Source organism: Talpa europaea, assembly GCF_964194135.1.
Source record: "Talpa europaea genome assembly, chromosome: 1".
NCBI lineage: Eukaryota > Metazoa > Chordata > Mammalia > Eulipotyphla > Talpidae > Talpa > Talpa europaea.
In genome coordinates, this window is record NC_140073.1 from 25,043,093 (window position 1) to 25,115,181 (window position 72,089).

The 72,089-nt window shown below is 39.6% G+C and overlaps 1 pseudogene across 1 annotated transcript; it reads right to left on the bottom strand.

The window, feature by feature from the left end:
- Nucleotides 1-25,513: 25,513 nt before the first annotated feature.
- On the bottom strand, nucleotides 25,514-37,637 carry LOC311173139 (pleckstrin homology domain-containing family A member 7-like; annotated as a pseudogene). The gene is made up of 3 exons: nucleotides 37,579-37,637; nucleotides 26,037-28,591; nucleotides 25,514-25,654 (listed from the first exon to the last, which is right to left on the bottom strand). The product of its transcript is annotated as a pleckstrin homology domain-containing family A member 7-like (transcript).
- Nucleotides 37,638-72,089: the final 34,452 nt, after the last annotated feature.

Below are 72,089 nucleotides of genomic sequence, written 5' to 3' on the forward strand. Positions count from 1 at the left end.
ATTCACCACCCAAAAACAAAGATATATGTAAAAATCTCAAATTTATCATGCTATGTGAAAGCAACCAGACACAAAAGATTATCTGTTGTATGATAGCACTTATGTGTGGCTGGGTTTCATTACTAAGGTTAAAAACTAGCCCCCATTTCTTGCCCAGCAAGCAAGTTTGGGAAATTTTAATAGATACGGTTAATCAATTAAAGTTGCCTTGGAAACCTGGTGAAAGAACCATCACCTTGATCTAGACCTGCAGAGCTCCAGGAATGTGGAGAGTCAGGACACATTTTGTGTGTCGGGTGAATGATTGTCAGGCTTTTCTGCCCTCCCCTCATTAGGATTGATGATTGATCCCTGCGGTCCTGGTAAAATCCCTGTACCTGGTAAAATCCCAATAAAAACCTGAAAAAGCCATCGAGGGCTCCAGGACCCCTCCTTCACCCGTCTGCTAGGATCATAGAAAACCTGCACTGAGCCCATCCTGCCGCTTCGTGTGTCAAAAGACAATGCCCAAAGTCAGACATCCTAGCAGCTAACAGGTGTAAACTGGTGCCCCAAGAGAGTATAAAAAAAAAAACTGGAGCCCTTCTTTGAGTGGATGATATCGCTTGTGTCTGCTCTCTTGCAGAGTGCTTAACAAACCCATCCTTTCTATTCTTCCCTCTGTCCCTGGTGAATTCTTTCACCCCATGCCTCTGGCCAATATCCTGATTTTCCCTGCAACATATATCATTTTAGAAAGGGCAGAATAAAAAGGACAGACAGCAGATCAGTGGTAGCAAGGAGTTGGCTCTGGGAATCGGGATTGACTGAGGATGATCCCAAATGCTGGTCTCACTTTCCCTTAGCCAATAAACAGAAACAGTTTGAGGACAAGGAAAGTGGTTTTGTTTGTTGACAAATTGAAGAAGGCTGCAGACTCCTGTCTGAAAGACCACTGCCCTGCTCTTTGGCAGAGGACAGAAGTATTTATGCAGAGTTCCAAAGGGGTGGAAGAGGGGGAGTAGGCATAGGTCAGTGTGTTTGGGGAGATTCAGGTTGGCATCAGCTTGTTTTGCTATCACCTGGTGGTCAGCAATTCCGATGTTATCTTCTTAGTGATGCCCTTCATAGGGGCAGGATGACACAGGGCAGGTTTTTTATGATCCAAGCAGACGGGGTAAAGGAGGAGAGAGACCTGGAGCTCTCAGTGCTTTTCAGGCTTTTATTGGGATTTTACTAGGTACACAGCAAGCAGGGGTGCCGGGGCGGGGGGTTGGGGGTGCTGGCAAGTCTTCACTCTTTCTGGGCTCTCCGGCATTTTCTTTTGCTCTTGTTCTCTCTGCTTCTGCTGTTCCGTTCTTTCGTTCTGTTTGCTTCTGCTGGCATTCCCATGACACAACCCTTATAAGCCCAGTCTGAGCCCAGGTGAATCCCATCTACGTGTGGCCACACCCTACTACAGGTGCCCACCATCAGGCATGCATTCAGGGTCGCAGGGGTTCCCTCATCTATCCTAATGGCCGGAGGGCAGAAAAGCCTGATGCTTTTTACCTTACCCTAACACTCTTTTCCTTGGAATGTAAGAAAATAAAGTTTGTTAAACCTAGAGGTAAATAAAGGCAATGGGAGAGCGCTAAGTAAGTTGCACTGTAACTGGAGACTGATGTCAAAGACTGTGACAGGTGGCGCCCCCTGGAGGGGGTGCTGGTGAGGCTGAATAGCCCCAGGCAAAATACAAAGTCTGTGAAAATGGAGACTAATAAGAAATATAAGGCACTGCAGAGGCAGCCCCTGGGATTCAGAGTTTGGGATGCCAGTGTTTTTTGGATCTTCAGCAATTCTGGGGTCAACCATCCTGCCCTTAACACACAGATCTTCCAAAAGTCTGTTACGGGCCTCTGAAGGATGCAAAGAGGCTTCCAGCATAAAACCTCAGAGGAGAAAAATTCAAAGGCTTTGCAGGTAGCCAAGCAACTGAAACTCTTCCCAGCTTTGCTGCTGTTAAAGCCTGGAAGACGAAAACCTGGAGATGGGCGCCTTGCTGAGCTGTGTGAGTGTGAGCTGTTTGTTCAGTCGTTAAGCCACTGCAGCTGCTGTTTCCAGCATAGCTTGTCTGGTGCTGTGCTGGCTCATCCTGACAGCTCCGGTGAGCATCTCCTGTTGTGCCTTCTGCTATCTTCGTGAGTTGGACCCCGGCCTATTGTCTGGCTGCCACGTGCTCCAAACACTCAGTGGTAGGACGATGCCATCTTGGGAGTGGGCTTTTTATTTGTGATAGGACTTTAAAACACTGGACACTGCTTTTGATACAGGGTACAAAGGGACACTGAAACTGGCCAAGGACAATGTCCAAATAGTTTACCAGTCACTGTCTAAATTATTTACCCATGTGCACAAATGCAGGACTACTCAGCTTCAGAGAACAATAATAGGATTTATTTGGAAAACAAAGTCACTGAGGCCACAAATGGCTACTTACCTCACCTGAAGCAGTATCCAGTGTTTTATAGTACTAAACACAAAGGCTCCTGAGATGGCGTCTTCCTGCCACTGAAAACCTGGAGCACGAGGCAGCCAGATTATAGGCTGGGATCCAGTTCACGAAGATAGCAAAATTAGAAGATCTAATACTTTATTTCTCTTTATATGTCATTATTACTAAATAGGGCCCTTTAATTTTCTCTGAATTTAAGATAGCTTTTAACACCATCTCTCGTTTTTTTTTTTTTTTTTTCCAAGAAACCCAAGTAAGTCTGACAGAGTTCCGAAGAGACATAGATAAGGGGTCTTTTAATTAGTTTAATTAAATCCAAGTGATCAATAGAGAAATATCTAATCCTATCACAACCCTATAGCAATAGTAATCAAATTCCCAAGGTCCACCTACTTCTGCAAAGTAAATATATGTACATTTTTCTGTCTCATTTGCAAGCAACTGAACCTTTGCAAATGTGTTGTTTTGGGGGGATATTTTGAATATTTATGTGCAAGCCCTAAAGTTTCCATGACCTTGTGGTTTGCTATTAACATTTTGCATGGTCTTTGTTCTAGCTAAAGATAAATATGCACACATTTTACACAGAGTCTTTATTCTGAATCCTGAACACTCAACTCTGGGTGCTGCTTCTGCAGTTCCTTACATTTTTTTTTAAAGATTTATTTATTTTTATACAAGAACTAGGGTACAGGCCAGATGCACGGGAGAGTGAGAGGATTTACCAGAGACAGAGCTGGGAACAGAGCAGGCCGACTGACGAAATATACTGCTGAGGGGAGCAGAGGGCTGAGGGGAGCAGTGGGCGAGACAGGAAAGATCTGCTGTGCCATATGGGATTCTTGCCAGCCGGCCAGGATTGAACCCGCTCTGCAGAAGCTGCAGACAGCTTCACAGTGTGGTGCTGGCCCCCTAATATTTCTTATCAGAGTCTCCACCCCCACCTATACTTTGCTTCTCCTCTGGGGCTATCAATCTATACCAGCATTCACCTCCAGGGGGCACTTCTTGTAATGGTCTTTGGTTTCAGCCCTCTTCCACATCGAGTGAGGTAAACGGCTGTTTGTGGCCTCAGTGACTCTTTATTTTCCCTTGTTTGTTAAATAAAAACCATTATTGTTGTTCTCTGAAACTGAGTAGTCTTGCAATTATTGTGCAGAAAACTATCCTTAGCCAGTTTTAGTGCCCCTTAATGCCCTGTATCAACATGATTCCGTTGTTGTAGTCTCCAATGAAGTTGTACTGTTTCCCACTATCAGAAGTAACTGGAGGTTTAGTCCCATTCACTTGCCCTTTTCATGGGGAAGGGTGGAAACTTTGGAAGAAAATCCAGCCGCCTCTTACACTCTCACACCTGTAGTCTATTGAAGTGGGTTATTTCTAAGTTAAGCTGCATCTGAGTTTTATCTGCCTGGCAAAAAGTTTTGAGCTTGGTTAGAATCTGCGAATAAGGGGCCTCCCCGGTGGCGCAGCGGTTGAGCGCTGGGTTGCGAAACTGCGCGCGGCCTCTGCGGCGCCGGTTCGATCCCCGGCTGCTCCCCGGCCACCAGAGGAGGGTCCCACATGGCGTGCAGACCTCTCCTGCCGCCCGCTGCTCCCCTCAGCAGTGTACTTCGGACCCTCTGCCTGCTCTGCTCCCCGCTCTGGCTCTGGTGAATTCTCTCACCCTCCCGCGCTTCTGACTGTACCCAGTGCATGTAAAAACAAACAAACCAGCAAACAAATAAATAAAGCATGCCTCTATTAAAAAAAAAAAAAAGAATCTGCGAATAAGGTTCATAAAAATTGTCACAATTTCCAAGATAAAAGAGGAAAGTTTGCACCACACTTGGAAAATTGCTTTCACCTGTGACCCAGAGTTCATTAGTAGCATCACATCCGCGTCTTCTACTAGTCATTTCTTCAATCTTACTTTAGCCATACAGCATCTTTGTTGTCAAGTAAAAGGAGGACCCAAATCTGACCCTGATTTGTCTTTTCAAATTTCACTGTTGGTTTTCACTTCTATCTCCATTTTCTATCACTTCATGTAAATAACATTCTGAAAACAGACACTTTCTATTTGGGAAATTTTTTTTCACATATTCTTTCTAGCAATTCGGTGGTTCCTTTTTAGTCAGCATTCCTGGAAAGTAATAGATTGATATAACTATCTGAACTGTTGAATTTCTGATTCCTGCATTTGGCAAATATATACTAACAATCTATACTCCATGTGCTGTTTATTCAAAAACAAATAATATTAATTTCCTATCCCTAAGAAACTGTATTGGAATAAGAAAGACAGACTTGAAAATAACAAAAACAAGTTGCAATGTTCTAAAAAACATGTCTAATAATAAGGTACTAATAAATTAAAAAGTAATTAGAATACAATACTTAATCTAATCCACAATTGCTTGAGAGCATGAGGTTTCACAAAGTGTCACCTCGTGGGGCAGCAGGGTTGGAAGCTGTGCAGGATGAGAGAGAGACTACTCAAAGTCCGAGTGAGAGAGGCCTCGAGGGACTTACAGCTAAAAAAATGCAGCCATGATCCTTAGGCAATCTCATTTATTTAGAACCAGGTTTGGAGAAAATGGGCAAATACATGGAGGAATGTACATGTGCGGGGATGCCTTATCAGGAGATATTCTCAGAAGATATTCTCAGATGAAAGGGATGATATTGTTTTCCCTCTCAAGGAGTGAATTTGGGAAGGAAATAGTGGCATGATCGACAGGAATTTCAAGAGATATTTGTAAATGAATCAATTACTGAAACTGGCCCTTCAGAGAAACTATTTGAAAATTGGGACATCAATAAGTTTCAGTCATCATGCATATTCATTTATTTTGTATGATGTTAAAGCAAGTGAAATCTGAGTTCTCTGCCTCACTGGTGGTGCAAAGTGTTAAGCGTCACCACTGTGAAGCTATCTGCAGTCACTGTAGCATGAGTTCGATCCCTGGCCAGGGAGCTAACCCACGGTGCAGCAGACCTGCCTTGCCCACAGCTCCCCTCGGCAGTGTATTTCAGTAGATCTCACCCTCCAAACCTCTGGCCTTTACCCCAGTTCTTGTATGCATAAATAAATAAATCTTTACCATCTAACAGTCATAGCTTCATAGAAATAGCAATGTTGTTCAATGAAGCCTGCATGCTAGAAGCACCTGGAGATGCCAAATAAAACAAAAGAACAGGGCCACCCTGGTGGCGCGGGAGGTTGAGCGCAGTGCTGTGAAGCTGTCTGCAGCCTTTGCAGTGCAAGTTTGATTCCCGGCCTGCTGGGAGCAACCCACATGGCATGGTAGACCTCTCCTGCCTCGCCCACTGCTTCCCTCAGCCATGTGTTTCGGTACATCTGCCAGTTCTGCTCCTCACTCTGTCTCTGGCGAATCTTCTCACCCCCCGCGACTCTGGCTTGTTTGTACCCCACTTCTAAAAACAAAAAAGAACAACTCCTGGCCCCAGCTCTCAGCTCCAGAGCGCTGAAGTAGACAAAGCTCTCCAGATGCTGTTCATCTGCAACCAGGCTTGAAAACAACTACCCGCGAGAGCACCTCCTCGAGTGACTTACCAGAGTGCGTTGGGTATTTGGCTGGTTTGGTTGCAGCTGTTCTTTATTTATTACTTCCAATGTTAATGATGACCAGGCAAAGAATTCACCCAATTTTGTCAGAGTTAGGCAGTAGAGAAATGCACAGAAGGACAATCAAAATCAAATGAAAATCTTGAGTGAGTCCCCTTCATGATTACAAACCTGAGCAGATATCTAAATGCCAATTCCATTATTACCTCTGCCATTCAGGTCAGTGAATGTCTGTGTTTTATGTGCACAGATGTGGCATGAAGCAGGCAGAGAGAACAGATTCAGACAGAAGGGATGTCTCATAGCCTTCTGAGACCTGAATTTTCATCTCCAAGGTTAGAGGCAATTTCCATCAGTTGGCCAACTTCCTCCTGAACCAAATGACAGCTGATGCCCACTAACTTATCACACGAGTACTTGTTCTTTGGTTTCCAGCATCTGTGGAAAGGATGTGATTGAAACAAAGACAATGCAGCTGAAAAGAATTATGTTATTAGTGGTATGCTTCCTTTGGGAAATTTTTTTCTTAGAAGAACAATTGTTCTCCTATTTCAACATGATCTGGCACCCACAAACTTTATGATTTCATTTCCTATCACTCTCTCCCTTGTGTTCCAGGCATAATGGTCTCCTCGTTTCTAAAAAAAAAAAAAAAAAAAAACCAACCATGGTTAGACCTCAACATCTTCACTCATATATTCACTCAGAAAACTACCCATTCTGATGCCTTTATACTCAAGACATTTCTTTGCTGTACACCTGGAATCTGCTCAAAAGCCACCTTGGCCTCCCGGTGGCATAAGGGGTTAAGATGCAACCTATGAAGCTATCCACAGCCACTGCAGCACGAGTTCCATCCCTGGCCAGGGAGCAACCCACATGGCACAGCAGACCTCTCCTGACTTTCTCCCTCAACAGTTTATTTCAGTCAATCTGCCTGTTCTGTTTCCCACACGGTCTCTGGTGAATCCTCTCACCCCCCTACACCTCTAGCCTGTACCCCAGTTCTTGTATGCATAAATAATTTTTTTTTAAAAAGTCACCTTATTGGAGGTTATTTCCCAGATCACCCTATATAAAAGAGCAATTCTATATTCTCACCGTAGCCTATCCCTGTGACCCTACTGACATGACAGATTTATTTCCCTGATTCCTTGCCCTGGAATATAAACCCCACAGGGCAAGGTCTTTGTGTATTTTCTTTACTGTTTAATTCCAAGCTGTCACTTAATACACGTTTCATAAATATTTGTTACATGAATGAATGAATTTATTTTCCAAATTGTTTAGAAGTAATGACTGGTGAGTATGATGGAGTTCTTTCTATAATTGGTCACAACAATACCTTGCATCCCACATACTCTTCTTACAATAAGACTTAAACACTGCTCCCATCAAAGGTAGTAGGGCCAATGTTCCCTCTCTTTGGTCTGATGGACTTTCAAGGTTAGGGCATGGAAATCAAGTCTTTTTTGAAAAAAGATTTATTTATTTATGCGTACAAGAACTGGGGTACAGGCCAGAGGTGCGAGGGGTGAGAGGACTTACCAGAGACAGACTGGGGAACAGAACAGGCAGATCGACTGAAACACACTGCTGAAGAGAACAGCGGGCAAGTCAGGAGAGGTCTGCTGTACCATGTGAGCAGCTCCCTGGCTGGGGATCGAACTCGTACTGCAGCAGCTGTGGATAGCTTCATAGGTTGCATCTTGACCCCTTGTGCCACCAGGGAGGGCTGAAATCAAGTCTTCACCAGGTTGTCTTGAGAAGCTTGAACATAGGAAACAGCTACCACTGGTAAGGAAGTCCACTTAGCCCATGAGATGCCCATGAGGATAGGACTGAAGCTGATGTCCCAGAGCCATGATGATGTCCTCATATAAAAGTCAGTATAAATTTATCAGCCATGCAGTTGAACCAAGGGAAAAGCAGCTCCTGCAACCTCAGTCAAACCACCCCAGATTAGGCTTCTTAGAACAGGGTAAAGCTGTCCCTGCCAAGCACTGGCAAAATCTCAAGTTTATCAACAAAATAATTTATTGCTGTTATTTTCAAGCTACTATATCTTGGAGTGCGATTTTGTACAGCCAAAGGTCACTAATGCAAAATTTGCTTGTTAATGAGGGAACAACCCCAAATGTAAATGATCACAATTATACACCCACATACATAAACATACACATATGTCATGGTATATATTCAACAATCTAGTTTTAATGTTATAGAAATACTCATATAGAAAATGTTTTGTACTCACATTCTGCATCTATAATTCTATAAATAAACATGTAAATGAGTAGTTGTGGATGTTCCCTATATCATATACATAAAAATATCACATACAAAATGGTTCAGCCATTATGGAAAGTAGTATGGTAGTTCCACAAAAAATTCAATATGGAATTACTTTATGATCCAGCAGAAGAATTGAAATCAACAACATGAGTAGATATTTGTACATCCATGTTCATAGCAACATTATTCACCATAACCAGAAAATCAAGGGAATCTAGGTGTTCATTTTCAGAGAAGTGAACAAAGAGAATGTGGTAAACACATACAATGAAATTTTATTCACATTTAAAAAGCAAATTCATGAGGACACAGAGGAGGGGCAGGAGTAAAGGGACTGTTGCAGTGGATCATGGGATGTTCCACTGGACTATTAGTCTTTTGTAGTGGATGTGGTGTGGTAACATATACCTGAAGAGGTGTGAACCCATAACCCTAAATCATATAGAGTGTTGTAAAGCAACCTTATCTCAATAAAAAATAATACAATGAAATTTTATATATGTAAAAGGAAGGAAATTCTGACAGAGGATACAACATGGATGGCTTTTTAGACATTATGCTAAGTGAATTATTTAGTTACAAACAGACAAATACAATATGATTCTCTCATCTGAGGTACTTAGAGTAGTTGAGCTACTACACAGATACAGAAAGTAGAATGATTGATTCCAGGGCCTTAAAGCAGGAAGGAATGGGGGTTATTGTTCATTGTAGTGTTTCAGGTTTTCATGATGAAAAAGTTGTTGAGATGATGTTGGTATTTGCACAACTATGTAGTTAATGTCACCAAATTGTTTCTTTAGAGATGATTAAAGTGATAAAGTCTATGTTACGTATATTTCACACAATTAAAAAATATTACATACAAGCATAGGTATCTATAATGTTGTATACATTTCCTATATGGAAAATATTGATACATGTATCGTAAGTATTGTGAACATAGTCCTACATATCTTCTGTGTTATGTTGTCCACATATTATTATATATGTATATGTATATATGCAAGCATATCACATACTTCCAATGCTGAAAATAAATTCACACAGATTAACATTTTAAAGGGTGGAAAGTTGATACTTGTAAGTACATATCACATGTCTCGAATATGTTTTGCACACTCCTATAGTCTGAGTAATATATTCACACAGCAACATTTTAATATAAACTATATAATTTCATGATACATAAAATATTATGTTGCATATTATGATATATTGAATAGATTCATTATATATATATATATAAGGTCTGTATACATTATATACACACAATCTACACACATCCATAGAGAATCTTTATGTAAAAAAAAAAAAAATACAAGCAAATGTCCTCCCAGGATCAACATGGTTCTTCTCCAAAAGTCACACACACATATCTCGATTATTAAATACAAAAAATACAATCTTGCATCCACACAACTATATTTCCAGAGCTATATATATACATGTAGCCCCATTGTTATTCTCAAATGTATGCATGTTTTTTTCAGTGCTGAATATACACGTGAAAATCTTCAGAATTGTTCATACATATATAAATGTATGCATATTTGCAGTCACGTGTACATATAGCCTGTCTATATAGCCACACATTTTTAGACCTGTGCATGCATTGTCACACCCCTCTTTCTTTTCATATGGTGTGCACACTCACTGTAGTGCTTTTATTATATATACCCACAGACATCTTCAGTGTTCTACTTACATACCACACACACAGAGCAATAACTAATCTTACTTACTCATAGAGGGACTGGGTCATAAAGCCCTTTCCTCTTATAATTTGTGTTATTGGCCTAATTGTTTAATGGTTTTAATTCATGTATTATAAATTCTTTGTTCTGTTGAAAATGATTTTAATAAAACCTTGGGGAGCAAATAATTAAACCTGCCACTATCCAGTTTTTAGTGTTTTGTTTGCTAATTACTCATGGTGAGGTGCCAATGTCATAGTAGGCAGGGTCCCTAAATTTAGCGGTGGAATATTACGTGGATCACACACAAAAACAGCTTAGAGTCTCTGGGGATCAGCTGCACGTCAGTGAGTACGTTGTGGTTGAGTCCACCCTTCACCTATTAAAGGGGGTGCTCCTGGAGCTGTGGGCAACAATCTGCTTGTTCTCTGACTGCACATAGCAACCACACACAAAAAAATCTGTCATTCTTAACCCCTTAAGGGTCCCACGATAGCAACTCAGAGAACATGATTCTCTTAATCAGCTCCGAGTTGCTTGTCTGCCTGCCTTACTGAACTGGAGCTCATCTCCCCCAGAGAGACATCTGCATCTCTATCCAGAGGCACAGGCTCTATTCAAACCTTTTCCTTACAGGTTGGAGAAAGGGAGTCAACCAAGTATGTTGCCTTCCAGTGTGCCAGGATGGGAGCTTTTTTTTTTTTTTTTTTTTTTTGCTTTTTTTCAAGGGGAGAATAAGCAAAACGCATAGCATAATGCTTTCTAGTATCCCAACTGCTAGCTTCCTGTGTCTGCATATCCTGAGGCTGAAGACAGATCTGCTAAATATCATTAATAATTAGCACACCCACAAAATTTCTCCAAATGATCTTTCTTCTATTTGGACTCATCCTTGAAGTGGCATCCCTGAAAGAGTAAGGGCTTTGGAGATAAGTAGACACATATTCAGAACTCTTTTTTATCACTGATCTAGAATTATGATATCCTCTTATTTTTTATTCTAGCTAAAACCTCCATTTCTCCATTGGTAAAATAAGGTGCTGTGAAATTGAAGCAGATTTCCACTGATTGTCTATTCTGTTCCTTTTCCCATAGGAGGGAGATGGAGAAATGTCTTTGTTATTCTCTTATCTGCTTCTTCCTTCATAAGTTGAAGGAATTTGATTCTATTCCCCCAACTGTTTACAGGTGGAAATGATCTTTGAGTATATAGAGTCATTGGGGTAGTCACATCTTTGAGCCAAGATAATAATTTAAAGTCATATTCTTAAGGGTTGAAGATACTTTCTTTGTCTTATAGGTAATAAACCATCCCTAAAGGTGTTTAAAAACTAAATGTTTTTGACTGTCATTGAAGTATTAATATTGGAGAGAGAATATATGGGGGGCTTTTTATTCCCCATGCATTTCCTTCTGTTCCTGGACACTGACAGTGTCATGGGAGTGAGGTCAAGAATTGATTGGAAGGGCACTTAGGTGAGATGTGTACTGGAAAGGTGATAGTGGCATTACTTCATCTTTGTATTTTCTACTCTCATGTTCTTTTGTAGGAACATGCTCTTAGGAGTTGGGTTTGATGAGCATCACTTTCCACTTTACCCATGGAAGTCCACCCCCTTATGGAAACTCTCCTGGTCCCTCCTGCAGAAGCTGCCATTCGGTGAGATACTCTACCATCTTTTTATAAAAAACCTATTAATGCTTACATATGAATGACTGCCAGTTGACAAAAAGTAGATATCATATGTTAGGCATTATTCTAAATGTGTGGGCTAAAAACAATGAGCAAGAAGATTAAGGTGTTCACCCTCATGGAGATTTATTCTAGTCAGAAGGAAGTATAGATAAACAAAGGAACAAGATAATTATAGATAGTTATAAATTGCTACTAAGAAACAAAGAGAATAAATGAGATTGAGAGACTGTCAGAGGCTAGACCATGTAGGAATTACAGTCTTATAATACATAGCATGGATATTCGCTTTATTCTAAATGACTTAAAAGTCTACTGTACAGTATAAACAAAAATAGTGATTGAACATATTTACTTTATTTAAGATTTATTGATTGATCTATGCATAGAGTTGGGGTGTAAGCTAGAGGTATGGAGGTTGAGAGGATTCACCAGAGACAGAGTGGGGTGCAAAACAGGCAGATCTTCTGAAATACATTGCGGAGGGGGCCAGCAGTGAGGCAGGAGTGGACTGCTGCTCCATATACATGACAGCACTGAGACTTAACCCCCTATGCCACCAGGGAGGCTCTATTGACCATCTTTTTAAAAGATCACTGGAGGAGAGATTAGGGAACACGAAGAGTAAGGGGGTAGCATATTATATATTATTATAATAAGACAAAGGTTAAAAAATGATGAGGACAACTTAAAATGAAAAAGCATATTTATTCAGAGAAACACTGATAATGGTGCTATATGCAACAGAATGAGATATCTGTGGAATAGATATATAAGAGCAACAAAGTCTTCTTAGAGTCTTAGGAACTGTATGTGATAGTGAATTCTCCTGGGCCCACTTATTGGGGAGCCCCACACAAGGAAGATGCAGACACATTTCTTCTCCAGAGAGTTCATTTCTTACCTCTGGTGAAGGTAGTCTTCCCAACCTTTCATTTTAGGATTCTGTCACCCAACTTTCCTATAGTAGTTGATCTATGATGGAGAGAAGAAAGCAAACTATTCATCTATTCATTTGACGATTGTGCATTCCTTCACCTGTTAATAGTGTGACAGAAAGACATATAGATTGACAGAAAGACACAAATTGGATGATTATTGGGGTACGAGAAACAGACATGTTTGCAATTAGCAAATTAGTCTTGGAAGGTGGTGGTAAGGAAATTGTACAAAGTTTTGAAAAGGTGTTAAAATAAATGTTTCACTTATTTTGCTATTTTTGATGCAGTTATTCATTATATAGTCTTATACTGTGTTCTGTCTTTGGGTCAAACATGAAGAGACAATGAAGATACAGAGATGAAAGTGACACTGCCCTCACTATCACAGGGAGCGCACTTTAGTGGGACAATGTTAACCTTGTCAGAAGAAAGGTTTAGAACTTTGTCCCTGGATCCTGGGAGTTAATGTCTAATGATCCTGATAATCTCTGTTTACCTTTGACCATAACAGATACACCAACAATGTGACATATAGATAACAGTTCCACCTTTGGAGGGCTAGAGACTGGTGTCAACTTTGTGGCCATTTGTGTTATCTTGACTGACCTCCAATGAAAACTATAGACACCCAAGCCTTGAATGAGCTTCTCTATCAGGGAACATTCAGTGCTAAATAAAAGCAAAGGATATCTACATGACTATACTGGAAAAGGACATATGGAACTTCATTCATGGAACTATATATTACCCAAGTGCTTTTACCCAATTGCTTATTTTAATCTGTACCCTTTTGTTGTGACAAGCCACAATTCTGAGTATAATGGCTTTTCTTAATTCTGCGAGTCCTTTTAGCAAATCATTGAACCTGAGGGTTGTGTGGGGGACCTATGGAACTCTCAGAAGAGAAATATAAATGAATGACTATAGGGAAGTTGTTGATCCTGCAACACATACATGCTGTGTGGTCCTTAGGAAAGGCATATAACCTAGTCTAAGTAGTTTGGGAGAAGTCTATTAGAACTAGAGAAGATTAAAGTAATTTATTTTTTATTCTGCATAGAAGTACTGGGGTATAGGCCAGAGGTGTAGGGGTGAGAAGATTCACCAGAGACAGAGTAGGGAGCAGAATAGGCAGATTTATTGAAATACATTGCTAAGGGGAGCAGTAACGAGACAAGAGAGGTCTGTAGTGCCATATGTGGGTTAGCTCCCTGGCCAGGGATCAAACTCAGGCTGCAGAAGTGATAGAGCTGAGTCTTAAAAAATAAGCCACCAGGAAGGCCCCTAGAGTAATTCTTAACTTTGAGTAAGAGATAGGTAAAGTTATTCCAGACAGGAGGAGAAAAAAACAACATGGGGAGAGTGCATAAAAATTATGGAATTGTGGGCCTCCCCTGCTTGCGCAGCAGTTGAGCGCTGGGCTGAGAAGCTGCCCGCAGCCTCTGCAGTGCCGGTTGGATCCCCAGCTGCCAGCGAGGGTCCCGCATGGCGCGCAGACCTCTCCTGCTGTGCCCGCTGCTCCCCTCAGCAGTGTATTTCGTCAATCTGTCTGTTCTGTTCCCTGCTCTGGCTCTGGTGAATTCTCTCACCCTCCCATGCTTCTGACTGTACCCCGTGCTTGTATAAACAAACAAACAAACAAACAAACAAATAAATAAATAAAGCTTTAAAAAAATTAGGGAATTGTAAGTGGATCTAGATGATTATATAGATTAGATAGCTGAGACTGGATCTAGTGAGAGATGACTACAGAATGAGAGAAGGCAAGGGAAGAGATACTTCTCATCTTTTTCTTCATCAGTGATTGGAAGCTATTACCTGATATTGAACATGGAAGTGGCATAGTCAGATTGCCTGTCAGTCAGATTACTCATGGTGGCGCAGGGCTTAAGTCTCAGCACTATCTAGCTATCACCAGCAACTGCAGCGTGAGTTCAATCTTCAGCCAGGGAGATGACCCACATGGCACAGCAGATCTCTCCCATCTCACCTGCTGCTCCCCTCAGCAGTGTATTTCAGTCAATCCACATGTTCTGCTCCCCACTTTGTCTCTGGTGAATCCTCTCATCCTGCACAACTCTGGCCAACATCCCAAATCTTGTATGCATAATTTTTTTTAAAAAAAAATCAAATGAATGATTTCTAGCAGCAGTAGGAAGTAAAGCCTTGAGACAAATAGAGAACTCAAGGAGATATTATCATACTTATGGTTAGAATGATGAAGGGTTAAAAGGCAATGGATCTATAAAGCAGGCAATCCATCGAAATAACAATCCATCGAAAGAAAGAAAACAATCCATCGAAATAACACTTAAGATGAGGAAGCAACACATCTCAAATTATAAAATTAGTGCTGGAGATTTTTTTAAAAAAACTAATCTTGGATGAAATCCAAATTTTGGGCTTGGATGATTAGGAAAGGCAATACCATTTCCTAAGACTGAAATGCAGGAGGAAAAGCATGTTTCAGAGGAATGAAATTCTTCATTAGAAGAGTCAAATTTTAAGCATCAGAGGATCTCAAGTGGAAATGTGTATTGACACTCAAACTTAAGAAGAAGGCATCCAACCTGGACAAGTGTTCTAACCTGCAGAGCATGCCAACGGAAGGTGGACCATCAAAACAAACACACCATGAAGTATTAGATCTTCAGCATTAAAAACCCATCATCTCTGTTAAAAATGGCTGTGGTGTGAGTAGAAAGCAGTTATTTGAAATGTGGGGTTTATTATAATTGTTGGTGATAATGCAGATCGACAATAGTCTAAAAAGAAACTAGTGGGTTATTTCTTTTCTTTTTTTTTTTTTTAATGCTGTTCACAAGAGGACAGGCTGATTGAACAAGGATGACTCAGCAAAGACTTAGCCCCATAACTAACAAAGCAAGATCCATACCATATTTCCTGCTGGAGCAAGGCTGTCATCTTATTATCCTGCCCAGTCTCCCCAGAACCAATGAATTTTTTCCCCTGAAATTCTAACAAATGCCCATTTAGTCAGTGAATGTGGCATAGCAAAAAATGCTGTACTGGAGTAAGGAGACCTAGGTATTAGCTGTCTGAGGTGAAATTTAAAAAAACTGCAGACATCTCTCTATAAACACCAGTAACGTATACCTTGTAGAACTGGGCTTTGGTCTTCAAGGAACAACTCTTACTGATTGAATGATTTAATACAAAGATCCTAAAATTTAGATCCCTCCCATGTCATGAAGTTTACTTATTTAATTTATTGCCATGGGCTTTTTCTTATTCAACTTTGCTTTTTATATTTGATGAATTGAATATGTGACTCAATTTGAATCTTTGGGGATAATGCCCAAATTCTGTCTTTCTTCCCTATTTTATAGCTCCCAACCCAGCTCTGCCAGCTCACTGAAGCCTTATCCATTATATCGTATAGCTGGGATGCCAGGTCCAGCTTTACCTTCCTACATGATCTGGGGTAAGTTGTAATACTTCTACTAAATACTTCTCCTCTAAAAAAATATGTGAACCAGAATAATTACTGAGATCTCTTCTAGTCTGTCATCTATGTATCGATGATGGGGACAATGACATTTGAGTTAACCTCAAAAAGAAACTGAATCTTTCCAGAGAGAAAAAGAATGCAGTAATTTTAAGTGAAGAAGTATCAGATTGATAAGATATAAGTAAATGGTGATAGTTTGGTGAGAACCAAAGGAACTGGATGAATGAAACCAGATGAGTGTGAGGTGAATGGGGACATGAGAGACTTGGGCAAAGATGGGAAACCACCCAAGTGAGTTTCTTTAAAAAAAAAAAAAAGGTTTCATTCTAGTACCTCCCTGGTGGTGCAAGGGTTTAAGCACCACACTATGAAGCAATCTGCAGCCTCTGCAGCACAAGTTCGATCCCCGGCTGGCCAGGGAGCTACCCACATGGCACAGCAGACCTCTCCTGTCTCGCCTGCTGCTTCCCTCAGCAGTATATTTTCGTCCGTCTGCCTGTTCTGCTCCCCACTTTGTCTCTGGTGAATCCTCTCAATCCCCCTGCATCTCTGGCATGTACCCCAGCTCTTATATGCATAAACAAATAAATCTTAAATTAAAAAAAGAGGTTTCATTCTATACCCTCATTTTTGTGTATCTTCCAGTTAGGGAAGTAGTGGCAGGTCAGAAGCTTGTAGACAAATAGAAAATGGCATCAGCTGTTTAAAGAAAGAATTTATTGAGTCTAAAGCGGCAGGTGGAGTCCAGATAAACACATCTCAAGCCAACTTAGATCGACCAAGAAGAGAAGCTGCTTTTTCAAAGTTTTAAAGTTTGCTGGCCTTTCTCTGTGCGGCGTACTAACATAACAGGTTTGACTCACCAGGAGATGACGCATATAGCACGGGGAGTTTGAAAAGGCACTGCTTAACCTTGCTAAGAAATGCTGGTTTTAAGAACAGCTGGAATATTGCTTTCTGATCCTCGACCATCAGCCCAGCAAGGACGAGAGATGTTTTGATGAAGAACAAAAAAAAAAAAAAATAGAAAATACTTCATTGGGTAAATAAGTCTAGTGAATATTGACAGCATTGGGGAAAACAACTTGACTTAAAATAATCCTTTTGTACGTAAGTAAAGGTGGCACCACAACTGAAGGAATCTGGAGATGCATATTGTATGAAGAGACCATTTCAAAGTGTCTTTTTCTATTGACATTTTTAAAAGAAATATTTTTAATCTGTTTTTATAAAATCTAGTATTCATGTTTTAGCACTGACAATGGAAACAACAGGTTGAAGTTGCACCTTATCAATCTGGTGACTCAGACACGAATAGAGACTACTTCTGTGTGTTGAATGAAGTGCATGCAGCAAGAAACAAACAGATAAGAATGACCTTTGTGAACAAACACTGACCTGCTGTTGGGGGCAGGGGTGGGGGGGCTGGTGGTGAGTAGATTGTAACAAGATAAATGGTCATATATGTTCTGAAACATGTACAAAGCACCTGGACAGATTTGAAGGGAAAAAATTAGTACAGAATTTGGTTTCTATGGTTTCAGTGAAAGTTGATTTCTACCAGAAACAGAAATCCACTTGAGCTACTTCAAATAGGGGGATTCAACGAAGGGAACACAGAAGAACCCCATCTAACCCAAGGGCAGAAAACAAACACAAATCAGCCCTCTGGGAACCAGAAACCTAACAGGAAAAAAAAAAACAAAACAAAACAAATACTTCTATGTATTGTCTCCATTTCTGTATGTGTACCTCTAGTCTCTGCTGTGTGTGCACTTCATAGTCTGTGTTCTCCTACTGCGTTGGTGGCACATAGCTTTGCCTTATAATGGTACTGATTCCAGGCTTGTCTTTATACAAAGGTCAGTGCAGAGGAGAGTGCAGTTCAGCTTGAATTCCCTCTTTAGTGAAAAGTTGATGGTTGTCAACCAAAAAATATGGGCTGAGAGACTTAGGACTCGATGTTCATCTGTCTCCAGAGAGCAAGAACTGAGTTATGAGTGTGCTTATATATGATATATACGTCTGATCCTTCCTTGCACTGTGGAAAGGCTAGGTTGAGATGTGATGGAGCAGACTACTAAATATGCCATTCATATTCTTAGAAAGCTTGTATGTAGATGAGAAAAAAAGGCAAAATGTAACACAAATAATGATACCCTCATCCTTTAGGATGCAGGTAGGAATTTAATCTGGGATTTGGAAGGGAAAACTCAAACAAAAATGGAAAAGTATTAGGGTGGTATTTTGGACAGAAAGGAGGATGTGACTCAAGTCACACAGATTGTAATGCCTTTGTTTTGGACAACAGCCTACATGATACTAAATTTGTCTGAAATTTTTTTTTTTAAATCATGTATTTTTTTTGAAGATTTATTTATTCATGCATACAAGAACTGGGGTACAGGCCAGATGTGCGGGAGGGTAAGAGGATTCACCAGAGACAGAGTGGGGCACCGAACAGGCAGATGTACTAAAATACACTGCTGAGGAGAGCAGTGGGTGAGTCAGGAGAGGTCTGCTGTGCCATGTGGGCAGCTCCCTGGCCGGGGATTGAACTCGTGCTGCAGTGGCTGCGGACAGCTTCATAGGTTGCGGCTTAACCCTGTGCACCACCAGGGAGGCCCTGTCCAAAATATTATTGAACTATGTGCCTGGGACACTTCTAGGTGCAAGAAACACATAGCATAACAAAGCCTCTGCCCCCAGGAAGCTTAACTTATAGTAGAAGGAGACAGGAAATAAAACCATATTTTTTTTGAGAGTTGTTGAATGGTATACAATAATTTGTTATATTAACATCAATGTCAACTTTATTCTTCAAGCCAACTTCCTTCAGGAAGCTGAAATTTTCATTATATTGGGAAATTTGAGTTTATAACTCATGTTTTCAGACTAGAGAGTAGTCTTTTCTGGAAATTCTGATTAAAATCTTAGGAAAAACTCTTAATAATCTTGTTAAGGTTATACCTGTGTTGTTTTTTTAAAAAGTTTTATTTATTTATGCATAGAAGAGCTGGGGTGTAGGCCAGAGGTGTAGGGAGTGAGAGGATTCACCAGAGACACAGTGGGGTACAGAATAAGTGGATTGACTGAAATACACTGCTGAGGGGGCAGCGGGCAACACAGGAGAGGTCTGCTGTGCCTGTGGGTCATCTCCTTGGCCAGGGATCGAACTCATACTGCAGTAGCTGCGGATAACCTCATAGTGCTGACACTTAACCCCTTGTGCTACTAGGGAGGCCCTATACCTGTTATGGATTATATCTCTCTCTCTCTCTCTCAATCTCTCTATCTCTCTCTCTTACTCTCTCTCTTTCTTAAACCAAACTCAGAGAGGTAAAGGATATAATGATTTGTGTCTATCTCTCTATAGTATCTATAGTCCTGTGTGTGCCTCTCAATACATTCTATGTTCTGAGAGGTTTTTCTGGCTCATTCTTTTTATCAAACTGCCTAAATATTTCAGTACCACAATTCAGTCCTGAGACACTATCTCTTCTCCAGTTTTACCCTCTCCATATGTAATTACATTCAGTTGGGGTTTTATTTAATGCTATGATATCGCTGACTCCAAAACTTTTATCCTTTTATGTCAGTCGTGTATCATCTTTAACTTTACTGGCTATCTTATGGACAGCCTAAACACAAGCCCAAAATTGTACTCCTGAGATTCTTGCCACACCTGTTTCATCCTTCTGTTTCCCCCCTCTAAAGAAGTGGTCCCACTTTTCACCCAAATAGCTAGGCAAAATGAAAGATATAGCCCTGATTTCTACTTTATATGATCTTGCTTCCCACAGCCAAGCCATTAGCAAGTTTTGTTCACTGTACTTCAAAATATATATTGAATTCATTCATTTCTATCCATCTCTAATACCCCATCATATACAAAGTAACAGTCATCTTTGAAGTATTACTATATCCCTGTAATTGTTCCCTCTGTTTCTACTATTATTCTCTTCTATTCCATTTGACATACCACAGTGAGAGTAATAATCAAATCATACCACTTCTCTGTTTTCAACTTGCTATGATCTTTCTATGATACCACAGTGAAATCTAAATCTTTTACTCTGGTTTACAAAGCTCAACAGTATTTCTGTTAGGTACACAGGATTGATCAAAAAAGAGCATTACTATATGGGAGAGGGAAAACATATCAACATGAGTTGGTAGAAATAAATTAAATAGATTTATGGGAAAAATGTACCCTTCTGCAACATATTATAAAGGAGCTTAACAATAATTAGGAACTGCAGAATGTTTACATTCTCCTCACTGCAGAGAACAGACTGACCAATTAAATCTGGGTTATCTGCAAAGGTTGAACAGCTCATGCACCACATCTCGTTGCCTTGGTGATGGAGCACCTGCATACTGATATTTATGCAATAAGTAGAAAAGCCACATGCAAATTCAAGATGGATCAAAGCACAGTCTATATAACTACACTTTAGAGGAAGGTATGTGGAAGAGTTTATAGAGTTTCTGCACTATAAAAAAATAAGAAGAGGAAAGTAATGTAATTTATGGGTAAACTGGGGCTTGAACAGCAGCCCTCCCAGATCTTACTCATATTTTTACCCTTTCTGATCTAAAGTAGATCTTGGAAGGAGTAAATTGTGTGTAAACTATTTTGTTTACGGGCTCATATACATGTCGGATTTTATTCCATACTCTCTTGATGGGGTCTGTATCATTATTGCCCCTACTAGGAAACTGTTGACTATAAAAAGGAGAGTTCTATTAAAATTACATTAAGATGGGGACTCCCTGGTGGCCTAGGGGTTAAGTCTCAGTGCTATCACAGCAATGGCCCACCATGATGGCCTGAGTTCAAGCCCAGGCCAGGGATTTAACCCCACATATACCATAGTAGGCCTCTCCAGCTGGTCCCCTCAGCAGTGTATTTCAGTAAATCCACCTGATCTGCTCCCCACTCTGTCTCTGGTGAATCCTCTCCTCCTGCACCTCTGGCCTAACTCCCATCTGGCCACAGATGGAAAAATAAATAATATTTAAAAAATTACATCAAGGCAACAGATATAAACTGGGGCCATCTTGGAGAAACTGGGGTATATGCATGGTCAGTGAGTTATTTAGTCATTTTCCTCTTTGCTTCTTATGTTTCAGCCAGATTTGCTTTCTTCTGATTCTTCAAACACAGCACATTCGTTTCTTCCTTGGGTCATTGCAGAGTTTTAATATTTCATCTTTTAATATTTTACCTCTAGACTGTTACATAGAAAGAGTTTTTTAACTCTCATGTTTTAGCTTAAAGTCACTTTTTACCATAACTTTTACTCACAGTCCAACCTAACGTATCCTCAAATCATTCTTCATCACATCAATTTTATATTACATGCTTATCATATCTTGATTTTTACACTTTTTCTTTAATGGTTTGTTGACTATAGCTCTGAACTACAAAGTAAATTTCCCAACTATAAGAATAGTAAGTACTGATCTTTGTGGAATAAATGAAAGCAAGTAGTTATCCTGTGGGCCATATTTAAATGAAAATTATACTTAATTCTTGATTTTTAGATTTAATATTCATCATTTTATGCCACAAATTTCCATTTGTTGGTATTTTTGATCATATAATTGTTTTGTTGGTGATGTTATTTCTGTTTTGCTTGAAATTTCTCATGTTTTTTTCAAGGAAAGTCACGCTTATAATCTTTGTTGGTCTTTCAATATTTTTTTAATTTCCTTCCCAGATAAAATAAAGCTCAATTGGGCATAAAAAATCACTAGGGGCTGCTTCATAGTCTTCTGGAGTTTATATCTATGAAGACAACACATGTGTAATGCTCCCCACTCTACCCCCATTACTGAGTGATTGCGGTTGAATTTCTCTGTTCTTGACCTTCAAATTATTTTTCAGGCTTTTCTTGGATGTTTGTCTTAGTCAGGTTGGTTGACTTTACCAGAATACCTTATAAGACTGGGTGACTTATAAACAACAGACATTTATTTTTCATAGTTTTGGAAGCTGGAAAGCCTATGATCAATTTGAAATGAGATTGGGTGTCTGGTGAGGGTCTATTTCCTGGTTCATAGATGTCACCTTCTTACTCTGTCCTCTCTTGGCAGAAAAGACAAGGAAATTCTTTGCTGCACCTTTTGTGAGGGCCCCAGCTCCATTCATGATAGCTCTATTGTCATAACCTAATCAACTGCCAAATTCCCACCTCCTAATACTATCACTTGGTTAAGATTTCGTATATAAATGGATGTGGGTGAAGGAGACACAGATTCAGTCTAGAGCAGTGTTCCTCATTTTACATTGATTTTTTAAATGAATACCTTCCTTTTCAGTTCAGAAAAATTAAATTCTATTTCATGCTAATTATCATTTAAAAATTGTCACTATCTTACGGTCTTCACTTTAAAATAAATTTTCTTCTGTTGGATGTTCTACTCTGTTACACCATTGTTTGCTATTATCTCAGCACCATTTTATCTGTCTGTCTATCATCTATGTATCTCATTAGTTATAGTATTTTCCCTCCTTACTTACCGGAGTTTCATAGTCTTGTTATTTACATCATTTTTTCTTTTCTGCACTGACGATCCTGGACCTTATATCTTCTTATGCTCATTTTAATCTTGTAAGTAAATGTTAGGTTTCATATTTCTTCTCATATAGGTCTCTTCTGCTTTACCACCCCCTATGTCTAAGTTAGGTCCTCTCCTTCCAATCATGTACTATTATTAAATTCTACATCCTCTTATTCAAATTTTTATTTCCAATTCATAACATATAGATAGCATAAACATTTAAAAGTATATGTATTTTCTGCAGTAATTTTTTTTATTTTAAATCTGCCATTCCCCTGCATCTCAAGCACTACCATTCAATATATTCAAACCTGGGCTATCAAACTAATGGACTGAAATGATAGTAACAGAAACTGGAATAAAGATACAAATAAGCTGACATAAAAATGGAGAAAGAAGAAAAATCAGTAACCTGAAAAACCTGTGCAAGTACAGATTAATTTTTAAGATTTCAGAGACAGTGTGGATATTTCCAAAACCCCATTTCAGTGAATTTTGTTGAGTGTTTGAATATGAGTAAAAACAGTGATGTGAAAATGAACAGCAGTCCCATAGTTTCTGAAATAGTAGAGGATCATGAGAAGTGGAAGAGGTTGTGAATTCCTTCAAGACTTTTTCCAATTCAAGCTTCCAAATTTAGAGCAGCACTCCTTTTCCTGGTGGTCTAAACTTTATCAGGAAAGCAAAAGATGAGGTCATATTCAAAAGAGGGTGGGAACAGGATTGTTATCTGGGGAGTCTCCTATGGGCTGCTGCTTCCAAGAAGTTCAGATAAGGCAGTGTTTCAATTTTCATTTCAAGGAAACATTCATTAATTGATAATCGATGCACTTTGCCCTGAATATTTTCGCTTCAGCTTAAAGTGCTCCACAACAGACATCATGCCTTAATATCTATGGACAAGATTTAAAATTAATTTTATATATCTCTCTAATAGCTTTAGGTAAGTTAAATATTTACTATGGAAGTTGTTATAACCCTTATATTTTAGGTTGCATGAACCCTTTGGTTGGCTTGTTAAATAATTTATCCAAACAGCATTTATTCAACAACAAACAAGACATGAGTGTTGCTGTCAGAGAATCCCTGTGGTGCTTTGGGGAAACAGAGATTCTGGACTTCCAGGGGAGCTCAGCCTACCATGGAAGGTAGAACAATGTTAACTCTATGTGACTGTGTTACTGATGGAGGGTAGAAAAACTGGAATAGAAAAACTGGAAAGAATAGAAGAATAGAAAAACAAGAATAGAAAAACTGGAAAGGAAGTGCCACAAGATCAGCAACCTGGCTCACACAATGCCAAGAGATGGAGGTGGGGGTAGAAAGGACTAACATAGCCATAAATCCAGCTTATAGAAACTATCAGACTGCTGTAGGGAGGGTCAGGAGCACAGACCTGAAGGTGAATATATGGGGATTAACAAACCATCCACCCACAAAGATGAGCCCCTCCCTATCTAAAGACGATGATAAAACCTAACTAACGCTGCCTCTACAGAGGGGCAGCAGTCCTTCTGCCCACCTGTGCAGGTGCTTCTTTTCACCAACTCTCTCCCTCTGCAGGGCAACAGCCCTGCTACCTGCTCTTGACCTGTACCATGCCGGGGTTTCTCTTTGCTGACCTCCCTCAGCAGAGGCAGCTCTCAAGGCTGCCCGCCGCAATCATGCAGGCCTCTCTCATGCAGGCCTCTCTCAGCAAACCTGTCTCTTTCGGGGCAGCTCTTTCTGCCCACTTGTGTCTATGCAAGTGTCTCCAACTATTCTGTCCCTTTTTCTAATAAACCTGCTCTTTTAAATATAATTAACATCTCTCTCATGGAGAATCTCGCCTGGGAAACACACTGTGTGTGCTGCTGAAACGGGAGCTCTGGTGAAACCTTTCTCAGACTGAACCCAAGGAACCCACTACAAACTCATCAACTTCAAAAAATTGCAATTACTGTTAAAATACTGTTAATTTTTTTTTTTAATCATTAAGCAACATGTTTATTTTTGGAGTTGAAGCAGAGAAAATTTACAAGGTTTTCCAGTTATGATTTTAGATAATCTTTCCACAATTGATACATTATAAAATGTCAGTGTTACTCCATATGGCATTTGCTTGTAAAGTTTAAGAGTTACCAGCTTTGTATCTTTTCAGGGTATGAGTGGCCTGGGTTTTATTCCTTTGGTGTCTAAGTGCAGAGGCCGCTCCCTACAGAACACAGTGTATCTTATTAGTGGTTCTAGTTATTAAATACCAGAAACACAAAAGGTTTTCCATATGAAAATGTGCATGGGGCTGGAGGATTTAAAACTCAACGACTTCATTTTTGGTAGAATTTATTCAAACGTGTAATCTCTGAAGCCCACGCCTACTGTCCAGGTGGGAGGGTTTAAGGCAAGGACTCTGATAAATTCATTATGCCCAGACCTCTGCCAATGATCACGGCCTTCAGGCAGCAAGGTGACTTAGCCTTGTGGGGCAGCTTTGGGGGTGAGTGAATTATGAGTTGGTAGGCCTGCACAATGGGACAGCAGAAAGTGGACGCACACTTGGGAGTGCTCACTAGGCTGTGGCGACAAGAATTGTTATTATAAGCCTGGTAACAAATAGCACAGGCCAGTGAGAGAATGTTCAATGCAAACTGAAGCTTCTATAAACACAATCAGGCAGGATTAGAGAGGCAATGAGTGGTATGACACTAAAAGCAAAAGAGCTTGTGCAATGAATTAGGGAAAGAACAGTCAGGCTAGAGGTCTAAGGAGACTCTTATTTCAAACAACAGGAAGAGTCAATAGGAGTTATTTCCAAACGGGGCCTAAGGAGACTGTGGACAGGGTGTAAATGCCTGGAAGCAACACCAGGGGGCAGCACCCGGGTTCTCTTGGGACACCATGAGGCCTGTGAGCACCACCAGGGTCAGGGTTATCCAGCATGATCCTGCACTCAGGGCATCCACCTAGAAGTTTGAAAGTTTGGTGACTTGTCCTCCTCATCAGATCATGTCACCATCTTCCTCTGACACTCCTTAAACTGTATCCCCAAGTCCTTGATTCAGCTTTAGAGACTTTGCATGCCTACAAAGGCCTCTCTCAAGCTCCGCTTGGAGAACTGACTTTGGCCATTTTCTCGGACTCCTCCTGTGACATGCCCTCTCCTGCTCTGGTTCCAGTTTACCCCCTGACCAGGTCACACAGTGTCCTGGGTTGTGGACAAACAGCCCTGCGGGGTATTCTCTGAACCATCCAGGTCAACGACCCGCTCTCCGAGGTGTGACAAGCTTGTGTTGTGAGGACTCGACTCGGGGCAACTCTGCTCCCTGTTTGGACCCCCTAACATACTGAGCCAAGATCTCCAGGGAGCAGCTGGCTGAGGCAGCGGGATGAGGAGAGGCCCATCCTCAACCCTTGGCACAGCGTCTTCTTGCGCTCCCGGACCAGGGCCTTCTGGTGTCGCTTCATGCATTCCAGCAGCTCCTCCATGCTCATCTTGCCTCTCTGGCGGCCCCCTGAGTCCAGGCGCTCCAAGGCACTCCTGGGTCTAGGGTAGGTCACCTTGCTGCTTTCGGCATTTAGACCCTCCAGAGGGTGACATACGGTGCAACGGTGGACCCCGAGAACCCTCTGCCTGGCAGCGTCTAGTACCTGTTGTCAGGGCCCACGAGTCCCAGGGAGGGCTGTGCCTGGTCCCCGCTGAAGGACGCCAGCTCAGGCTCACTCACATATGACCCGAGCTCCACCCTGGAGTCCCTGTTCACACACTGCCCCTGCTCCGGGTCTCTCTTCCTCTCGTCCGGCTGCTGCTTGACGCCCCTCACTGACGTGCGCCGCATGACGGTGGCCTCCCTGGGCAGAGGGGCACAGCAGGGGGCTGGTCCTCCGGGCTGTAGAGCTCAGGGAGTGGGAACTGGGAGGGGCCTCATCTTCACCTGGGGGCTTCGTCTTGGTGGGTGACTGCAGGGGCGATGCGACTTTCTCAGCTGGGGCGGGGGAGGTCAGACGGTGCATAGGTCCACAGCTGTGGGAAGAGCAGAACCTCCAGAGGGGTCCCCACGGGACTGGTGGGAGGGCTGGGCTGCGGGGCGGCTTGCTCTCAGAAGTCGAGAGTGAAGGCACAGGTGGGTGACGGAACAAAGGCACCGTTTTTCTCTCTGGATTTTTGACAAAATCCACCAGAATTCTGAAATTCTCTTTATTTGCACCCAGGCCCATGGGGACATCTTCAATCCTCCACAAATCCTTCTGTATCTGTGATTTCTCCTGGAAAAAGAAGGCTCTTCGGTGGTGCTCCTGCAGGGTCTGCTTCAGCGGCTCCACATCACTCTCCAACTTAAGGCTTCACAGTGACCCTCTCTGCTGGTGTGTGTGGTCGCAGGGGTGGAAGCACCCTCGGGGGTCCTAGGGAAGGGATGTCCGAGAGAGATGGAGGCACAGAGATGGAGCGGGGTACCTCTAGCATGCTCTTGCCCCGGCCTATTCCGTGAACTCTGGGGAGCCAGCACAGATGGGTGCCATGGGGCAGCCGTGCCAGAACTGCTGGCGCTGCTGCTACTCGTACAGCTGCCACACAGTGCCATCCCGGTGAGCCCGGCGCTCCTCATGTGACATCTTCAGGTGGCTGCCTCGGTTCTGTGCATACTTATAGTCATTTGGCAGGTTGCAGGGTAGAGGGGAAGAGCTCCCGGAGGGGTGTCGGGTGCTCTTAGGAAGAGTCTGGTAGTTTTCTGGGAAGGACAGAGACTGGCTAGGGCCCTGGTGAGGAAGCATCTGGTCCAGGGGCAGGCTTCTGCCATCCCCCTTCTGGGCCTTTGCCCAGAGTCGTTTGAACTCAAGTCTGGCTTCACCTGGGCCAGACTGCTCTTCCTCTGGCTCTGCTTGTCATGGTTGGTCCTGGGAGGAAAGGCCTGCTGGTACCTGCCAGTCCCATCCTGCTCTCCTGGGCCATATGTGGTGGGCAGCATGCCATTCTTCTCTGCCCGTTGGGGCTGTGCCTGCTGGCCTCTCAGCCCACCATATAAATCAATGAACAAGGCATCCTCATCAGTGGGTGAGTTGAGAGACCTGGTCTTGCTCCTGTCCTGCTTGGCCTCCAGTGGATCTCTCTGGGGACGGTACCGTTCTTCCTCTTGCTCCCACCTCTTGGACCTGAAGGAGTCCTCAAGGCCATAGTGAGGACAACCCCTTGTGTGTCCAGGTGCCACACGGACACACTCGCAACATGACTGTGTGGTTGGCCTGGGGAATTGCCTGCTGCTCCTCTTTTTCCATGTCCCTCTTCAGTGATGATCGAGACAGCACCTGTGCAGCCTGGTTCATGACCCGGACCCAAGCGTTCATGTCCTCCAGGGTGCTGGCACTGAAGTAGTAGGTCCTGATGTTCGACTGCTTGGCCTGAGAGCCCCCTGTGGAGCTGTCAGGAGTGCTTGCATCCCCATGTGTACTTATTCCTTCAAGTAAATGAATACTTGCGACTTAAGCTATCTTCAGGGGCCACAGGTGAGGTCACGTAGCTGGGCAAAGGGATGTTCCCAAGGACCACTTCTTCTCAGCTGTCTTTATAGTAAAACAAGCAGTAATCAGCCAGTATAAATCACCTCCTTTTCCATAGCCTCATCCCAGAACTGTCCTGCTTGTGCAGCCAGCCCCTCATCACCACTGGAACATGGGGATTCCTCCGAATGGCCTGGTCCCTCTTCCCAAAGCTGTGGACTTTATTGCTGGACTTGTTCTTGGGGCAAGGGTTGGCATCCACGGTGGAACTGGTCCCAGCTGTGGACGTCTCACTGACCATGCTGGACAGTCTTTGGTTTCTTTTTTGCTTCAACATATGTGAATTTGGCTCTTCTTGAAGAATAAAGTCACTGTTTTCTTGCTTGGTAAAGCTCTTGGAGATGAAGCTGAAAGAATGACACAAAAATCAAGGAGGTTGAATGATAAGCAATGTTTAGAGTTTTAGAGGGGATCTAAGCACAGGCCATGGAAATGGTGTGGAAGCGGTTATGGGGTGTACCCAGTATATGGAATGAAGGTAACTAAGTAACTAAAGTATTAAGATGCAAGAGCTTTCAATAAAAGTTTCTATGGCAGTGGGCGGGAGGAACGTTCTAACTATGATGGGATCTGGAGCCCCCTCCCCCTCCCCCTCCCCCTCGAAAATACTACCTCTAAGCCATAAAAAGGTGGTCTTTAAAACCACCTATACCTAATCAGCTGAATGGACCCATTAACGCATTTCACTAACCCTTCCTCAAACATACTACACTAGGCAAAAAAAATACACGTTTGCGCACCATACACTGCGTTTAGGCGCTCTGGCTGGGGTTCGAACTCAAATCGTGGCATTAATAGCACTGCAGCCTTTATCCCCTACGCCACCGGAGGGGCCTCCAACATAGGGCGTTTCAGGGTACCTATTAAGTTTCATAGTACCTATTAAGGAGCTTGAAACTGATGTAATAGGAATACCATGGGCAGGCCCTGAAAAGGTCTTTAAGACCACCTATACCTAATCAGCTAAATGGACCCATTAACGCATTTCACTAACCCTTCGCTTCTATTTTCAGATTATTTCAGGATGGAAATCACAAAACTGGGTGCATAACACCTGCTAAATACTTGATGTAGGCCTAATTTGTGAAATACAATCACTTGCCCCATAAAGTATTTTCAATGAATCTGAGACACCACATTCAAATGCCATAACTTGAAATAGGCAAACATAAACTTGACTTAGATGTAAACAATGAATAGGGGTGTAGAGACCAAAAGGAGGAGGGGATGGAGCCCCATGAAATATACTGAACCTACAACCCTACAATATACACTGTTGTAGTCCAAGGATACCGCAATAAAAATTTAATATTAAAAAATATAGCAGTTCTATTTATCCTCATATACCACACAATAATGTGGGCTGTGCCTAGATTATAACTGATGTTCTACAAATAGTGACAAATTCCATCCATTTGTTTTTGTCTAAGCCAGATCTCCAAAGACTCATTTCAGACCTCTAAATTAAAGGTTGGATTTTATATTAATAGCTTTAGTTTTTCCTGACTAGCAGTGGATTATCATAAAGGAATTGCTTATTAGTTCTTTGCTTATGTATTTCATAGTATCACAGCTTATAATTACTTTCTAAAAGAGATGATTTCTATAGAATTTAAAGATCCACTAAGAAATTGTATCAGATAAGCACATCTATTAAACTGAGCTAAAAATCTTGAAACATGATTAGATGTCTTGCCTTTACTATTTAGAAATGTTAAACTTAATTTAAGGTTTAATAACAAAAATGCTCTGGTGGAAAAGTAGAAAATATATGAAATGATTGTTTTTGATATGCAAAATCTAAACAGTACCTTTAGATTTTGTTTGTGAATCTGCCCTTCTGGTTCTTATTTTTGAGCCCACCAGCTGCTTGTTTGCTAAACTACCCTTCTTGTTCTTGTTATTGAGCACACCAGGTCTTTGTTTGCTAATCTGCCCTTGTGATTTTTGTTATTTAAACACTACCATTAAAGCAGTTTGGTGCTTCTGCCATTGCTAATTATCGGGATGGGGTTGGAGGTGATGAAAAAGCAGTGATAGCCTTGAGGTTTATTGTGATACTAGTGCTAATATTAACAATGTGGACAAAGATGAGATGCTGCTGATATTGGTGGTATTGAAGGGATGATTGTAATAATAAAACAACTGGGAGGTGACACAATGATGATACAGATGATGTGAAAGTGTTGTCAATGGATGATGATAATGAGGTGAGGGATACAATGACTGCAAAGTTCCAGGAGTTGGAGAGACAAAATGGGTTAGATAATGCATGTCTCTTTTTGGTCACTCATAAACAGTGGAAGAAGAAATATCTCAACACTTTGGGATTCGATAAATCTTAGTATTTTTGTAAAGTGTAGGATTCAAAAGTGAATAAAATTGAATCACTTGGTGAACAAGCAGTTTGTGTGCTAAGACTTGAAATTAACTTGAAATGAAAACAAAAATAAGTCATTGCTTGATGATCTGCAATTTTGAACAGTAATTGGTTCTCTACACAAAGAACTTCAGAAATTTAGGTAGCTAATCTTCCACTTTTTTTTTTTTGATTAGTCAAGCAACTGAAAGGAAGTAAAGTACTCTTAGTTGTGTCTATGTTTAAAAGTAGAACTTTCAGAAGGTAAACTTACATCATCATTTGGGCAATTAAAGAAATATTTAGGTATTTAAGAGTCTATTCAATGAATAAAAGGGGAAAAATTTTTTTTGGAGTTCCTAACTGTTGCTTGGAATTGTTTAAGAGTTATAAGAAGTGAAAATGTTAATATAAAGTGAACCCTCCACACTAAAACTTGCTTCCGTGACTGGAATGCATACTCTCCAGTTAGCACTTGTAGGGTAAGGAAAAATGTCAGGCTTTTCTGCCCTCCCGGCATCAGGATGGATGATGGATCCCTGAGGTCCTGAATGCATGCCTGATGGCAGGCACCTGGAGTAGGGTGTGGGCATAGGTAGATGGGATTCACCTGGGCTAAGACTGGGCTTTTAAGGTCGGCGTCACGGGGACGCCAGCAGAAGCCGAGAGAAGCCGAGAGAGAGAAGCAAAGAAACAAAAGCAGAGAATGCCAGAGAGCCCAGAGAGAGTGCGGATTTGCTGGGGGCTGTGAGGACTGCCAGCCTCCGGCCCCCCAGTACCCCTGCCTGCAGTGTACCTGGTAATCCAATAAAAACCTGCAAAAAACCACTGAGGACTCTGACTCCTCCTTTACCCGGTCTGCATGGGATCAGAAAACCTGCACTGGTCCATTCCTGCCCTTACAACTGGCGTAAGTCGGCAGGATGATCCATGCAGACGGGTATGGAGCCCTCCAAAGACCTGGAGGGACTAAGGAGTAACAGACTGTTTCCCTGTGACGATGCTGGAGGCGTCATGGCTGCACAGGAGATGGACGAGGTCCAGGAGCTGCAGGATGAGACCTCGTGTGGAGGAGTTGCCCGAGAGGACCAGCCAACCACCCCCGAGGCAGCAAGAATCATCGGCGAACAGAGGATCATGATTCGGAGCTCGCCAGTGCTGATGCAGGGAGAGGCCAACAAACTTGGCCTAATGGACTTGGACTGATGGACTCGGACTGATGAACTTGGACTGACAATCCCACCAAAAGGCGAAGGACCTTGGCAGGTTATGTTTTTTTTTTTTCTTCAGAATCTGGGGGTGGCCAGTGGGCCTTGATGGCCAAAATCAGCCTGTGTATGCCCAGCAGCCAGGCAGAGGAGAAAAGCCAATTGAGAAGACAAAAGCTGGTGCTGATGCTAAGTTTGGGAAGCCTTGAGCGGCTGTTAAGCAGCCTATGTATGCTGAAGACCTGTGAGTCTCGTAAAATCACCTGTGGGTGATGCCCTGCTCATTGTCAAGTGAGGGTGAGTTGCTGAGGAACCCGTCTTTGGGGGACGGGTGGGGAACATGGCTTGGGGTGGAGCCCAAGCTGAATGTAGAGTTTGGATCCCCGACCCATGTGCTTGTGCAGTGGGTTGGCCTGAGTGCAGGGGTCTGCGAGTCGCATTGGTGGCTATGAAGGCCGAGTGTTGGAGCGACTGCAGACAGAAACCCTGAGGGCTGGCGATTACCCCCAACAGAATAGAATCGCCAATCCCAGAGCAAGTGCATCCTGGGGGTGGATGCTGTGTGTGTCTTGTAGCCGAGACTACAGCCAGAGAAGGTCAGGAAGCCTGACGGCTGCTGCTGTGTTACAGTAGATGCCGTGAACGGTTCTCCTCCCTCGTGTGAGCAGTGCCTTCGGCAGCAGATGTGGTGGCTCATCTGCTGGTGCCAATAATGGTCTTTTGCACTAGGTTGGGGCCCTGCCTGGACTTATTTGTGTTCTGTTGTATTTTGTTGTTATATTGTGATGTATTTGCTTTTGTGGGCCATGGCTGCATTGTTTATGTTTGCTAAGAAAATTGTATATATAGACTATATGGCAGAAAACCCTGAGGGGGGGACTGTAGGGTAAGGAAAAATGTCAGGCTTTTCTGCCCTCCCGCCATCAGGATAGATGATGGATCCTTGCAGTCCTGAATGCATGCCTGATGGCGGGCACCTGGAGTAGGGTGTGGGCATAGGTAGATGGGATTCACCTGGGCTAAGACTGGGCTTTTAAGGGCGGCGTCACGGGGACGCCAGCAGAAGCCAAGAGAAGCAAAGAAGCAGATGCAGAGAATGCCAGAGAGCCCAGAGAGTGCAGATTTGCTGGGGGCTGGGAGGACTGCCAACCTCCTGGCCCCCCCGCACCCCAGCCTGCCGTGTACCTGGTAATTCCAATAAAAAACCTGCAAAAAAACCACTGAGGACTCTGACTCCTCCTTTACCCGGTCTGCATGGGATCAGGAAACCTGCACTGGTCCATTCCTGCCCTTACAGCACTTCTGCAGGAACTAAAAATTAACTCCTTCTATGAGAAATGAGATGAATTTTGGGAAAATCCCAGCTGTATACTATATATCACAATAAAGTACTTTGGATTAAAAGACAAGTAAAATGGGTATTTGTTTTGGCTCTTATAACCCGTAATACTGTTCATAAAAATACCTTAGTTTTCTTATTTACATAATATGTTTAAAAATATTGGATCTGCCTAACCATGGGATTATGCAAATTTCAAGTAAGATTACATGTGATGATGTTCTTTATATATTTATTTATTTATTTATTTATTTATTTATTTTTAAAGATTTATTTATTTATTTATTTATACAAGCACTGGGTACAGTCAGAAGCGCGGGAGGGTGAGAGAATTCACCAGAGCCAGAGCGGGGAGCAGAGCAGGCAGAAGGACCGAAGTACACTGCTGAGGGGAGCAGCGGGCGGCAGGAGAGGTCTGCGCGCCATGTGGGACCCTCCTCCGGTGGCCAGGGAACAGCCGGGGATCGAACCGACGCTGCAGAGGCCGCGGGCAGCTTCGCAACCCAGCGCTCAACCTCTGCGCCACCGGGGAGGCCCTGTTCTTTATATATTTAAAAGCACTACACTTGTTAGCAGCAGATAGAAGATAATAACTTTTCTCCAAACTTCAATCTAATGAAGGAAGATATTTTAAAATATGGTCTTTGCCTCTTTATATGATTTTATTTTTGCTTCTACTGGGAAGTTAAAATGACTTACTGGATTTGTACATTTGGGAGCAATAAACAGGTTTTGTCAAATCATCTCTACCACTTCTGGGAACAAATCTTCAGAAAGAACACTTCCTGGGCTTCCCTGGTGGCGAAGGGGTTAACACTACGAAGCTATCTGCAGCCTCTACAGCATGAGTTTGATCCCCAGCCAGCCAGGGAGCAACCCACATGGCACAGCAGACCTCTTCTGTCTGGCTCGCTGCTCCCCTCAACAATGTATTTTAGTCAATCTGCCTGTTCTGTTCCCCACTCTGTCTCTGGTGGATCCTCTCACCCTCCGCACCTCTGGCCTGTACCCCAGTTCTTGTACACATAAATAAATCTTTTAAAAAAAATACTTCTTTGTGCTGTAAACTTCTTTTTCTTTTCTTTTTTTCTTTTTTTAAAATGATTTATTTATACAAGCACCGGGTACAGTCAGAAGCGCGGGAGGGTGAGAGAATTCACCAGAGCGGGGAGAAGAGCAACCAGAAGGACCAAAGTACACTGCTGAGGGGAGCAGAGGGCGGCAGGAGAGGTCTGCGCGCCATGCTGGACCCTCTTCCAGTGGCCAGGGAGTGGCCGGGGAGCAGCCGGGGATCGAACCAGCACCGCAGAGGCTGCGGGCAGGTTCACAACCCAGTGCTCAACCACTGCGCCACCGGGGAGGCTGTGTGCTGTAACTTCTATCTGGGAAGGTTGGGCAAGCCTACCCCAGTACAGTGCTAAATGGGACTGGGTAAGGAAGCACCTAATTCTTAGGTTGAATATTAACAAGCTTCCTGGCCTTCAGATTGCAACCTCATACTCACACTCAGCCTCCATTGATTGTGAAGGTGATACTTTGGTATTCACACATAATTTTTACATTACCTTAATTTTTTCCCCAGATGTGAGTGTAAGAAGACCTAAAGGGGTCTCCTCTAGTGGTGCAGGCGGTTGAGCACAGTGCTGTGAAGCTGTCCACAGCCTCTGCAGCACTGGTTCCATCCCAGGTGGCGGGGATGGGTCCCACATGGCGCAGCAGACCTCTCCTGTCTCGCTGGCTGCTCCCCTCAGCAGTGTATTTCGTCAGTCTGCCTGTTCTGTTCCCCGCTCTGTCTCTGGTGAGTCATCTCACTCTCCCACAAATCTAGTCTGTACCCTGGTTCTTGTATAAATAAATAAACAAACAATAAATAAACAGACAATAAATAAATAAATCTTAAAAAAAAAAGACCCAAAAATTCACCTGGAAGTATACTGTAATTGATATTATGTAATAAATTATAATTTTGAGCCAGACAATTCTGTTTTTATCTGTAATACAATACATAATTACACAATATAGGTATCACAGTTTTAATCTAAACTCTGTTCATCTAAAACCACATGCGTAAGCAATAAAGCAAGCTTACCTTCTCAAAGAGGCTGTTACCCAATAGATTTAGATGATGGTCGGTTCTGAAGGAGATGAGACACAATATTTATGTTGTGTATTTGTTATCATTGATCTAGAGTTAAAATACTACAAAAGAAAAAAGGGACCAAACTACTCTGAAATATAATTCCTTACTCTGTTTATGTAAATCAAAACATCATGGGCTAAGAACAAACATGTTCTATTTGGAGATCTTTGAAGTTAATGGGAAGGTCATCATGCTTCTGAAATACCCTCCCTCCCTACAAGTCAAGGCAAAAGATCACCAACCCAAACAATTTCCTGACCTCTCTGTGTGTGCCTCAGTGACTCTGTTGATCTACCATGTGGGCTAGAATCTTATGGGAAATATTTACTAGGGAAACAATTCGATTTGATGTAATAGAACCAACTTAATTGCATTTCTTCCATGTTTCAAAAATAACTCCATGGAATTAGAGATAAGTAAGACTCAGTGTAGGGTAAGATAAAAGTATCAGGCTTTTCTGCCCTCCCGCCATTAGGATAGATGAGGGAACCCTGTGGTCCTGAATGCATGCCTGCTGGTGAGCACCTGGAGTGGGTACACCTGGCCTGAGAGACTGCAGTTATAAGGGCGGTGTGGCAGGGATGCCAGCAGAAGCCAAGAACAAACGGAAGCTGAGAGAAGAATATAAGCAGAGAGAAGGCCAGAGAGACCAGATAAAGTGAGGATTTGCTGGGGCTGGGAGGACTGCCAGCCTCCCGGCCCCCCAGCACCCCTGCCTGCCATATGCCTGGTGAATCTAAATAAAAGACCTGCAAAAGCCATGAGGACTCTGACTCCTCCTTTACCCGGTCTGCTGGAGGATAGAAAACCTGCTCTGTGTCCTTCCTGCCCCTACACTTGGGAATGTCTAAAGAACCCAACAATCTAAGCAATATGACCAAAAGGGCAGTAAGTGATTTGGTATTTAGGTATACATGCCCCTATTATATAATAGGGCAATAGATGCAGCAATTATATAACAGTAAAAAAATTATATAACAATTATAACAGCATAAAATATATAACAGCAATTATTATATAACCACATAAAAATGATTTACATTAAAGGGATTCAAATGTTAGACAAGACAGAGAAAGGCATTAGAAACCAAACAAGTGCAAATACTGAAGGAAAATAAAACACTTTCACAGACTTTGCTATTGCTTTTGTTTTGGTGCTTTGATATTGCTATAATAGGAGAAAGACAACGAATTTGGAGAGAAAATCAGGATCCCAACTATGAAAAGCTTTGGGAATAATATTGAAAGACTCATCATTTATTCCAGGATGAGGCAGAACTAGTGACTGGTTTTTAAGCATAGGATTGAGGGAATATTTCCATTTTGGAAAGATTACAGTTAGGACAGAGCAAAAATGACTTCAATGGGGTGAAGATTACAAGTTGGAATACCAATTATATGGCTGTTTAAAAATACCCAGTGAGAACAGTTGATGTGTCTCACTGGAGAAGATTACACTAAAAGCTAACTTTTGAGGAAAATATGAAAAAAGGTAATGAATGGGAAAAAAGGTAATGAATATTACCTGGGCTCTGTGCCCCTAAGTAATGAATATATATCAAACGGGCAATGGATACCTTTCAAAATGGCATATCTAGGCCTCCCTGGTGGCACAAAAGTGTTAAGTCTCAGACTCTGAAGCTATCGGCAGCCACTGCAGCACAAGTTTGATCCCTAGCCAGGAAGCTAAACCACATGGCGCAGCAAACCTCTCCTGTCTCGCCCACTGCTCCCCTCAGCAGTGTGTTTCTGTGGATCTGCCTGTTCTGCTCCCCACTCTGTCACTGGTGAACCCTCTTACCACCCGCACCTCTGGCCAGTTCTTATATGCATAAATAAATCAATCTTTTAAAAAAAAGGCATATGTCCTTATTTGCACTTAGTTTTAAATAATGTCTATTTTCCCCACATGTATTTTTAAAACATGGGTGCAAAGGGAGAAAGACAAATCAGCTTGTGATTCTTTGTTGAGACTGAGCTTGGAAACCCAAATACAATAGAAGAAACAGCAGTGGGTGGAAAACCAACAGAATGACACTGTGAAGGTCCCAGTAATGAACTAGTCACTCCTTCATTTTGAAAATTGGTTTGTGACCATCTGACCTATGACATGTGCACACCAGCTTGCAATGTTTAGACAAGGAGGTTTCATTAAAATCAGATTCTAGGGAGAACCTAAGAAAGATTATCTCTGTACCACATACCTTGATTTCTTGAAAGACCTCTGGCTACTTTGTGTCCTGACTCAGCTTTCCAGGTAGGTGACTCTACTCCATTTCTTGCCTCACCCTTGGAACTTGTTGCCACCTGCTGAGGCATGTGTCATCCACTGGCGTTTGTCAGCCATCCTCCAAGTCCTCAGAGTGCCTTTCCTCAGTCTCCTACTCATCAGACTCCATACCATCCTATTCTCTCACGAGTCATGACTCCCACAAGGGTTACATTGATATTACGATTATAATATCAAATTATTACAAGGTATGAGATTTATTTTAACTTTTAGAATGCTATAATTCAAAGTTATGATGTTTTAGATTAGGCAGTTCTGGGGTAGATAAAAATGTTCAAGGTTTAGAATCAGATTTACCAGTGGTGTTGCACACACTGACTTCTTTTTACCTTGTGATCTTGTGTAGTCAATGCTGCGGAGTCTATTTTCCACATGTACAATGAGAAAGGGATAGTTATAGCAGAGGAATTGTATCTGGAGCACCACAGCACAAGTCGCAGAGCAAGACTGGCTCCTTCCTGCCATCTCTAAAGTGGTGGGAGCCCTTGGAGCAGCATTGGTGCCTCCACACCAGACATTGGAGCTGTTGCCTATGGGTAGCCCCTTCCCTGGGTATCAGCAGGTTTAAGCACAGAGCCCATAAGGCTCCCTCAGCAAAGCAGGAGTTTCTCTGCAGGCCCATAGAGCACTGCCTCTGTGCAGCACTCAGACCACCCTGGGGATGCACAATGGCTCCACTGAAGCCCGCCTCAGTGGGCCAAGCTTGATGGCTGCCCCTATGGTAGTCTGGTTTAAGTGCCAGAGACCCCCAGGAGACACCAGTCAGGTGTCTGGTCCCAGAAGTTGCTTGCAGGCAGTGCAAGCAGCAGCAGGTTATCAGCATTTTACCATCAGCCACCAGTGGCCCCCACTGAGGCTCAGGCTGCTGGCACCATTTCTGATCTTCCAGCACCACCTCCAGGTATTCTTGCCTCCATTGTTGTCGAGTTCAGTGTCCAGTGCTATCTCCAACATTCAGTGCTGTTCAGCTGGCCTTCAGACTTTTGCTGTGGGCCATTATTGGGTCATCTCAGCAGAATCACCTTTGAGCACCTCCAGTTGCCATCATGAGTTGGATCCTAGCCCACTAATTGCCAGTGTGCCATGAGCTCCAGACCCTCGTGGATGGGACAGCATCATCTTCAATGAGTGGTCTTTTGTTTGTAACTTCCGGACACTGTAGACACTATCTGGGGTTAGATAGCTGGTCACTTGTGCCTTAGAAATTGTTTCTCCTCTTTGTTAAATAAACCCCATTGTTGTTCCCTGAACCTAAGTGGTCTTGCAATTGTGCCTGTGGGAGCAAACCTATAGGCAGTGACCTGCCCTCTACCTTGACACTGTCCTTTGAGGCTATAGCCCTTGCTATACCCATTAAGAATGATGGAAAGCAGGGATCCAGAGGAACTTAGCATAGTAACTAGCATCCTTTTGTCATTCATTTGGTCAGTTTTGTCTAAAACCTTTTTCCTGTGGGACAAAACAATTCTGGAAGTACTAGAATGAATGATATGAAAATAAAGCCTCTGAATTACTACAGAGCTTTATGCTATGCTGCATACTACATTGTATTAGAATAATCTACTCACCGTATTTGAATAATCTCAGATTTTCCAAGATTTAAATAAAAACATGAGTCTCTATTCCATGAATACTATCTTAGTTTATCTTCAATTTTTCAGGGCTTTATAAACAAGTCCTATCTTTAGAAATACAATTATAGATTGAATAGGTGGTTCAAAATATCTTTCATATCATTCTTTGCTTCCAGTACAATAGACACTTGTTAAGGAGGTGACATCATCAAATCATTATTGCAAGGATGAGATAGGATTTTGAAAATATTCACTTTTTTCCTCCGATTGCAGAGAGAACTGGGAAAATACTAAGCACATCTATTTGCTCAAAGAAAAATACTCGACTTTGCTATGAGATTTGCAACCAGCAATAAGGAAATGTGAGTTTCACTGAAAGAGCCCCTGGGAGACTACAAGAAAGGAAAACATGACAGGGAAATGCGAGCAAAAGATTTGCCAGTCAGTCACTACTGCTTTTAAGCCATTTCAAGAACATGACATATTTCCCTCTCCAAATTGGGATGTTTGGGAAAAATCGGGTGTCTGTCTGTCTGTCTGTCTGTCTGTCTCTCCCTCCTCTTCCCTCCCCCACCTTTGCTGAAGCTCATCATAAACTCTCCTCTTTGATATCAGTCTGTTTCAACTTCCTGTTATGGGAAACTGGGAATTACGAACCAATGTATGGAAAATTCTGGCTATCAAAAAAGAGAAGCTACAAATGGCCCCAGAGCCTTCCCAGCCTATAATGCTCAGGATGAGCATAAACAGGAAAGCAGCTTGGATGACAGCGACTGACTCACCCTGTGCGCCTGGGACTTGTTTTGCCGTTCACCTGGCAGGTGCAATTATGTCGGCAAAGAACGGGATGAAGAAATGACCTTTGAAGGCAGCTCTGGGGTATGGGAGTTATGTGTGGAAACCTTATTAGACATCGGAAGCAGAGCTTCTGAAATAATAGCCCAAGTGTAAAATAGCACCTCTGGATAATTGTAGCATAATACAATAGTTTTGGCAGGAAAATTTGAAAAGAGATACCAGATAAAATGTGAATTAAAACTCTACGTTCTCACAGGAAGTTCATTTAGCTTCCTGAGTTTTTTCCCATTTGAAAGTCCAAGAAGTTTGGTTGAATTTTAATTAGCTGCATTTATGATAATTTCTACTTTACTTGTATCAGAAAACCCAAATACTAAGTCGATTTAATCAAATAATATGTTGTATGTGTGTTACGTAAAATAGACTGTGCTAGGCAACTTAGTGTTATAAAGGTAGACAGGCTATTCATAAATTTTACTTCACCTACTGGTAAGATATATTTTGGAGTGAATAGAAGCCTTCCATTTCCTTCATAAAATAGAAATATATTATATAAATTAGTAAAAAGGGAAAAGTCATATGGAGCAATATCCTAGAAAATGTAACCATTGTTTTTGAACATTAAAATATGTCCTGTTCTTTCTGGCACATCTAAAGTAAAGAGTAAAAGTAGAAATTAGAACATTTCTTTGACGGGAGAAAAAAATTAAGTTTTCCAGTAAATAGCAGCTTCTCTGTGATAACGACTTCCTACATTACTATGTGTGGTCTCCTTTATAAGAAGAAAAAAAATCTCCTACCCTCTAGCAGACATAATAGAGTAGCTGAGTTACAAAATAGTTAAGAATACCGACTCTGCCACTAGCTGTTCACCCACCTCAGCCTTTTGCTAAATGACCTGTTATAATGAATGCCTTTAAGTCGGTTTCCTCCTTCATAAAATGGAATACCACTACTGCTGCTAATAATATGAATACTAATACTAATATTCAAATGTGTAAAGTATTTACAATATGCTAAGTTCCCTTCTAAGCACTTTCCATATATTGTTTCACTTAATCTTTACAACAGTCTGTATGGTTCTAACTAGTATTGTCCTCATCTCAAAATAAAGAAACTGAGATACAGACTTATTAATTAACTAATGTGTTACACATCTAGCAAGATATGGAGTCAGGATCTACTTTATGGAGTTTTTGTGAAATTTAGAGATAATAAAGGGAGAGTTTTGATACTTGGTAAACATTCAATAAATGTAAACTGTATTTTTTTATAATTATTGCAGAGATAAGTAAATACATATCAAATTATAGTGCAATACAATAATACAAATGCACTATTCATTCTGTTGCCAAATGGACTGGAATCCAGTGGAGAAAGAAATGAAGCCATCCATCATAGCTTATAAGAAAATGATAGAACATTGGCTTCCTTGAGTACTGAATTTTGAAAGGTGATCATTATAGAGGATGATCGGGATCATGGATGGACAGTCACAGCAGGTTCTTCCATGAGAGAGTGGGATAAAACCAAGAAGAATGAGAATATATTTCAGCAAAAAAATTAGATTACCAAATTAAGTAATGTACGTAAGTATAGAGAGCTATTGAGGTTCAAGCAGGAATTGACATAACACAGGGGTAATCTATGAAGTATATTATATAATTCATTAGAATATATAATGAATGTGAGTTGGAATTTGGTAAGTGGGCATGTGGGTAGAACAGTTTTCTAGTGTGTGTGTGTAACTTCCTTTTGGGACATTTGCTTTTTAATTCATGTCATTAATTTTCTCACTTGCATTAGTTCCAGTTCCATTAAGGCGCAGATAATATGCTAATATAGACTTGAGAAGATTTTGATAAAAAATGTGAGCAGCGTTAAGGGAAATCAACAAGGAATTGTGAGTACCCTAGGCCTACCTATAACAAGAAACGTATTATATCTAGGCCTAAATAATTAAGAGGCATGAATGGTACTAGAACATGGTACAAGTTGCTGTAGTTGAGAAAAGAACTATCAAAGTCACATGGCTCTCAATAGTGAAGGATCTTCAATTTCAGGTACCTAGAAGTGCCACCTTAGGGTCTTTCCCTCTCATTAATCTTTTGCCAGTATGTTCTATCGGTTCAGTACAATGAGAAGTTGGAGAACAGGGTGCCTGTGCATGTGATCCAAAAAGATAATCCACTTGGGACTAAAAGCAGGGTCAGAAAAGCTGAGGAATGGATCTGAGGGGATAACAGAATATCTAGCACAAAAGATTAACTTCAAGTTTAAAGATGCACACCAAGATCAATGCAGTTTTAAAACTGGAATAGACACTAAAAGTAGCTAGCTTGTTTTCTTCATTCTTTTAATGCTATCTAAGAAATAAGAAAATCAAGGCCCAGGTTCTTGTGAGGATGACATGGTCTATCCTTCAAAATACAATTCAAGAAACCCAAAGAGCTATAGATGTTTCTAGCAGAAAGCCTTGCAACACAGAGAATTAGGTATTTAAAAAATTATTGGAAATACTGGAGAAAGAGTTTAAGAATAGCTACGAGACTACTGAATTCAAATATAAACAATTATGAGTATTCAGAACCACTGCTACTATCCATTTTCAGCACCCGTGAAGCTAACTGCAATCCCAGCTGCTAGAAAGGCTTCCCAAGATTCAGTCTCTGATTTAGCTTCTAGAATTACTACAGAAGAATCTGTTTCACTAAGGCTTTCCAAAATTCAAGTGAATTTCCAATCTAAGCCATAACTATAAGAGAAACTTAGAAAGGGAATCTCCAGATGTGGAAACACAAGAAGATCCCAGAAGAACAATGAATGATGAGTGCCAGTCTACCATACCCAGAAGTCACAGTTTGTATCATGTAGAACTGAACTATGCCTTGCATCTCCAACAATGGAGTCCCCACATTCCAAAAAAAAAAAAAAAAAAAAAAAAAAAAAAACTGAGCAAAATCAACACAAACATTTAATTATATTTCAAGGAGTTTCTCCCTTAGGAATATTTTATTAACAAAATGCTAAATAGTCTACAAAATCTAAGGATAAAACTATGGCAAAGAAAGCTATCAGGAGATACTTTATCACACACCGCAGAACCCTAGTGTCTGTGCCAGAAATTCCAATGCAAAGACAAATGAATCATTAAGTGCCATGAGGACATGAGCCTGTCTATGGTCTATGATCAGTCATCTCAAGTTTAAATTTTAACTCAATATTCATCCCTTATGTTATCTAATTCCATTCTTACAAAAATTCTATAAAGTGTGTGTTATTATCCTCATTTAATCTATGAGGAAAGGGAGTTTTGCAAAGATAAAACAATTAACCCACACTTAAACAGCTGGTAAGGGAGAGTTAGATATTATATCTAGTTTTATGAGGCTACACATCACACCTTGCTCTGAGGAACTTTTTTTTTGTTTGTTTGTTTGTTTGTTTTCTTTTTGGTCACCTTACAGCCGACCCAGAAGACACCGAGAAATCAGAACACTAGTGGTAGGTGTTATATTAAAGACGTCCACCAAGTTGACCAGAGTTGCCATCGTTAAAACTCTTCTCTATTCAAGCTGTTTTCCTGTGTAGACTCTCTCCTTCTTCCACCACACCCACGGGCTCTTTCATTTTTAATGAGATGGGATTCCCCTCTTTTATTTGTTCTTTCTCATAAGTTAATAATTTGATATTGGTTTCAATATTTGAAGGCGAAGGTTGTGAAACCTCCTACATGTTCCACTTCTTATTCTATTGTGAGAGGTTGTGGAATTGGAAAGTGAAAGAAATTATGTTGACAAATGTATGCATAAGAGCCCCAAGTAGTCAGACTGTTCCTTTCTGAGCAGAGTGGCAGATTAGTGAGGGTGTTGGTAGAATAGGTGAAATTAAATTTCAGTTTTTTTTTTTCATGTTATAGAATTCAATCTCCAATGCCAAACCAAGTAAGCCACCCACACTACTTAATATTTTCCATCTGTTCAGCTCTACAACTTGGAAAACAATGACAACTGATATATAAAAAGTATTTGAGGTATTGCTATGAGTTACAGATAATCTAGCTGTCCAGAGGAATTTTTAAATATTATTAGCAGTACTCCTAAGTGACTTGACTAATTTTATCACCTGTAGTACTAAGGACAATTATTTTCCACTATCTGTAAGTACTATGCTTCTCTTTTATGCACAGTGTTGATATTTTATGTACAGTCGTGATATTTTATTTATGTACAGTCTTGATATTTTATTTTCATTTTTGTGGCTGTATAGTATGTCTTATATCGTAGATTCAAATATTTTGAAAGAGTTCTAAACATTATGCATGATTTTTAATTTATTTCAAGAACATTATATGAGTACAAAATTTAGCATAATGTAAAGTTAAGATTAGAAAACTCTACAAATCGTAAATAAAAGCACTAATGCTAAACTGTCTCAAATTGAAAAGAATTGTTGATAGTATATTTTTTACTTATAGCATGTGATCGTATCATTTACTTTTCTAAATATACTTTTAATTCAAAAACAGTTTTATATTCACAAATTGTGAAAAAAAAATAGTTTTCATATAGCATCTCTACCTGATATGTTACTTTTATTACAATAATAAACCAATATTGATGCACTACTATCAACTAAAGTCTTTAGTCAGGTTTCCTTAGTTTTTTAATCTAATATCCTTTTTCTGTTCCACCATCCTATCCAGGATATCATATTTCATTTAGATGTTATGTTTTTTTAGGCTCCTCATGGCCATGATAACACAGTTAATTTTTAATCATAGAGAAATTATTAGTTTCTTTTGAAACCATCTGGGAATCAAATAGCAAAGTATTTCTAAGAGTTATATAGAATAATGTAATCAAGCTCTGTTGCCTCTAACTTTTCCAGTAGTTTCTTTTGCTGATTAAATCCTAATAAAATTGGCCTTTTTCCTGTGTGTCTTCCTTTGATTTCAAGGTGAGACTTTAGGGTACCAGTTCTCAATTCTATCTGCAATTTAGTATCACCTGGGTAGCTCTGAAAAACAATGATGTTTAGATTCTGCCCCAGACCAATGAAATGAGAATCATTGAATGAGTGACCCAGTCATTGTGTCACATGTTTTACTGTACCTTAGATGATACCATGGGCAGCCAAGGTTGGGAACTACTGCTTTAGGGGTTAACATTCTTCTCTCCTCAGGTTATGTAACTTCTCTGAGAAGGACTATGAGTCAAGTTGCACCTATTGGCTTGAACTTTTACAACATTGGATCTTAGCCATGGCTGAACTGGCATCTATTAAGAAAAACAATGTACACAGTGGAAAGACATTGATTTAGGATTTGTGAGATTTTGTTCTTTTCGGATGACTTGGAGTGTGTGTCCCATGACTTATGGGTATGGCTAGACATAAGATTGGGCTAAATAATAGTTAATATCATGTTATTTAGAAGTATGAACATTCCAGTTTCATCATATTACTGCTATGTCATCATATTTACAGATATTGTATTCCTCAAGGTGACAATAGTGAGGGTTTTAACATTCAAACAAAATTTAAGGGAAAGGAAGGAAAATAAGCCTTCCAGTTTTTCTTACGTTAAAGACAAGTTCCACTTATACTACCTGCAATGGCAATTAGACCTCTCTATTGAGATGAAGAATTGAATGTGTAGGAATAAAAGTACATATGTTAATTTAATCCCCACAAGATAAATTTGTAATCACTTATTAGTGTATCTTCTTAGTTGATGGAGACTGAGAGTTAGTTATAAACATTCTAATTGCTCTAACTTACTATTTAGTGTGTCTCTGTGTGTGTGTGTGTGTGCTTGAAATACAAACGTGATAGAAACAAGGATATTTATGTTCTCAACAGTTCATGGTGTGGAGAGGAGTTTTCAAATATTTATGTTATATATTCTAGCTCTTTAAAACATTAGGTAAGCTATTCTTAAATATCAGTCATTTTAACCCCTTAACCAACTTAGTTTATTACAAAATGCATTTATTGAGTAACCACTAGATAGTTACTCCAGAATCAACAATGGTGAAACTAGGGGAAATGTAGGGCTTTAGAGTAATACAAAAAAAAAATAGCTTATCTATAATGGCTTATATAAATAAGCCATGAGAAAAATAAAACCATTATGTAGAATCTAGATGTATGTTTCCAAACACTGTAAAATCCTAACATCTATACTGTTAAGTCAATGATTCCCCTTTACTTGTTTGAATTGCATTACACTGAAAAAATAAAAGCACAATTTCACAGACTGTATGGGTCTCTGTGTGTGTATAAACTATATATACACTAAACCACATACATTTTTTATAAAGCCACTGAGGTAAATATTGTATAATTTCTTTTCATCAAAATAATAGCTTTCTGTGTCTCCCTGGTGCCGCAGCGGGTTGAGCACAGTGCTGTGAAGCTGTCTACAGCCTATGCAGCATGGGTTTGATTACTGGCCGGCCAGGGAGATTCCCACATGGCGTGGCAGACCTCTCCTGTCATGACTGCTGCTCCCCTCAGCAGTATTTTCAGTCTGTCAGCCTGTTCTGCTCCCCACTCTATCTTTGGTGAATCTTCTCACCCTCCCGTGTCTCTGTCCTGTACCCCAGCTATTGTATAAATAAAAAATAAATCTTAAAAAAAACCAAAAAACAAAATAATAGCTTTCTGAGATATTATGGTTAATCATTTTTTTTTACAAATAAAAAACTCAGTCTAACCCCAGTTGTCAGAGGTAGTCTATAACAGTAACAATACCAGCATCTATTTGATTCCAACACCCAGAGACTTTGTTAATATATGTATTATTTCACTAATTTTGAAAGAAATGGCAAGCACTTTTAAGAACTAATAAAAGTAAGTACTTTAAAACAGGAGCAGAATAAAGATATGGCCTTGGAAGAAAGGAAATCAGTATATTAAAAAGGAAATATGATTAATAGGGGCTTGACTTGCATTTTTTTGTTTTAATATCTTCAAAATTTAAATATACTTTGAGAAATATAATATTAATACTTTAAATATGGGTGATGAGTATATGAATATCTACTATATTTTTTTATACATTTGTTTCCATTAAAAATGTCACAAAGTTGGGCCTCCCCTGGTGGCGCAGTGGTTGAGCACTGGGCTGTGAAGCTGCCCACAGCCTCTGCAGCATCTGTTCAATACCCGGCCACCGGGGAGGGTCCCCCATGGTGAGCAGACCTCTCCTGCCACCCACTTCTCCCCTCAGCAGTGTACTTCATCATTCTGCCTGTTCTGTTCCCCGCTCTGGCTCTGGTGAACTCTCTCACCCTCCTGCGCTTCTGACTGTACCCAGTGCTTGTATTAATAAATAAATCTTTAAAAAAAAATTAAAAGTGTCACAAAGTCACATAAGTCTGAGGCATACAGTAGGGGAGGGGGAAGGAGAAGGGCCTAAACAGTGAGGGGAGAGCACAAGGGACTGTGGTGATGGATTAAGGCTGCTGTGATGGTGGGAGAGCTACAAGGACCACATCGGGAGGAAGAAATCAAATACTATCTAACATTAACAAAGGCGTGAGAAAAAGAAATAAAACATTTTTAAAAAGAGAAAAAGAAATGTCAGAAAATCATTCTAAAATTTAAATGTGTAAAAATAAGTCACTTATGAAAAATGGATTACTTATAATCCCTAGTCACCAATCCTATTCAAATTTCACACTTCCTTCATCCTTCCAGAGAGTTCAGTTGGCTTTTTGAAAGTTTATATCATGCTTTAATTCATGAATGAAAAGTAGTCAAGTCTCTACAGTAGAAGAAAAAGAGGGATGTCAATACCTGTGACTTAGCACATGGTTGCTGATAGCTTTTATGTGAAAACTCAAGATCTTGTTTTATTTTGTTTGCTCTTACTTTTCCTTTAATGCATTAAATTGAGCCTTTGGATCATCTCATGGAATAGGAAAATCTACTCAAAATTTAAAACGAACTCATCCCTCCAGATATTCAAGTTCATGCCTAGAAGAGTAAACCAGTTTGTTTATTGTTATTAGTTTAGACCAAGGTTTCAAAGATACTTCCCATATGCGATTATGAGTCTGTGGGGTTTTGGTGTGGTGGAATAAGTTTGGGCATACAGGGATGTTGATGAAAAAATGAGATAGAAGTTGAGTATTAACGGACAGTGCTATAACAGTTTGATTAGAAGGGAAATCCCTGCTGCGATTTAGTCTTGTTGATTAGATGAAATGGGGTGGGTGGAATGAAAGAATAAAGTACCAGACATGTTGGACAGGAACTGTCAATAGCAATCTATTTTTATGAGAGTTGTAATGTTGTATCTTTATACTCAGGACCTGTTCTAATTCAATCTTTATGTAAATAAAATCTCTATGACAAATTCCCACTTCAGTTGACCATTCAGAAAAAATGGTACCTAACTGTGCCCCAAGTATTTATTTTGCCACTCCATAGCCATCCCTCTGAAGTTTATCTGAAGCTTCCCTTTCTATGATAGCAGAACCAGAATAAAAACCTAGGATCTTTCTTAAAGTGTGGCAAGAAGTCTCAGCTTTCCTGTCTTGTTCTTGGAGGTTGGATTGAGCAAATTATTGAACTTTTTGAATCAATGAGAAATCAGCCCCTCTGTGATGTAGAAAAAGGGAAACCACTACTTTATTTGGATATTATGAATTTAACACATCGCTGAATTGCCTTTTCTGTAGTCTTTTCTTCTAAATTTATTTATTTACTTTCTTACATCATAATTTATTTTTGCACAGTATTTGAAGTCTTCACTCAGGTGTCGTTCCAGTTCTAACAGCATCCCAGCACCTGTGATCCGTCACCATAGTCCCTTGTGCTCTTCCCTCCTCTGTTTTGACCCCTCTCCCTCCTTTGCCATATGTTTCAGATCTATGGTCCACTTGCTTCTCTTCAGATCACACAAATCATTTGCCTCACTCTCTCTTTTTTTTTAAATGAGATCTTTGATAGTAGTATATAGTACAAATCCAGGAAGCTGGAATTTCCAACTTTTAGGTTCTTTGAGGAAAACAAATCCAAATAAATTTTAAAATAATGACATATAGAAATTAATTCTGGAGCAATTAAATGTGCAAAGTATGCAAAGTTTAACCTATCAGGGTTAAAACATGGAGCTCCATTTTTTCGCATTTTTCATCTCAACACTTTCTAGCTCACTCTGCCACTCAACTCTCTTACTGTGGAGCTCTTCTCGCTCCTGGCCAATGGATCAATTCCCAGCTTCTCTCCAACAAGACACACACATGGTTATGCTATTTTATGGGTTTTATTATGTTTTAATTGCTTGTAAACTTTGAAGAACAGTCACTTGCTAGATCAGACCCCTTAGCCTGGTTGCCAATTGCTCATTTGTTACCGCTTTCTCCTTTTCTCTGCTCGGAAAGTCCAACACTCTCAGCCCCTCTTCTGCTCATGTAAGTAAGACTGTCTGATGGGCATGTCTCTGGGAAAATTTTCACTTTTCTAGTAAAAAGTAGGCAGAGATGTAACCCCAATGCTCTTTACTTTGCTTTTCTTTTTCTTCCTGCCCTCAATATAGAAGTGATACTTGAAGTTGTAAAGCCAGCTTAGAAATTTAGATGATGCATTAAGGTGGGTCTTTCATGACACAAACATTTGCAACATTTCTAATTTCAAACTTCCTACTAGGTTAGAAAATATACCTCTGTAAATTTTTTTATTACTTGGATCTTGACATGCTCCTGCCTGATACAGTGGCTAAAAATAGTACTTCAAAATGCTAAATAAGATAAGGTACCTAAAATAACTGTAATGGCCTTTCAAGATGAAATAACAGACTTTGTAAATATGTTTACTTCCTTCCCTCCCACACCCCATTGAACTACAATTGAAATACTCCAAAGGGAATAAATACATAAAAGTTCCAAACAAGGAAGGAGGGATAAAATAACACAAAGCAGGGTAATTTGAATTGTTTTGCCAGAGAGCAAAAAATTTGTATCCCATTGAAAAATGAATTAGAGTGAAGGAAACTGTATCTCCAACACCAAAGAGGTTAGCAATCACAAAGCTGGAAGCTACTCTTTTCAAAGAAACTTAGAGATTCCAGACATGGAGACAACAGGTACGGACATCAAGATTTGACTCTGAAATAGTATTCAGAGTAATTAATTAAGACCTATATATAGTTGAGTCAGATGGCCAATTAAAGCCACTATTTGCATATGAAAACAAACAAACCAAAACTGGCAGTGAGAAAATGGATTCTAAATATCTGAGATGTGATCTATAATAAACCATACCAAGTGGTCTGCAATGGAAATGAAAGATTAGAAGTATTTTCCAAACAAACCTGGATTATATAGTTTAGGACTGAGAACCACTTGTCTATTTGGAAAGAGATGTACAGTCATATTTTATCATATGGCATAATATATTATTGATGGCTATAACTGCCAACCATCATAGTACCCTCGAAGTAAACTGGAGATAAAGGAAATGATTTTCCAAGGAAATGATCTCCAAGGAAATCTGAATAGTGTCTGACTACGCCATTCTCCCCTAGTCATCATGACTTTACGCTCTTCTCTTCTAACTTGAAAAGAAGGTGAATTTTGTAGAAAGTTGCTCCTCTAAAAGTAGAATATTTACAGTTGAAGTCAAATTGGGTTGACAAAGCAAAGACAGTGTGTGCTAGCTAGATAGTTATCAGGTATTGGGTGTGGCTGCGGCACTTGGTAGATTATAAAGTGACAGGAGGCACTAGTAGAGAAATAAATAGCTGAGATCATAAGAGATATCTGGGGAAATATGAAAGGATTTAATTCATGGGAATGACATAATTTGGTTTGAATTTTAGAGCGATCACTATAGGTACAGCATGAAAGATGGTGAGATTTGAGGCAAAACAAACAAACAAAAGCTGTGGGACTTCTGTAAATAGCCTTTTGAAAAATAGAATGACCTGTGGTACAACAGCTAGTAAAGAAGAAAGAAATAAATTCCAAACAATTGAAGAGTTTAGACTTAGCCAGATTTGATGACAATGTGATAATGGGGTAAAATGATCATGAGGAGCAGGGAAGCCTATCAGAAAATATGAGAAAAAATATTTCAGTGAAATAGATTTTGAGTTCAGATTTTAAATATTGAATTTGAGATGCCTGTAAAAATTAGATTTTTCCTCACTCTTAAAAGAATAAAGTGTTGCCATCTTCAGTCACCACGTGCTATAGAGAAGGGAGGTTGTCTTTTGTCAATAACATTTAGAGAAATGAATAGGTATCTTGGAAAATCTCACAAGTGCTCCATTTTCCCTTGTTCTTAGACCATACTTGGTCACATGACTCCATCTGCTGACCATAATGTAGTGAGATTTATCTTGATAAATCATATAATCAGTCATGTCAGCTGTGTGTTTTGGAGGGCAAGCAGTTTGCTTTCTGATCCCTACTGTCTTTCTTTCTGGTTAAACTATTCCTTAATTACCATACTTCCTATTTTTTCTTAAGAATTTAAATCCCGCCCTGGGATTATGTAGTTTATCAAGCCACCATTAACCATTAGCACTTTGTTCACAAAACAGCACTTTAGCTTTGGGACTAGGGAAATCAGAGAAAAGTTTGAGTTAGTTTGGAGATGTGAAAAGCTATATTTATTGGTTAAGATGACATTTCAGCCAAAGGTAATGGAACATAATACTAACAACAGTTTAAACAACTGTGTGTCTATTGATCGCATATAAGAACAGAGCTGGAGGTAGAGAAGAGGCTGCTGGCATGACTTAGGTGCTCAACAATTTCATCAAGGACCCAGATTCCTCTCTACATTATTTTGGTGGCATTCTCTGTGGGTTGACTTTCACACTTAAGTTGCTGCTCCCCACTCAGAAGATGGCGGCTCCAACTCTGGGATAAATAACCACTGTCAAAAGCAGGAAGTAAGAGAAGGGAAGAACTGGGCCTCCCCTGGTGGTGCAGGCAGTTGAGCGCAGCGCTGTGAAGCTGTTTGCGGCCTCTGCAGCACTGGTTCGATCCTGGCTGTCCAGCGAGGTACCACATGGAGCGCAAACCTCTCCTGTTGCGCCCGCTGCTCCCCTCAGCGGTGTATTTCATCAGTCTGCCTGTTCTGTTCCCTGCTCTGTCTCTGGTAGATCCTCTCACCCTCCCGTGAATCTGGCCTGCACCCCGGTTCTTGTATAAATCAATCAATCAATCAATCTTAAAAAAAAAAAAAGGGAGGACTTGGAAGGCAGCTATGTGGAACTATGCTTTTTTAGTAAGAAGAAAATATTTTCTAGAAACTTTTAAAATTTTCCTCTTACGGGCCTCCCCTGGTGGCGCAGTGGTTGAGCACTGGGTTGCGAGGCTGCCCATAGCCTATGCAGTGCCAATTCGATCACCGGCTACCAGAGAGGGTCCCACAAAAAAAAAAAATTTTTTTTCTCTTACATTTTCATCCTTTAGAATTTGAAGTTGGACCTCTCTTATCAAATAGCAATATTTTTGGCCAAATATCTGAATATACCTACAGCTGTTAACAGGTCAATGGTAAAAACAGGTGGTTTCATTTAGGTACCTGAGGGTTTTGGAGACAATGTAAGAAAAGATGTTTCCTTGTCATAAATGTCCGCTTCATTTTGTTTGACATATGGGAAGGAATATGTTGGTTTCTAAAATACATGTTTTAGGTATTTTCTAAAATGTGTATCCTGTATGTATATCACAGCAAAAGTCTGCGACTTTTTTTTTTTTTTTTTTTTTTTTTTTTTTTGTGCATAGAAGAACTGAGGTGTAGGCAAGAGGTGCAGGGGCTAAGAGGACCCACCACCAGGACACAGCAGGGAGCAGAATAGGTGAAATACACTGCTGAGGGAGCAGTGGGGAAGACAGAGGAGGTCTCTGCTCATGTGGTTCAGCTGCTTGTCTGGGGATCAAAGTCAGGCCATAGCGTTGACAGTGCTGAGACTTAACCCCGAAGCCACCAGGGGGACCTTCTTTCCTTGAAGCAAAGGAAGATTAATTGGCTAATCAAAACAGTGATTCTCATAGGTATATGGGCAGGACCGTGATTTGTAAAAGGAAAAGACTTACTTTTAAATAGACAAGAACTAAGGGTGGCTGAAGAATCAAAAAAAAAAAAAAACAACAACAAAAAACCAACAAAATAAAGCAAACAACCCTAAAAACAAACAAAAAAAAACCTAGGAGTTGACAAACAGCAACAGAGCTCAGCTTTTATTGAGGGGAGAAGTTGAGTCAGGGGAGCGAAAGTCCTCCTTCCAACTAATCCCAGGAATATAAGGTGGGAGTAGGAATAAAATATAAATATTGCTGGGACATTGAGCTTGATTTATTTATTTTTTGGATTTATTATTTTTTTTTTTGGCTATAATCAGGATAAGAAATTAGAAATGTCAGTGCAGAGAAGCTACTCATCCTACTCTGAAAGAAATAAGGTGGCTATTAACTGCTATTAACTGTATTCTAGCCAGAATGCTGTTAAGTTGTCACAGTTCAGATCCTGCTTTTCTGGTTCCTTATCTGTGCTATTTTTTTTTTTTCTGAGTCCTTGGTCACCTATGGCTATGCTTAGAGGAATATACATAGCCTTTTTTGCATGTGTTCAATAGAAAAGCTGAAAATTAATGATTTAGGCAACTCTATCAAGTAATTACCTAAAGAACTTCAAATTAACCCCACCCAAAATTAGAAAAATAACATGAATAAAAGCATAAATTATAAAATCAAAAATATACAATAGAAAGCACAGTCTAGAGTTAGAAATTTTATAATATATTAAAATTGTTAACACCCTTTTTATCTGGTTAATGGTTTCTGTACTGGAGCCAGCACATGAGGGATTCACAAGAATCAAAACAGTTCTTTAACATCAGGGTCATGGGAGGGTCTCCCTGGTGGCCTAGGGGTTAAGTCTCAGCGCTAATACTGCTAAGGTCTGAGTTCAATCCCCGACCAGGGAACTAAGTCACATGTGATGCAGCAGACCTCTCCTTTGTCACCCGCTGCTTCCCTCAGCAGTGTATTTCAGTAAATCTGCCTGTTCTGCTCCCCACTCTGTCTCTGGTGAATCCTCTTACACCCTGTATCTCTGGCCTATATCCCAGTTCTATATGAATATTAAAAAAACAAAAAACAAAAAACAGGGTCATGGGAACGTAACAATTATCTGTAATATATCATGCAGCAAAATATCTCCATGCTACCAAATAGTTGGGATTTAATGCTGTCATCCCACTTTTTCTTCTTTTTCTGATTTCTGTGCTAATTTCATTGTCAAATCATTTCAGGACATAATGGAGTCTTGGCCTAGTGAAGCAGTTGCCTTTGGAAGTCTGCTCTTTACCTTACATGGTCAGGGTAATACTGAAATATTAGCCACAAATGAACACGTTACTTCATTGGAAAACAATGGAATCTGGGCAGAATGTATACCTACTTTATTAAGACTCAATTCACCCTCATGACTGTGGTATTTGGATTGTTAATATTCTAACGCAAACAAAGGGAAGTGTTTAGGCTCCTAAATGAAGCTGGAGTGATAATGCCCTTAACAAAAAGGATGGAAGTTTAGAGAAGGAAAGAAGAAAGTGGTCTTGATGGAGGCTTTAGAGTTAGCCTCATGTAGACAGACACGGAGAAGGAAACTGGAATGCACTTTGCTCATAAGGAACAAGGTCGGTTAATGTGACATTCATTATTGCCTTGAAAAATGCCCTTGACTCAGAGCTTTATTAAATTCTTGATGTAGCTGAAAATGAGCCATTCTTTTGAAGAGCTCCTTACAAGTCCATTTTGAACATAATGAATGAATTTTCAGACAGTTATTCCTGCCCCTTTAGTATAAGCTAGCAGTCTTCAGATTTCTAACGTGCCTGGCCTCTTAGAGGTAGGATGGTGGTGTGGTAAAGAGTGAGCCCAAATGCCGATTACAAAAGGAGACTATCAATAGCATGAGGTGAGGTAGAAGAATAGACTGGAATGAACTTGAGATAAGGGCGTGCCTTAGTCATCTCTGTATCATATTGTGGAAGCCTCATGTTTTTTGCTGAACTGAATTGAATTGAATTGGATTGAACTGAATGAGACTCAGCATCATGATAGACAGTCTGAAATAAAGTCAGAGCTTTGAAAATACACCACGTAAGAAATGAGCAGAGGAAGAGTAGTGACACCAACTTGCCCGCGACCGCACTGTCCCCCTTCAGAGGCATAAAAGACAGTGGAGGAAAAATGAATGAGATAAAAAAGAAATGGCAACTGCAGAAATTACAAGCACAGGGATGAATAATATGTTACCTATCTGCTCGCGAACACAGTGGTCCTTACATAGCTGGGGATATTACTAACTGCTTAATTTTCCTCTTCATTTTTAATCATTAGTAAAAATAATAGTTTAAGTAAATAGTTATTGAATCATACAATGAATCAAACTATGCTATGATTTACAGGTTAAATCTCAAAAAAGCATATATTTACCTTGAGTGTCTTTATTTGGCAAAGGATTGGAGAGTCCTAGAGAGATTGGAGAAACGTTTCACTGTGACACATGTGGGTGACATGCTCTGAATGATTAAATGAATAATCAATAAATACAAGAATGTACACGGTCATGATCCATAGCATAAAAGCTATTACCCACAGACTTAGCTTCTGGAAGAGATAAAAGAAATAAGTTCCTGGGAAAACAAGAACACAGTCCCTGGGAAAACATTTAAGACGTTTCTTAAATTCTGAAAGTTTTTTATTTGGACCTTGCCACCCTGCCCTTTCATCAGATCTTATTTTCTTAGGTTTTTTTTTAAAATACGGAGCCTGTTTTTAATTTCATAGCAGTAAATATTTGCTTTGTGTATAGAAAAAAAAATCTACTAAAAAAAAGAGAGGGATTTTTCTTTGTTACTTAAGTAAGGAATAACTACTCTAGGAACAGTGAGTTAATGCTTCAATGAATAATACGCACATGCATGCATACACACATACACACATATTTGTGTTTATGTATGTGTGTATATACTCATGTATATATAATCATATATAATATACATATTTATAAAACACTCCTTATTTCAGCTCCCATGATTAACTGACTCCCTCCATTAGTTAACTGTGTCCATTAGCACAAAAAATCTTTAGTAGCATTCATTAGTTTAATGCTTCAAGAAATATGCAAACTAACAAGAACATGGCTATATAAAAGTCACTTAACATGCACTCTTGAGCCAGATTACCTGTTTAAAAACTAACTACACCATTTTATACGTTGGTACAACTTGAGCAAGTTTCTTAGCTTCTTCATGCCTCGGGATAAAAATGATTTCAGACCTTTCCTGATGACTGAATGAGTTATTCTAAGTAAGTTAGAATAGTGAATGTTAAGAGGTTCAGAATAAGAAGACTGCACTATATAAATGTTGTTGTGATTTTCTCAACTTCATTAACCTACGAGGTGTAGGATGTCTCAACTTTCCCCAGACAATTGGAAAATTTTCCTTTGAAGAGGAAGATGGGGAATGAAGAGGAGAAAAATGAAACCAATAAGAGAGGTTAAGTTCTTATGTCAATGACAGGCTTGACATCTGTCCTATGTTTCATCTGAGAAAACCCTTCCCTGTGGAAATGGATTTGCTGGGGAATTAAATGTTCAGTTTGCTCTCTGAAAGTGAAGTCCTGGAGTATACAAGAGCAGATTTTTTTTTTTAACTTTTATTTATTTTTGCATAGAACTGGGATACAGGCCAGAGGTGCAGGAAGGGAGAGAGGTGAGAAGATTCACCAGACACAGGGTGGGGAGCAAAACAGGCAGATCCACTGAAATACACTGCTGAGGGGAGCAGCAGGCTAGACAGGAGAGGTCTGTTGCCCCATGTGGATTAGCTCCCTGGTTGGGGATAGGACTCAGGCCTTAACAGTGTTAGTGCTGAGACTTACCCTGAGGCCACCAGGGAGGTCCCTAGAAGTGCATCTTTAAGAAACCAGGATCACATAGGCCCATTCCCCTTGGCAGTAATGTAAGCCAACAGCAATCCGTGGGGAGACAGAAATTCATTCGGAGGCATGACTTTACATTACATTGTGCTTTTTCTCTTGGGGAGAAAGTTTGGAATGCACGGCAACAATGTGATCCAAAGCAGCTTGCTTGCCCAATAATGTGATACAAAGTGGTAATAGTTAGGAGTCTTGAGAAATGAGTCAGAAGGAGATATTGCTCTTTTGGTTCCGAGTTGCGGAAGCTTTGCTGGCATCCACGGCTGGTAAAGCTGTTTCTCTCTCAGATAGAGGTGAGATGCATGAATGTGGGGGAGGACACAGAACACGCAAGGCTCTGGTACTAATCTGATCAATTAATTCAATAAAGGTGCCATCTGACTGTGAAGCTGTCCGGCAGGAAATGTGTAAAAGCCCCACAGTGAAAACATGATTTCTGTTAATCGTCTGCTTTCATCATGCTCAATATCCCTCGAGGCAGCCAAGCTGGCATATGAAAGGCCTGTCAGTGGTTAAACTGCTGCCTAATATCCTTTCTGGGAGAAGTCTGGGCCTCTGATTTACCTAAAGTATGAAATACCTTTAACCAGACTACTCTTTCTTTATTAACTAGCTCATGGCCAAAAGTCAGGCCTTCCAATGTTTCCCCCTTCTGTTGTCAATCAGAAAATGTATGCATAGGTTGAGCAGCATGTATATTTGACAGTATCTTCCTTTAGTAATGACCTCAGAAAAAAGACTGACATTACCTTGGACATGGGCCCACAATCTTGTTCATTATAGCTTGAAAAGGGGAAAAAAATGCAAACAAGAATTATTCTTCATAAACTTGGTTTAATTCTTGCGAGCAAGTTTGTGAGTCATTTTATGAATGGCTCCCACTTCAAATTAGGGCTTCTGTTTCCGCTTCCAATGAGCCTCTTGTATTACATCTAATATTGTTTCCTCTCAGCAATTGAAATGTACATCCCTGCTGGGTTGGTAAGAATAGAATTTCTTTCCGGAATTCTTTCTTCTTTCTGAATTGCTTCATTTTACTTCCCCCAAAACTAAAATAATTTGTACCTAAAACTAGACAAAATTAACCTCATGGCTTGCTCCCTTTTCTGTTTGTGACCTGGCAGCTTGGCACAGAAGGTCACTTTCACTCATGGCTCCACTTCTTCACCTCTCTTCACCTTGACTCACCCCCTTTGGGTGAAGAAAATGGCTTCCTTAGGTAGTAAATGAGCTGAGACAAGAGAAGATGCTTAAAGATTTTAAGAACTCACAAATGTGAGTGTTCTAAAGATGAAGCTTCTGGTATCAGAACCTGTGCCACCCATGCCACAATTGTCCCCCTATTACTTACTCCATATTTACTGTCCTCAGACCAATTTGCCTGCAACAGACCAACAATTATGAAAGTTAGGGTCCTGAATGCTCCAAAGAATAGTTTCAATGTGTTTCTGTGTTCTTAAGTACAACACGCCCTCTCTAAAGTCTCATTTACTCTTCTTTCCTCAAAGGATAGGATTCCATCATGATGATAAAAAGTAATAGATGCAAATCTTCTTCTGTGTACATGGCCGATATTGCTAATTTAAACAATACTCTTTTCCTGCTGACACAAAAATCCTTCTTAGTGCGATGTTTAAAAATGCTCATACCAACTGGTTAGTTTTGTCACATGTGAGAAACCACCACCAAAAGGAAAAAGCAAAGATTCCCACTACGGTAGTTACCCTGTTCTAGGCTTGAGGAACCCAAGTCCCCCTCCCTTGTTACATGGGTGCTGGATAAGAGACAGAATACGGAAATTCAATAAGGTGAACTAAACTATGAGTGAGGGGCCTTTTGTCTATACCTCTGTGGAGCTACTGGGGTAGGCAGAGAGAAGAGAGAGAGGAGCACAAACCCGGTCCCATAAAAGTAACAATTGATACTTATTAAGATGCATTAAATTAAAAATCCATTAAATATCTGCCATGCCAATGTAAATATTGATGTTGTCATTCATTCTACCATCACCACATATACTAGACAGGAAGAAGAAAGAAAGCAGTGAGGAAAGCCTATCATCAGGAGGGCAAAAGCGTCCTAGAAATAGGCACATCCTTCCACTTATATATCACTGGTCATATAACCCCATCCTAACTGCTAGCAAGTGGGGAAATACTGTCTTTAAAAGCTAACATAGGTGCCCAAACACAATGGGGGGGTTCTGTTAGTAGGCAAGTGAGAACAGCTTTTGGGTGAGTAACTAACCATGTCTGACTGCCTCCTTCTGTACACACTTTCATAATAACAACTACCTTTCTTAGAATTTATCAGACACAAAATTATGTACTGTCTCTGCGACCAGATTGTGAGAGGGCAGGCAGGGTATGTTTGCTTTGTACTGACCATTTAATTTCCAGGAACCAGCTCAGGGTCTTTATGACAGTAGACATTCAACATATTTGTCAAAACATGAATAAATTCCCTCCACATTTTTCTAGTTCAGGCAAGAAATATCTCCTACTTGGTTTACTACATTTTGGCCTAACATCTCAATCAGTCTTCCTGCTTTCGCACCATTGGCTGAATAATCTCTCTAAAAGGATTTGTCACCAAGTAAAGCCACTCAAGGGTTAACCATTATCTGGAGGATATCTTCTGAATTCCTGACCATGGTTCATGAATACCTTAATGACTTGATGCCATAAATCTTTCTTTTGACATTATTTACTTTCCCTGCTTCTCAATTTCTCACTTCCTCAAAGGCACCCTATTACTTTTTTTATTACTTGAGTTATAATTTAGATACAATAAGCTTCACATTTTTGTGCATAGCTTTGTGAGTTTTGACAAATAGTATCATGTGATTAATACCGTAATCAATATACAGTACATATCTATTGTCTTCCAAATTCCCTGTCACTCTTTTGGTCATCCTCTGACCCTGCCTCCTGTCTCTTATAACCAATCATTAGTTTTTTGTACCTATAGTTTTCTTTTTTCCCCCCAAACATCATTAAAAGGAGCATGGCCATGGCACATTTGAGTCTGGATAGTCTACTTAGTATATTGTTTGTGAGATTCTTCCCTGTTGGAACAAGGGCTGGTAAAGCATTCCATTTCATGAATGTACCACAGCATTCATCAATTAATAACACTGGTATTATTTCAGTCTGAGATAATTGTGAGCAAAATTACTATATATATTTACAAATAGCTTTTTGTGTAAATATGTTACCTTTTCGGGCATAGGGTGGCATAGGGGTTAAAGACAGTGCTATCAAGCTATCGCCAACCATTGTGACATGAGTTCTATCTCCGGCCAGGGAGCTAATGCACATGGTGCAGCAGACCTCTCGTGTCTCTCCCGCTGCTCCTGTCAGCAGTGTCTTTCAGTAGATCCTCCTGTTCTGCAACCCACTCTCTCTGGTCAATCCTCTCACCCCGCAAACCTCTGCCTTATATCCCAGTTCTTATAGGCATTAATAACTCTTTAAAAAAAAAGTTACCTTTTTCTTTTTGGAGTGAAATGCACTTACCATACTAAATCATATGAATAAGCACATGTTTAACTTTTATAAGAAAACATTTGCCAATTGTTTTTTCCAACGTGGCTATACCATTTCGCTTGCCACAATAGCCTTTTGTTTGTCCCGCTATTCATTCTCCATTCATCTCCTTCACTCTACTTACTCATACTTTAGGTTTGAGTTTGAGGATTGTTTTTTTGAGAAATTCTTCCCTGATCCAAGGTCAGCATTGATGCATTCCCTATTTTGTCATACTATTCTGCATCTTTTCAGTTAATGTTACATAATGTAAAATAAAGTAAAAAATCAAACTATTTCAATCTGAAATTGAACCAAACTTATAAGATCACCAATGTCAACTACCCCAACATTCTAAAGGGATATGTCACACTGCCTGAGTAGAATTTGCAAAAAGACACAGTCCATATCTACTTTTAAACCTTGGCTTAGCACTCATTCAAGGATAGATCAGATAATTGAGATAAAAAATTTGGGGGAAAAAAAACTGCCTTGGAAAATCAGTTTAAGAAAAAAGGGAGAAGATCCAGAAAATTCCAGAGAAAGAAAATTCCAGAAAAAGATTCCAGAGAAAACCCCTTGAGCAGCATGATCTGTGTTCCCTTGTATCTGTGGGAGTACAACAGTTGGTGCTAAATTCTTTAACGGAAAGAGCTAAAATTGGGAGCAAATTTTGACTATATAGCTATTGTTATGGTGAAAGGAAGAGGTGACTCCTTTGGGATAGTCATAGATCCCTAGTATTTTCAGAGTAAGGGAAATATATTTGCATTTTCATTTGGAAGGCTATCTAACAGATTGTCTTCCTGAATCTATCGTTAAAAGAATTGCCATATTCTCCAAATATATGCATAAAAAATAACTTGCCCTTGATGCCTCACAAAACCTATACCTTAGAGAAATGTAAAAAATAAAAAAAAAAATTGACACAGTGTCAAGTGTATAAGTGCACTGCCTTGAAGGCAATGAGATCTCCAACAGAGTCTTTGTGAAGTGGAGTATTTCCAGAGGGCACATTGTCCACAGTAGGGAAGGAAATATGCCAGGTCCTCAGATAGTGATCTTCCAAGAACCCACAAGTACACACCAATGGAGATCAAAAGCAGATCTCAGCTGCACCAGTAACTCAGAACTTTTCCTTCTATTTGCCTTATTTTCCTAGATAAACCTAGCAAGCTAGAAGAGACAGCAGTATCTGGTGAGTGAGAGGGGGAAGGGTATAAATGATAGGAAGGGAATTAGAGGACAAGAAATAAAAACTCTAAATAGTTTATTCATCCCTTATATTTTGACACATAACTCGTAGTCAATTATTTACTACTATAAGAAGCAGGATGCAAACAAACATTGTGATATATAGCTCTTTCTCTGTATGCATTTTTATTTTCTTATATAACATTCTTATGTGTGGGATAATTGGAACTCAGTGTTCTAATATTTTCAATCTCTTAAAATATGATTTTGAGATTGCAGTCCAGAGGCTGATAGTTGACATTCTCATTAATATTCTGTATTAGTAAGGTATATATAGAAAGGGTATATGCCTTCCTATGTCTTCACCAACAAAATTAGGAGTAAAAAAAATATTTTAAATTGATAAATGCAAAGAGAGAGAGAATTGTTGTTCTAATTTCAACCATTCATGAGATAAAATTTTGTTGTATGTTTATTTTTTACATATATTTTCCCTCACTGATGTGTTTTTAAATACCTGTTTATGTAATATCTTTTCAGAAAATTTTATTTTTGATGATACAAGATGAATTAAGGCAAAGAGTATATTTCTTAGTCTTTCTAGGGCTTTTATTGTCTTAGATATCTACTTCTGAGAAAAAAATTCATTTTCAAACACAAACAATTATGCCATTCTATCATCTTTCTCTAATGCATATTCCCCATTCTTATTTTCCCAGAAAATCAATCCAACCAATTAATGTTTTGGAGAATGGACAGAGACAGAGAAAGACAAAGAGAGAGAGAGAGACAAAGACAGAGAGACAGAGAGAAAAAAGAGATTGAGAGAGAGGTATTGAGAGAGAGAAAGGCTAATAGAGAGATTGCAAGAGAGAAACAGACAGAATGAATAGGGGAGGAAAGGAGAGTATGTGAATTGTGTGAATTTTCATGTGGGTTGTTTTGGGGGATAGAAGATATACAGGTAGTTGTCAATGTTTCTCCTATTCTACTTCAATTACAGCACTCAGGGAGTGGAAGGGGGGAAGCAAAGCTAGCCTTTTCATTTCAGACACAACCTTTTCTGAGATGACTGATGAAAGTGTACTACAAGAAACTACAATTCCCTTGAATTTGATTGAACAAATAGGAAATAAAATGGGTTTCTTGATGGGACCTAGAAGGTGGGGTGAGAGAAACAAAAAGGTATACTTTTTAGCAATCTTTTCCTTTTTATAGGGTCCTGGTCAAATCCATCATTGCAACAAACTTAGCCTTAGCCCAGAGAGATATTGAGTCAAGAAGAAAATAAAAATAGTAATAACCACATTTACCAGTGCTTCCTATGTCACAGAGATGGGAAAACAATAGCTCTATTCACATTTATTTAGTTCTATGTCCAGCTCATAAGGTTAGTATAATTATTACACTAAGTTTATAGAAGATGAAACTGAGGTTTAATGATAGTGAGTTACTGACCCAATATCACAAACTAATAAATTGCAGAACTGGGATGTATATAGAGACACTCAAAATTCTGGAGCTCATGATTCTAAACACTGGACACACTGTTCTAGCCTGAGTCCTAAAGGCATATTCTCTATTTTGCTATTAAGTTTGTTATTATTTTCTGTATTTTGTAATTAATTTTAATCATGGCTAGTTACATACATTCAGACACCAGGGTAAAGTGAAAATACAGTGTCCCAGTTAGGTTTGCAGAAGTTAATCTATTTTTATTGGTATGCTACCCCAATCCACAGTACCTGGATTGCCACCTCTACATCAGGAGGTACCTAGATATTTGGAAATAGGATGGATATGCAGTCTCTGCAAAGTCATGTGCTGAATGAGCCAGCACAGTCAGGTAGCATTGGGGATAACTGCATGTTTCTCTGCTCAGAGATGTTGCAAGATGTGCACTCACACTCAACCAATGTGACCACTCACCAAATTGGGAGGAGGGACAGAGCAGTAGTGAGATAGGAACATAGAGGGGAGACTGTGTTGAGTGCAGGGAACAGGTAAGTGTGAACCCATCCCAAAGTGGACAACAGGACCATATGTAAGCTAAGCCTCTAAGACTTTAGTGTATCCTCCTTTGTACTATTAAAATTCATGGACACAAGTTCAAAGGTAAAATCTTTAAGTATTTTAAGATGGCAAATGTGATATGTTAAGTCCAATCACAGGGTCCCACTGAGAATAGGGCTCTTCTGACCATGAAGTCCTATGTGATTGCAACCCGCCCTTGCTTTATTATGAAGCTGGCTCCACTTTCATTCTCTGAGTTTATAGTCAAGCAAAGAGCAAGAATGGTGTCTTCTTAAAAGAGTCTCTGTATTGACCTTACAAAGAGTTGTTGCTTTCATAGCAATGGAGAAAAATGGCTAAAAATCTAAGTTTACATCTGTACAGACATGTGTTTGTGTCCCAATTCTTCATACTAGATGATTTGAGGAAAACTTCAATGTTTCAAATTCTGTGTCTTCACTTATAAATATGGGTTAAACATATTTTAAATTTTAAGCAGGTTAAAAATAATTTTTATAAAAGATTCTACACAGAGCTATTGTAATAATGAATGCTTGTAATTATTATTATTAGTTTGGAGGTACATTCATATTTGGAAATAAAATAAGACATTAGATAGCAAAAATATTCATTTCTGACTGTGTACTACTTTAGAGGCACATCTAAAAATCCTGAGATATTTAATCATCATACTGAAAGCAATGCATTGAGCAACCACAACCAGGCAATCCCTAAGTAAAAGATTTATCCTAGTCAATTCCTGTTGTGTTTTTAAAGTATTGTTAAGCCATTCTATAGATGAAGAAACTCAAAGTGAGGAAAGTTAAACAAATCTAAAGATTTAATAGCTGATGATAAAATTAAATTCCTACCTTTAGTCTGTTTCACTACAGTCTATGTTCTTCATCTATGTCATACTGTCTGGATTATCAATACTGGCTACACATTTAAAATATTAAAATAGTATAGAAACTAAACACACACCCTACATTATTTTAATTAGAATATTAAGGAGTGACGGAGATTAAAATAAAAATGTGCTTCAGGAGATTCTCATGTGCAACCAATTTTAAGAACCAACTAGTTTAGATGTTATAATACACTTAGCTAGCTCTTACCTTTGATAGTTATATGTTAGGTCATATTAACATGTCATTTTGAATTCATGAAGGGCAAAGGAAATTTCAATCTATTTTTTTTCTCCCAAGTGTATTTTAAGGCAAACACCAAGCCAAAATCCATCCATTGTAAGAAAGCAAAGTTATTCTTTTTTGTACAGGAAGAAAGAGTTGTTATTGTCATGACCTTGAATAATCTTTTATAGATAGATGTGGGAGTATGATTTATTTTTTCAAACTCAAAGAAGTAAAAGCATCTGTGTATTGACCTGAAAGAATGTGTGGAAAACATAGGATGAGGAAAATTACTACACAGTTTGGATCGGGAAATGTCAGGGTGGGTGGAAGTGGGATGATGAAAAAGGAGTGTGTCATGAATACTTCATAAGTGGGCACCCACCTCCTTCACATTTGTAAAGTGTCATTTATAATGAGATGAATAATAGTGTTAAGATGTGTACTCTCTGATATGTCCCTTTATCCAAACAAATGTGAGGCAACCCAGATAAAACTGTTACCCAAGGATAGTACATGAAATCTAGAGTTGTGCCAATGATTTCAGTCTTAACTGAAGGGTAATTTTCCAGAAAATTGCCTGTATTTCCCCAGTTTATTTAAAAGGAGTTTTGTAAACAAAATCATGAGTATTCCTAATGTTCTACTCATTAATTTTATTTTCCAGTATGCCTTTCTAGAATGGCATAAAATCAAAGGATTGATGTGGCATGCAAGGAGATACAAGCTATGGTAACAGGAGGATGCTTTCATCAATCGAAAACAGGTTAAAACCTGACCAAACCATGTCAAAGGCCATCAAGTCAAATAAAATCCTACTGTAAAAGTGCTACCATTATCTAGTTTGTACATTCTCAAGTTAAGGAAAAAGATGCAAATAATGAATGTGTCAGGGAACTAAGGACAAGACTATAAATACTGATAATAGAGATTAGGATGAATCATGCACTTCTGGAAAATAGATCTCTATTAAATTAAATAAATTAAACACAAGTATTAAATACATTGGAACTTTGCTCTAACAACAATAAAAAGGGGATTAATTAATATTATGAGAATAAGGTAAAAAACAACAAAAAGCCAGGTTTTTGAGTCAGAATTGGTTAATTCAATTTGATTTTTTCATTACTGACAACATATTCTTGGGCAGTGACTTATTACATTTAAACTGGATTTTCTTTAGTTGTAAGCCTGAATTATTGTGAAAAGTTAACTTGCTTTCTTGATCTCTTACCAAGGACCTATGCTTTTATATACTGGGAATCAACCATGCATTCAATGTACAGTTTCTCTTAGAAGAATAAAATATTCCTGGCACATTAGCCCTGAAACGAATACAATGCACCGGGAAAGGACATGCTGAACAAATTGCCAAGCTTCAGAAGTCAAGAGAAAGTTCCTATTGGCTGCAAATTTTAGTGTTCAAGATATATGGAACAAACTTAGCCTGATTCACATAAGTTACTGATAACAGTCTTAGAGCAATGAGATACATAAGTAGGCAAGGAAGGCAATGCTGAGGAGCTCACGAGAGCTGTTAACTTACTGTCTTGCATTTACAGAAAGGATTGTAACTAACTCCAGGTCCTCAACAGATGAACAAAACAAAACAAGATCAAACAAATTTTATCCCAGGGTTATAAGTTTGGTTTAACATAGCCAAATAAATCATTATCTTTCACCATATCAACAAAAAGAAAGATAAAAAGCACCGGTCATTTCGACAACAAAAAAGCATTCGGCAATAGTCAACCTCCATGTATGGTAAAAACTCTCAATAGAAAGGGAATAAATGGAACTTATGTATGTATAATAAAAGTTATATACAACAAAACCACAGCCAACTCAATGGTGAAAAACTGAAAGCATTTGAGATAAGATCAGGAACCAGACAAAGATGTCCACTGTCAACACTGCTATTCAACATAGAATGGAATTCTTAACTGGAACACTGAGGCAATAAAAAGACATAACAAGGAATCCCATTGCAAGAGTGAAGCTACCACGATTCACAGAGAACTCAAACAACTCTACCAAATAACTACTAGAAATGAAAAATGAATGCAATAAAGTACAGGATACAAAATCAATAGACAAAAGTAAGTTACACTTCTATATATAAACAATGCATTGGATGAAAGATAAATATTTTAAAATTCCATTTAAAATCACACAAAAAATGAAAATACTTCCTGTTGGTTTGGATAAGTAAACATTGTCAAAATAATACTAAAACAATTTACAGATTTAAATGTAACACCTGTCAAAATACCAATGACATTTTTTTCTAAAAAATTGAATAGTCATAAAATATTTGGGTAAAAACTACAAAAGACCCTGAATAGCTAAAGCATTTCTAAGAGAAAAGAAGAAAAATGGAGGTATCATATTCCCTTAGTTCAAACTATACTACCTGGCAACAGTCATCAAAATAGTCTGCTATTGGGGAAAAAAAACAAAAACAAAAACACAGAGACAGAGACAGAGACCAACGAAATAGAATAGAAAGCTCACAGACAAACCTACACAAATATGAACAGCTAATCTTTGATAAAGGATACAACAACATACAATGGAGAAAGGAATGGCTCTTCAACAAATGGTGTTGGGAAACATGGATAGACTTTTGCAAAAAAAAAAATACAGGGCCTCCTTGGTGGCGCAAGAGGTTAAGACACAACCTATGAAGCTAGCCGCAGCTACTGCAGCACGAGTTCAATCCCCGGGCAGGGTGCTACCCACATGGCACAGCAGACCTCTCCTGACTCGCCTGCTGCTCCCCTCAGCAGTGTATTTCAGTCAATCTACCCGTTCTGTTCCCCACTCTATCTCTGGTGAATCCTTTCACCCCCACCTCCCGCCCCCCGCACCTCTGGCCTGTACTCCAGTTCTTGTATACATAAATAAATCAATCTAAAAAAAAATACTAGATCCTCTACTTAACTCCATATACAAAAATTAATTCAAAAGGGATCAAAGATATAGATAGAAAACTGAAACCATAAAGTACTTAAAAGAAAACTTTGTGGCTGTACTGCAGGACTTCTGCCACAAAGATGTATTTGAAGACACATTCCCAACAGCAAGGGAACAAAAGCCAAAGATGTTGAATGGGACTACAATAAACTAAAAAGCTTCTGTACCTCGAAAAAAAAATCACAAAACAGACAACCAGGATATTTAATTTTCAGTCTCAGAAAAAATGATTTAATTGTGGAAAATGTAGCTCAACAGAAAAAACAAATAGCAATGAACAATCTCCTTTCAATGGTAAGGGAGGTAAGAGGACATGTCTCATCAAACAAATAATTTTCAAGTAAGTGGATTACAATTTCTTTAAGAAAAGTAAAACATATGTCTTTTCCATTTAAAAGCATAGTGAAGAGGGGTCTCCCCTGGTGGTGCAGCATTTGAACGCTGGGCTGCAAAGCTGCCTGCAGCCTCTGCAGCGCAGGTTCATTCCCCAGCTGCCGGCCAGGGTCCCACATGGTGTAACAGACCTCTCCTGCCGCCTGCTGCTCCCCTCAGCAGTGTATTTCATGGGTCTGCCTGTTCTGTTCCCCGCTCTGGCTCTGGTGGATTCTCTCACCCTCCCGCACTTCTGACTGTACTCAGTGCTTGTATAAATAAATAAATCTTTTTAAAAAAAAAAAAAACAATGTTTATAAAAATGTTTAAAAAAAAATGCCATAGGATGGTAGATTGGCTTCTTGAAATTACTGAAATCATCGCACTCACAAATGTACTGACTGATTGCTGTGTCTTTTGTAGCTTGCCAATTTAATGAGGGTAAGATCTGAAGAATAAAAATACTTTCACTACAAAAATGAAAAAAATGTTGGAGTGAAATCTAGTTTCATTCCATGCCTAAGATCCCAAGACCCAAACAAAATTTTTCTTCCATAAGTTCACATGGAGAGAAAATGAGTCAATGTTCATTAGACCTTTGTTTAAAAGACATCAAAGGGACTCTGACAATCTCACCATTTCACTTTCTCACAAACATCGATGTAGACATAATATGCTCTCCTTTCAGAAAACCTGGAGCATCTAATAAATTGTTGGTATTTCTCATGGAATGTGGATTGTGTAGTCATTGGCCCTGAATATATAAACTATGAATTAAGTGTCACTTGAATGGAAAATTAGTTGAAGAAAGTACACCATGATTCACTTCTAATGAATGCTTTTATACATCTCTGCAAATGTATTCTCCCAAAGAAGTTCTCATAGAAGCAGGCCAAGAACCTGTTCTTTCCTGTGATATTTTATCTAGCAATTTTTAAAGTCAAATAATTCAGTAAAGCTAAGAAATTTCCTTTTATTTTCAAATAGCACACATAGAAATTTCCTGTGCCTAGTTATAATCTTACCGAATAGCCATTTGAAATTAAAGTATTTTATAACCCACAAAAGCATATATTGTACAAAAGATAATGAGAATATTTGATAAAGCTATAAAGGTATAAACACTTTGTAATTCAATTTCAAGTTACTAACGTATATTTCACCTACTTTCAGAAATTAAGTCCTACCCTCCAGTCACTGAAGTAGATTTTCAGACTGCTTTTTTTTTTTTTTTGGCTAATCTATAATATTTTCTGAATAAAAAATAGATCTTGCATATAATAAAGGTTGAAAAACAATCAAACAAAATTAATCTGCACATTCTTGGTTCTTAGTATTTGGTGCTCACCTCACTGTTGTTGGCTGATGGTTATACACTGCTACCAAAGATAAATTTCTATGTTGTACCACATTGTAGAGGACTTTCCTTCTACAAGAAGTGGGAACTAATCCAGAAGACAAAGAGTTAATTAGTAAATATTGACCAAAGATGTAGAGTTCAGTTTTGTGTTAACAAATAAACATTTGTAATATATTTTTGAAGGGGAGTCATTTGGAAAATACAATATTGTCCAGAGAACTTGGTTATATCTATAATTTTTCAAATGTGATGAGGGACCAGATTTGACACAGTGGTATTTGGGATAGACAGGAAAAAACATAGATATCTGACATTCTATGTATTGCTTAAATAGGGAGAAGTGGGTAAAAAGAGGAAAGCAATAATTTTAAGAGAACAAGGATCAATGATTTTAAGATAACAAGAAATATTTGAATATTTCATAGGAACCCAGTTACAGATACCTATCATTAAAGGTAGTTGCATTAAACAGACACTTGGATCTCTGACTTGCGTAAAGTCAATTCCAGAATCTAACACTGTAAGATAAACTATTTCTTTGTGTCTATGTTATTGCTTCAAGTAGACTGAAACAGTAGGGCTCCCCATTAAGGTCCATCTTGCCCTGCCCTTCTGGATTTTAAAAATCAAGGTATATTCTCTGATCTTATTTCTTAACCAATTTCATTGGACAGATATATCCTAAAAATATTTGAACGTTTTGTTACCCTGAATCCTAAACACCCAGTCACTTACCTCTATATCATTATTGTACAATCTGGGATTTTTTAAGTGCTTTAATTTCAGTGAGGTTGTGTAGAAAGAGTACTCAATTAGTACTGAACTATATTTGTTCTCGTCATTTTTATTAATAAACTATGCTATTAAATTTTTGTCTTAATATTTTCTTTCATTCCAAGCATTTACTTGGACTGCTAGTTACAATCTTACCAGATAGCCATACCTTTCTTTATCTTACTTAATTCTCTCTATGGTATTGGTAGCTAATAATTTTTCGACTTGTGCTTTCTCTGCTTAATTGTTTAGTTGAAGAATGCTGAGTTTTTGCTAGATACAATTAAAGGTACTCTCTAGCTCTAATATCATGCATCTACAATTTACACAGCTGTAGAAGGAAAAAAAATATGGGAATTACACAAACTATATAGACATTTTCATTAAGGAAAGCATCAGTGTTTGTAGTTTGAGAGATGGAAAATGTGAAAGTTACTCATCAGCCTTGGAAGAGGATTATTACAGGACTTCCCTTTACTGGTAGAGGTGAGATTTAGAAAACCTTTGAAAAGAAGGAGAGAGTGTAGACTTAAAATGTAATTCCAAGAAAAATAAATGGCATGAGGGAGAATGTAAATGAGAAGGACATTGTAGGGGGTAGGGTAGGAGGTGAGAGTTTGAGGGAGCAGTGCATTCTTTGCTCCTCCACACCTTCTGTATGATAATTCGTCTAAAAAGACAGAAAAGGGGATGGGAAGGAAGAGTGGGTGATTATAAAAGCAATCTAGGAACGCATTTGAATTTAATCTTCAGAATCTAGGCAAAGAAGCACAAATATGGTGTTCACTACGGTCAAGGGAATAGGTAGGTTCTAAAGGCAGCATGTGGGACCATGATTGATTGGGTGGCCAGATAGAAGGAGCAGTTGTAGATGTGCTAAGCCCAAGCAATGTCAGGTATGCACAGTCTGACATGTAGAAGACATGATGTAAGCTTCCCTCCCTTCAAGGATTGGGTTGGCATGGGACACTAGAGCCTGGGTTAAAAATAAGCAGATTAGGGCCTCCCTGGTGGTGCAGCAGGTTGAGTGTCGCGCTGTGAAGTTGTCTGCAGCCTCTGCAGCAAAGGTTCAATTCCTGGCCGGCCAGGGAGAAACTCACAAGGCGCGGGAGACCTCTCCTGCCTTGCCCGCTGCTCCCTTCAGCAGTGTCTTCGGTCCGTCTGCCTATTCTGTTCCCCACTCTGTCTCTGGTGAATTCTCTCACCCTACTGCATCTCTGACTGTTTAACAGTTCTTGTATAAATAAATATTAAAAAAAAAAACAGATTATAAGAAGCTATAGACCAGAAAAACAATTTGATAGTGTCCCTTAATCTCAAACTGAAATTTCCTAATCTGGGAGTGTTAGAAATGCAAAATCTCAGGCATGACTCCAAACCTACTAATCTGAATCTGATTTGAATAACACTGTCCTAAATGCTCTAATTTTTATTTCTTCATTTGGAAAGCTGGGGCAAATATTGACTTGTAAGGGTGCTGTCAGTGTTAAATGAAATCATATAACACCCTCCAATGGCTCAGCTGGATTACATAAAATAACATTCACTAATTGTTACTGTAGCAATATTAGTAAAAGCAATATATAGTAGTTTTTTAATTAATGAAATATTGTTTAAAAGACTAGCTAAATCTCACTTCAGAGTTGGACATTTTTAATTTCTAATCCATAAACTGAATTTAACCTTGATGACTACTGGTTATGTGCAGTTAGACCTACTTTTAGTATAAAATGGCCAGGTGAACAAATCTATTTTGAATGGTTCCTAAATTGGCTGAATATAGCTGAGAGATTATTATTACAGGAGGTT